Genomic DNA, 59,404 nt, shown 5'->3' with positions numbered 1-59,404 from the left:
GTAATGTGAACAACACATTCCTTTTGATCATTTTGCATACTTTAATGTTGCTTCTGAATGCTCCCTGAACATTTGAAAAATGCTAGACAAAGTTTAACTAAAAACATATTTCATAAACCAAAGTTCTTAAAGTTTTGGCCAAAGTTCTGAGAATGTTCCCAGTTAGATGGGTTGTTACTAATATCTGCAATAGCACCGCTTTCAAGAACATGTGAAATGTGATAATGAATGACGCTTGAATTCGTCTGACACAGAACAAGACAGCTTCAGCTGAGAGAGATGAAACACCTGTAAATAATAGAGGAGCTACATCAATGCTAGCAATCCCACTGAGGAATACAAAGTTTTTACATAAACAATTTTAACTCTTAAATATCAACACAGCTGTTTGTATGCCTTCAGTAGGAGATGTATGATTCAAATGAGTTGTTGTTCAAGAACTCAAGGAGTTGTGTCTGTAAAGAGATTAAGGGTGACGTCCTGCCAGTCAGCTGCACTCATGCGAAGTGATTCCTTCTGTCAGACACTCACAGGCACTCTTCCCACTGGTCAGTTCTTTGTCACCGCTCTGCTACTGCCGTGATGGATGACATTCTAATTGAGAATAGAGAAGGTGATGTTCAAAATAATCAGTTGGCCGCATGAGATGACCAGATAATCATGATAAAAATAAAAATAAGGCCAGAAATTGTGTGCAGCGGTAGAAATGATATGCTGGGGACCTGAGTTCGAATCTGGTCTGGTGTGTTTTGAATTACTGTTTTTGTTTAAAAGGTGAATTGCTAAAGAATATAGTATGCATACCACTTACACTGTTTGTGTTTAAAAGGTGAACTGTTGAAGAATAGATTTAACCAGAAGAATACATTTTCTGAAGCAATACAATAACATACTGAAATATACAGTAAGTAGCCTAATTTTTGAAAATAGCATACATTTTTAACTAGTTTTACTGAATAGTGTTCTAGCCTACCGTTCACCGTTCGTAAACAAAACATTCATTTTTAATGAATGAATCAGTTGATCCAGTTCTTAAAATGATTGATTCATTCACACGCGTGTGTGAATGATTCATTTACGAATTGCACTGATTCCCTGTTCACCTGAATGACTCAGTGATTTGGTCGTCTCGGTTAACAGCATAGAAATTAAGATATTTTAATGACATAATTGATTGCTGATATTCTGTCTGGAATACTTGATTCTGATTTGTCAAGATTTGTCACAAACTGGCGCCAACTTGCATCTCAAATATCGATTGTAGTGAAAATGATCTAAGAAACTTCAGTAATAGTATTACTGTCTTCATCTTGCTTACTAGGTCAATTGGTTTGTACGTTGTAATGGGCTATTTCTTCGCGAAATCTTTAAGATAAAACAGCCTGCAGGTTTGATTTCATCTGTAGATAACTGATGTCTACAAAGATATGGTGGTTTTACAATATATTTGTTTAAAAATGGCAGTCCCCATTCATTATTATTACATGCAAAAAAGAGACCTGCATATTCAAAACTGCTCCTAATTCTAGTTTCATAGAAGGAAAGCCTTGGGATTGGAATGACATGAAGGTGAGTAAAGGATGCCAGATTTTTGGGTTAACCATCCTTTAAGCAAGAAATATTTAAACCCCCCCCCCCCCCCCCACACACACACTGTTTTAGCTGCTATGTTTAACAATTATTGTTGCTTTATAAATAGTCCCTAATCTATCATTTTGTCTAACATATGTTACAGACAGAAGCTCAAAATAATAAAGCTGCACAGCACAGATGGGCTCAGGTCTTTTCTTTCACGCTCTTCTCTCTATATGCACCTACAATAAGAGAGAGAGAGTTTCTTCCTGGCTGATTCAGTATTGAAAGCATGAATGTGTCACTCCGTGCTATTATTGCCTGCAGTAACTGCTTTTCCGCCATGATAGGCTTGCAAATCTGAATTTAAAACTGCAGTAGTGCTAGTATAGGATGTAATATACACAGGTCCTAATAACTCACTTTGACAGAGTTGCTATACAGTATCTGTCTTTAAAAGTTCCTCAGAGTGGGCTGCGTAGGATAATGGTTCAGAATTCCTGCATGGATTTATCAAGTACAGCTAAAGAATGTCTATTGCCTTAAAATGGCCCATTGTGAGCTCGGGAGAATGCATGCAAATGTGTTTGAGGCTATTTCTAACAGCATAATAAGGCAATCAAAGCCAATAATTTTGCCTGCATTCGGAGAATAATGAACATCCATGTCAAAAAAGGAGAAATCCATTTGTACACTTTCCATCTCTATTGCACCAGTCCCAAAACACATTAAAAAGTCAGATGAAGTGTATGGATTCATACCGATGCATTAAAGCACAGTAGGTACAATGCACCAGTCTTGCACAATAATGTTTCTGCTGCAGTCAGCAGCTAAGAAGCTCAGCGGATCAATGAAGCTCTATTGACACCACATCTTTTTCATGTCATGAGCTATAGCTGCATGAATAATTAAACTGATCAATCTAAGCTGGGCAAGAGCTATTATCCCTATTGACTCTGGCATTTCTTTATGAGCACTGTTAAGCTTCTGAATAGATGGTGAGATTGTCTCTTTCAGACAGTATGAAGAGCAGGATTTTTGAGACAAGAGTTTATGTTGACGGGGCCAGAGGAAGACAGCTAAACAACAAGAAACTGGAGAAGAAGTACTTAACTCTTTAATACTTTAAGACAATAGGAATTTGATCTGTTGTAAGTAGCAGTGGAAATTTTTGAATTATTAGTAGTAGTGTTGTAGCCATTTATTTAAAAATTAAGAATTCATGTACAGTATCTGCCTTCCATAAACTTTTGGCTTCAAAATAATGAAAATTTTAAGTTTTAATAATTTAATAAATGTTCAAGAACAAGACTGAGGCTGTAGGGAAAACTCATAAGTCCTTGCATTTGAATAATTTAATTAAGCATGGGAACTTATGGGGACATGAAATAGTTGCTATTAAAAATTCATAGGTTTGAGCTATTCTGACTAGTGTTGTTGTAACTGGTTCAAGCTACAAACTGAACAAAAACAGTTCCTTTACTTCACATTGATTGTGCAAGCAGCATTGTATTGTAGTTGTTGCTGTAACCTTAAATTGTGTAGTTCAATACAAGCACTTCAGATTGTTGCTGTATTTAATTGCACCTAATTAAGATGATGTGATATGGGTCATTGCATCAAATCTGTCTCACATGACCTCACAGTGACTCTGAAGTGACTCAGAATGTAACCTTGGTTATTACAGGGCTGGTCAGATTGCCTCAGGTCTGTTCAGCTTGATTTCACAACTAAAGAGTAGAAAATCAATGAGCACTAGGATGATCCGCATGGGTCAACAAGATGAACATGAGCCTGTGTACGTTAAAGATCTCATTCATCTCATTTCTGATGTCTCTCTCTTTATATGCCTTACATGCAATGACACACACATTAACATGTCAGTTCACATATAAAAAACACATGCATGTGATCGATATAGCTCCAGTGTAGATTTATAAACTGTAGTATTTACTTACATTCCCTTTTATATTACATATTTTTATAGCCAGTTGATAGACTGTCAGTGTATATTAGTGGTGGAGATTTTTTGCATGTTACATAGTTACACCAGTAGGGGGAGACAAACGAACATCTTCATGATTGATTCTTTAATTCATCAATTTAGTTGATTTGTTCAAAAACACCGACTTGCTTATGAGGCAATGACTTTGCAGGCATCGGGGTGGGGGGTAGATAGAAAATGCGATTGCATTCCCCTCGGTAGAGATTGTGGGGGACCCTTCAATCGTCGGGCCCTTGGAATCACCCCCCCCCCTTACGGTGCCCCGATACTCCCTTCTAAATTAGATAAGATGAAGGTATCTCATGAGACAGGAAGTTAAGTTAACTTTAGATGCCTTGATGCCTTCCTACCTTGTAATGCATCTTCCTAAGGCAGCATTTTTTAGTTTTCGAAAGCAACCTAATTAATTCAGGAACCAAACAGATGACTGTCATTATGAGTGAGTCATTGAATCATTTACTCAATCGATTCGTTCAAACATTGACTAATTCTCAGAGATGCCTCAGTTTTGGCTTCTTTTGAACTTTTTTCATTGGCAGAGCAAAATAACTAACTAGGAATACTATTTCCAAAATGTAGGTTACTTAATAGTATCATCTTGTTTATTTAACTGTTGAATAAAAGTACATTTGAATCCTATCACATTCCCATTAGTGTTGTTGTATATCATTTTTTTCCTGTTCATATTGCTTCAGCAGTGGTTAGGAGTTTAATCACTATCACCGATAAATCCTTGTCTGTCAATAACTATGATGACCCGTAAAGCACTTTCCTGACAATATTTCAGAACTCATGTTGTCTGTTTTCTATGTGCTGTTGAGAATCAGTGATTAGCAAAGAATTACTTCAGTCAGTCAAAGGGGTTTGCAAAAGGTCTAAAATTGTTCGCGATTCAGTTTGATCCATTCCAGCAGTTCACTCACATACTGAAATGTGTCCAGCAGTTTCTCAAATCGGGAAAGTAGCAGGATACTTTATAACACAAAGTATATAACAAAACGAACCTCGGAAATGTCTTCTATCATTTGTCAGCGATGAAGCACATCTGTACTCTGCATGCAGTTTTGTCCCTGTCCTTGTCACTAATCTGCCATGTCCACTATCCGTGACAGTCCTTATACTGTATGTCACTTTGGTTGACAGTGTCAGCTAAATGACAAATAAGTCATTAGTAAAACTAGACCTTTAGGGCAGTAGCATCTGCAATATAAAGGGATTTTACCCTATTAAAGCATTTAATGGCTGAAGGACGTACGTTTGGGCTGAGCAGTCACATCAACAGGGCTTGACAGAGGACGTGGTGTCATTGTGAAAGTGCACAACCATTGTTAAAGTTCCACATGGCACTTTTGACTCCAGCTAATTAAAATTCCCATTTCACCCTCAATAACACTTTATTATTTGGTTGAGTGACTTCCCCTTCCCCTGCACACTCTGACTTTGTGTAGCAGTACATGCTCTGCTCTATCAGATGAGGTTGAAGAGGTCTAATCTGGCCAGACAGAGCCAGTAACAGACTGATCCTCCTACTATGAGGTAACACAACAAAATAGCATGAATTACTGTGTTACGTGCCCACTAACTGCCACTCATCACAACTGCTAATTTGCTTAGCTGTGCCAGGCACACATTGAAGCCTCCAGCATTTTCCTTTCAGAGTGAAGATGTTGAAGTCAAGTTGAATATAAGCGAGTACCATAGTGTTACCATGTTGTTTGTCCTAAAACAAGTGAATTTGCACAGTAAAAATCCATTGGAGTATGTTTTACAAGAAAATAGCCTACTGTTTAAGTGTTTCTATTTCAAAATTTCACATTTAAATCAATGTGTTACCTAACGTTTCTTTGGAATTGTTTGTGAAACTTTGCATTTTCTGAATGAAAATTCAGTTTGTTTCAGTTTTCAGTATATTTCCCAAGATTAAATCCCATAATGTTTAATAAACTATCTAGATTTTAGAGATCTTGACATTCTTGACTGAATCTATCAAATCAAATATACGGCATCATAATTTTCTCATACAGTATCTGTTGAATTGGCATTTCATTTTTAAAAACTATTTTAAATTGTTAACATTTAAATTGCTAAAAAAAAGTACAATTCCAATTTTACAGGTATTTTGTATTTATTTTGAGGGAAAATAAATATCTAAAAACCACAGAACTTTTTTGTTACTTTTTATCCAATAAATTTTGCTACAATATATATTATTATATATATATATATATATATATATATATATATATATATTTATATAATTATATAAAAAAAAATCTAAATGCTACCTAATGTTTTTTTAAAGCTGTAAATAAAACAAATTTATTGGAGTATGTTTTACAATAAAAATACTACTCAGTATTTCTACTTCTAAATTTCATGTTTAATTATATGCATTACTCGCCATTTATTTGTGTAAGTTATTAGCAATTCTGAGTGGAACTAAAACTAATTGTTCAGTGTACTTTCACTGACAATTTGTTGGAAAAAAAATTAGACCTTATTTGATACTTTATTTGTTATAGAATCACTGTGATGCTTGCTATAACATTGTATCTATGTCGAATGATTCATATGCTAACATATTTTGAATGCCTCTAATAGCTTGTAGACTGAAAACATCACAAAAACATTCATAACAAACTATTAAAATTAGTCCTAAGAACGGCATCAGTTTTCCCCAGACTGTTCTCGTCTCTGATGAAAGTATGTACTGCTTAAACTGTTAGGGCACAATGCAATGTTATTTTTCCTCCTCCTTTTCTCAGCAATGCAGAAGGTTGCGTGAAGTTCATCTGATTAATTCTGCTGGTGAGCTCTCTGCAGGAAACTTCAAAGATTTTTTATGGACACCTCTACATACAGCAATCTACATACTCATTAAGACCTAATTCAGCTGGGCTGCACAGGAGGCAGACACTATCATCAGAGACAGCTGGCTCCACGTTTAATGAGATCTTCTCAATCTTTTACTGACCGTTTATTTTAAACTGGTTTTTATGAAGATCTTCTGAGCGATACTGGATAAATATTTGATACAGACAGACAAAAGCCATCACAACACAACACAACACAACAGAGTAAACCGCCACTTCTGCACAGCAAATTAAACAATGTCCATCCTCCGAAACACTGCACCTTTCTTCTGTCCAGAAGACTTCATGCATGTTGTGAATACACTGGACTGACGGCCTCTGCTGCCAACACACCGCAGTCATCACCACAGACTGTTGTTATCTCTCCAAAACAAAATCCAACCTGCTGTTAGATCACTTCACAAGCTAGCAGCTGCTTTGGAGAACCATTACAACATTACAACAGGCGCACTGCCAGGGCCCTGTTTGGAAATGCTAGAAGCCACAGATTGCATTATTTCATTTGAGCTACAAGGATAAGAACATTTTTTCCCAAGAAAGTAAGGTTATTATTAGATTATTTTTGTGTCCTGGAAGCCATTAATCTTTTCAAGCTGTGACCACAGACCATGCAGATTGCATTTTCTTTCCCCTCTGTTGTAAATTTAATTAAATTAATGGAAAAATCTCAGTGGTCCACCAGTGCAGCAGAATAACCATGTTTGAAATTGACTCAGTGTTTTAAATGGGAGACAAAGTGAGATAAAACACACACACACACACACACACACACACACACACACACACACACACACACACACACATATACACATATATATATATATATATATATATATATATATATATATATATATATACATATATATATATATATTATATCTTTAGCCCGATTGACCAATCAGAATTTGGTATTCCTGGGAGCTGCATAATAAGCCTGAGCTAGTTAAGTCTAATAGTCGGACAGCTTGTGAGTGCAGCACAATTAGAGTGGGTGGAAACATAATGTCTCTGAACCCCTCTGAAGCACTCAAATGAAGAATGTCATTTTTTTTGCAGCTCAGTTTGCCAACTGGATGTCATTTTAGCCCATCCTTTAGTTTTCACACACAACAGAAAACAAGAAAAATGATCATAGCCTTAAAGATGATAAAGATAGCAACAGAGGAAACAATTAGTCTTTTTGTTTTGTTCATGTCTTCTTTAAAATGTGGGTGTACACAGTTTGACTCATAGCACTTTTTACACATTCATTAAACAAGGAAAGATAAAACAGGATTTGATTATTAATGGAACAGTTCACCCAATTTATTCACCCTCGGGCTATCCAAGATGAATTTTTTTCTTCATTGAAACAGATTTAGAGAAATTCAGCATTACATCACTTGCTCAAAAAATGGATCCCCTGCAGTGAATGGGTGCCGTCGGAATGAGGGTCCAAACAGCTGAAAAAAATATCACTATAATCCACATGACTCCAGTCCATCCTTTTTTTTTTTCTTTTTTTCTTTTTTTTTATGGATGATGGACTGCTCTTTTGGCCAGGAGTGACGGTTTAAAGTGCGGATTACTTGTGGATCATTGTGATTCTTCAGGTTTTTGAACTCACACCCATTCACTGCAGAGGATCCACTGGTTAGCAAGTGACGTAATACTAAATTTCTCCAAATCTGGTCAATTGATCAGAACATCATCTGCATCTAGGCTGGCCTGAGGGTGAAAAAACTGTCAGCAAATGTTTATTTGTGGGTGAAATATTCCTTTATGAAATCAAACTGTTGTAGGCTCACCTGTGCAAGTAAATATTAGTTCTATTTATTAGCATGCAAAAGCCATTTTTCATGCTAATCCAACTTTGTTTTCAGCCTGAATAGATTTAAATGATTATTTTCTTATTTTTATGATTTTGTTCAAAGCCCAAGATGCAACTGTTTAATGAATTCACCAGCTTTGTTTTTCAAACCAGAAATAAAATGGCCTTTCAGATTTTTACCTTCAGTTAACTTCACCTTCCCACCCCTCTCTTTGTCCTCTGCCATGATCCTTAGCCAGCAGCAGCTTGAAGAAAGTGTGTACCTACTCTACGAGAATGTTCTCTCACACCTTTTAGCTGTGTAGTAATAGTTACTGTCAGGACTAACACCCATCAAACAATGCCCAAGGCCTGCTCTTCAAATCCACTCTCCGTCCAATTTAAGGTGAACTGTGTTTGAATGTGTTCACAGTTACTGCAGAATTCAAGTTGAGATATGCTGTCATGGTGGGAAAACTTTAGACCCCTCAATGTTGAGATGGTGGCCAAGACAGCTAGACAACCTTATTAATGTTCTAGTCCTCAGCAAGCTGCTGTCAACATGTTTTAGATGTTGTGTACGCTCATATTCTCAAAAACAACAGCCACACTGGCGGTCGGGTCGAGGCAGTTTTTAATTAAAATCCACTTGCATGCAGGCAGTCATGAATCACCTGCCAAAAGGTGCAAAACAGAGGGAAATTTGTCACACAGACATATGTTGAAAAAAGATTATTTATTTTTATTTTCAGCAAGGAGTGTCATTAAAAATTATAGCTATAGAACTACAAAATGTCAGTCATTTTGAATAGACACAGCACAGATGAGAAGTGCAGATGTTCACTATCCAAGAAAAAGACTTTAATATGTTGGAGGGAGGTAAATAGCTTGCTACAATTTAGAGACTAAAATAGCAAATCCCTCATGAAACCTGCGGTACCTTGTTCTATTCAATGGATGCCTTCAATGTGCTTATAAGAAGAAATCTTCAGCTGCCACTATGAGCTGCATTATTGCGAAAGAGTTTAAATTAGCATTTTTTTTCCTTCAAAATGTCAGTATAGATAATTAATTTTTTTGTACTTTAAAAGTTAATTCGTCACACTGCAAAACATTTTCACATGAATTAGTGAAGGCAAATACACACACACACACACACACACACACACACACACACACACACACACACACACACACACACACACACACACACATATATAATAACTTCTTCTAATCTTGATGGTTATTTTAGATGGTGTACTTTAGTTAATCATTCATACCAGAATTTCATTTCTACTAAAATGAGAGATACTGTTCATGTAAATGCAAAAATGTACTATAGCAGCACAAAAGTTATGCATTTGATTTTTAGGAAACACATATACACATATGCAATGTAAATTTTCAGTTTATTATAAGTCACTTTTAATAAAAGTGTCTGCCAAATAAATAAATGCAAAATTTGCGATGCCATAACATTTTTTAAATATTTCTTTAAACATTAGATTAACATTATCCTATTACATTATCATAATCTTAACATAGATTATGTTGAGATTACTCTGTATCATTTTAGCACCATCTGAAAGACAAGAAACGGATCAAGTTTCAGTTTTATCAACTGAGATACAATTAGTGTCATACTGCTCTCACTTCCTCAATATGTGTTGCATAAATGATCATAATCTCATGAATAATGAAGAGCTATAATTATTTTTAGTCTTATTCTGAACGTATCTCCACACGATGATATTCCTTTTTTTCCTTTTTGACAACTTCACAATTATCACAATTTTCCAATCAGAGATGCATTTAAATAAATCCCCCTCTATATTTAGTGTTTTAGTCTCCTGATGAAGAGAACAGATTTTTGTGAAATGCAATTTTAAGGCCATCATAATACAATCAAAGGATGCATTATGATAATGAAAAAAATAATTATGTGTATATATATATATATATATATATATATATATATATATATATATATATATATATATATATATATATATATATATATATATATATATATATATTAAATTACTGTTTTTGCACCCTAGTGAGCAGTAGGCTTAACATTTAATATAGAAGAAGCAACAAGAGACAGAAACAGCTGTCTGGCAGATCAAACCAGCAGACTGACTGATGCCAAGCAGCAAAGTGCACCAATATGATGTCAGATCCTGCCAAATAAGAGAAAACCCTGGAGACACTACAGAAAACAGTGTTGTGGTGCCACTGGTGGGCTCTTTTGAGAAACATGCGTCCTAGATTCTAAACGGGTGGAGTGAAGGAACACATCCTCTTTTCTACTGATCTGATAGCACACTCTTTCCACACGCACAGCTGGGAGTCGCTTGAGATTCCCCACAAACCCTTGGGAGCGACATCAGATGAGGTGCTCCACACCGAGAATGCCTCACAAATCTTTTCAGATTCCTTTACGTGGCTCACATTCTTTCATGCATTAAGCTATTAAAAGATCACAGGTGAGCACTGACAGAAATTCAGGTCACAATATCTCAGTGGAGATGCTTAAAGCTAAAAGTCTTCATAATGGAATCATGACATCTCATTAAAATCTGAAGCCATGAATACCATACTGAGGTGAAATAAACAAGCAGCAAGCAAGGAAAAACAGAGCTTATACTGTGCATTTAAATACTTTTTTTAAAATAGAATGTTGCAAAGAAGACCATCTATTAAAAATACAAATATTTTGTGATAAAAGGTGATAGTAAATACTTAGATTGCTACAAAAGATTTCTATTTTAAATAAGTGCTATTCATTTTAAACTTTTTATTCATCAAATAATCTTGAAAAATGTATCACAGATTGATTGTAAATCACACAACATTGATAATAAATCAACATATTAGAATGATTTCTGAAGGATCATGTGACACTGAAGACTGGGGTAATAGTTGATGAAAATTCAGCATTGCGTCACAAAAAGAAATTATATTTCTGCATTTTTTAATCAAATAAATGCAGCCTTAATGAACAAAAAAGACTTATTCAAAAACAGTAAAAATGATCCCAACATTTTGAATGTGTGTGTGCATATAATCATCTGGTAGTGGAACATTTGAATTTTTTTTCGTTTGTTTAAATTATTATTAGTATTATTAAGTTATTATTTTGTAAATGAAAATCTTTGTATTTGCATTATTTTGCAGTATGAGAGAAGAGCGAAGAACTACGAGAGCCCAAATGGCCAGTCAGCTCTCACGGAGCGGGTCTAAATAATGCAGGAGTGAAGCAGCGGCTGATGTGATGGACCTGACAGACTGGGGTAAATGAAAGTACAGTCCTCAATGTCAAGCAGACAGTAGTTAGGCGGACAGTATTTATTCACCCATTGTGTCTCTGTCTGCCCATTGTGTGCCGTGAGAGGTGACAAATGTTATTAAGATTGCCTAGTTTAATTTGAACCCAAGTCGGGTCTCATCATTAGCAGGATCTTAAAAGAGCCTCTCGGCAGTGTATAGATTTCAAATATAAGATTTTACAGGGGCCGTGAAGGACATTTGGATATCATTAAACGGATGAGTTATAATTTATGGCCTAATTAAAATCGAAGAACATTTTCACCAACAATGCAACAGTAGAGGACAGAATCAGCTTTCGTGAAGAAGGTGAAGACCTGCAGCTAATGATGCGTATACTTTTAAATCGCTTACTAATACAAAAACTCACAGATTCTAGCTTTTTTTTTTATCAACATGGAAAAAAATTCCATGTTGCACTGTTCCACCACATTATTGAATTATTGAATTTTTGTCTTGTTCTTTTTTTTTTTTTATTCTCAACAGCTCCAGCTCATCAGGTCCTATGAGATGTGCTGGAGCAGCCGCACATAAAAAGAAGAGACGGTAGATGTGTAGTTTGACACACAGTGTTGAACAGCAGCTGTGATCTGAGGTGCTTGTACACGTCGCATGTTTGCAGTGAACACAAAGCACCAAAGCAGAAAAAAGCTTTCATATCTGACAGGTCAGTGTCTTATGTGTACTACGTACAGTGTACTGTACATGTTCATACTGTCTACTGGTGGTATTAGGAAAGAACAGTTCCTGTTACAGAACATTCTTGTAGGGATTATTCTGGAGTCTCTTTGTCTGGTTTGGCTACTTTTCCAATATTGAAAAAAAAAGTTCCATGCAACCATTGGCAGAAGCTTCAGCTAGATCCTTAAGGGATAGTTCACCCCCCAAAAAATAAAAAAAACCTCAAAAAAAAAAAAAAAAAATCAGAAAATTGAAAAAAAAAAGGCCAAAATACCTACTTTTATGGTTCACAGTAGAAAGAAAGTCATACATAAACAATTGTTAAAAGGGAAAAGGTCTATAACTGTAATTCAATTTCATATTTAAGAGTGTATATTTATAGTGTGTGTGTATACATTTAATAAATTAATTTCTATTGGTGGAGGCCAAGATCTGCTAGATCCTTTTTGGAGAGTTCAAAAAAATTACAATTCTGTCATAAATTACGCATCCTCATGTCATTCCAAACTGTATGTTTTTTTCTTCTTCTATGGAACAAAAGACAAGATTTATTTTTTATTTATTTTTTTTATACGATTTTTGACATTTTTGCATTTTATTAAGAGACAACAGTATATAAAAAGTAGGAAGAAAACACAGTGGAAGAGAGAGGGTACAGAATTTGGAAAGGACTGCAAGCCGGGACTCGAACTTGGGTCTCTCAAAGCGCAACGGCGCTATATTCCAGTGCACTACCCACAAGGCTATCAATGGCAACAAAAAAAGAAGATATTTTGAAGAACACTAGTACTAATCAAACAGCTTTATTGACCACTGACTTCTATTGTATGGGGGAAAAAATAACAGAGACATTTCCCAAATTATCTACTTTTATGTTCTACAGAAGAAAGTCATAACAACAATTTCTAAAAGCGAAAAGCTGATAAAATATTACCATTGCCCCAGAAGCTTTATACCAACTGGACATGTCTTTGTAATCTTATGTTATCTTACCCTTTGTTTATTTGCGTTCTATTAGAATGCCTCTACTGAGCAAGCAAAATTTCAGGTGTAGGTGCTGATAAATGAACTTATCGTATAATGCAATTATGAAATGATTTCTTTGTTTGACTTGGTTCCTAAGCAGTTAAACATCAGGCCGCATGAAAACCGCATTAGTCGGAGGGACCCAGGAGGCATCAAAGCGCAATCAACTCATTTAGTGCCCCTATGCTTGCTGTGTAATTACTAAACCACAGCAGCCAAATGGAGATCGATGGCTGACCGAGAGGCAGAGCGATGAAAACACCGAGCGAGAGAGAAAAGGCTTACGCTCAGCTGCACATCTGAAATACCATGTCTGCGCAATAAAATGTCACAACACGCCGTGTCTGCCGCAAAACAAGATTACCTGATGTCAAAAGCGCAAGATACATATACAGCCAGTCATGCAAGGGGAAAAGCTTTAAGCATGGAAGATTCACTGCGGCTCAGACATCAAGCAAAGTCAAATTTGGTGGTGAGAGCTGAAAAGGAGAGAAAACGAGAGAGAGGTAATGCAAGGGTGAATCAAGACAGTATTAATTTCACTCTAGAAGGAGCACTGATGGGGAATGAGGAGGGATTTTTTTTCTCTAGAGTTTGGCTTCGTGCGGTTAACTAATTTCATTTAGCAAGCTACAGGAAAAGAAGCTGCTGCAAATCAGTAAAATGCATCTTTTTCATTCTCATTATGTTAACATGTTCAAGAGTAAATTAGGCGCTGCACAACACCCTAAACACGATATCAATTAAAACACAAAATAGAACTGATAATGCCATCTTTTTGCATTAATCAGCATTCTCTGCAGAGGTCACTGTGTATCAAGACCACCTTCCATTACAGAGAACTTAAAGGAACTGTTTCAAAAGCTGAACACCAAATCAGCATGATTTCTCAAGGATCATGTGACACTAAAGACTGGAGTCAGCTTTCCATCACAGGTATGAACTACATTTTAAAATATATATTAAAAATAGAAAACATTTCCCCAAAATATCCTCCACACTATTATACCACCAGCCTGAACCATTGATTCAGGATGGGTCCATGTTTTCATGTTGTTTATGCTAAATTCGTACTCTACTCTTCAAATGTTGCAGCTAGCAGAAATCGATATTCATCGGACCAGATTTTTTCCCATCTTCTATAGCCCAGATCTTCAAAATATAAATTATTTTAATTCTGCATGAGAAACAAAAGTCTTAAGGTTTGGAGCTACTGTACATGAGGGTGAAAAATTGGCAGAATTTTAATTTTATTTTTTTAGTTGAACTATCTCTTTAAAGAAGATAATTGTTAACCTCTCCAGAGTGACTGACAGTTTGAGGCAAAATCAATGATGGGAGACCATACGCTCTTGAACATGAGCGAATTGATCAGCAAGAAGGGGTGAAGAACAAAGGCTGAAAAATTACTGCCAAATCTCCTGACAGCAATTCATCCCCGCTCATCTTGGTCTTTTTGGCAGGATCTTACATTTTCTTGCGGCAGTAATTTTCTTGACCTTTCTCTGGCAGTGCAATTTCACCATCCTCCCTCCAATATCAGAGAGAAATATCAGGGGGGTTATGCAGTTGACAAAGGGGCTAGCACATAACAAGCACTGCCAAACTCCTAGACATGAACTTAGCAATAACAGAGAAAATCGATAATGGCCCCACTGTTCCTGATCTTTTGAATGATGTGGACTGATGGGAGATGTGGGTGCTGGCAGAGCTGAACAGAGCAAAGCAAAAGTGGAACCGTGGATCTTCGATTGTTGACCTCTTGAGCAACTAGCATTGTGGAGTCAGTGGGGTTATGCTAACACACAAACCCAGAAGAGAATCTTTTGTGTCCTCCCCCTCAAGTGCACAGAACCCTGCGCTGACAGTGTTGGCAGGGGAGGCTTCATAATAGAAACTGTTTACTGGGTAAAACAGAGAACTCTATGATCCTGCAGAGGCTTTTGGAAAGACAAATAGAGCATTTAACCCTATAAAGCCCGATGCATCATATTTTATTCATTGTATTGCATTGCATTATTTGTTTTGCCCCTACAATAAAAACTACAGATCTTTGATCATAAAACTAAGATATAGAGATATAGAATGACAACTAATATTTGTAAGCATTTTATGTAGGTAGTCTATAATGATCTCACTGATATAGCACCTTTTTCTTCAACGCGAAAGTAAGCCTATGGGCGAGACTTCTGGTTCATTAGTCAATATAGGTAAAGAATGAGAAGAATAACAACCTGCAGTAAACGGAAAAACTGTTTGCACAACAAAGCAGTGTGTTCATAATTAAGATAATACATTAAAATAATATGGTTAGACACACCAATTTTCAATATCAAGCAGCAAAACCAACTGTTTAGTACAGCCAAAAATAGCTGGACACGGATGAGACCGGAAGCTAAACCCATAGAATTTATGTGCACTGGACTGATGGGAGATGTGGGTGCTAGTATATATATATACACTATTATTCGATTTTCAATTTGATTTACTATTATTTGATTTTCCAGTGTAGTTATTTCATGTCAGGCTTTGCAGCGTTGTCCGGAAAAAACAACAAGCAAACAAACAAACAAACAAACAAACAAACAAACAAAAAGCTAAAGTTATCATTTGAAACTACAACAAATCTTAGAACATCAGGAGGCAATCGCCCCTCAAAATTCAGATGTAGGGGTGATTTCGTACAGAAAGAAATTTTGATAATGCGAAATGGCAGTGGAAGTCAAAAGTCATAGTGGCACGTTTTTAAAGATGCAAGCGAAACGGCAAACGCATTCGTTTAGCGCATGTTTACATTAAAAAAGGAGAAATACAGTGTAGTCAGTCAGTGGAATGCAAAAACATGGTCTGACTGATAAATAATGCCATTCAGCTGACTGTTATTTTCTAACCGTCACTCATGGGAAAGCTGTACATCAGTTCGGCGAAATTTAAGGGGTAGCCTATTTAAGGGCGCTTTGAAATACTTGATTCTGATTGGTCAACGTTCCATCCAATCGTCTCATAAATCCTAACATTTGCTGTCATAATTTTTTTTTCTTATTCGAGGCACATTATACATGTAAAATTATAAAATAATGTCTCAGATCATTATTTCATATATGACTACACATTTATGCCCCTTACATATGCATTTCAAATCATGTAAATGGGTTTCAAATGGTATTTACTTAAGGACAACAGTTGTGATGATTTCTTAAATAGCCAACAATTACTTTAGTGGGATTTAAAATGTCAATGTGTCCAGAGGCTGTGCGCTCTTTAGTGGAGTGTTTAAGTGCTCTGTTGCTGTGGATCCTTTCACTCTCGCTTTCTCTATGACTGAAGGAGGGCAGACTGACTGTAGGGGTCTTGGCCCCGCTTCCATTTGAGAGCGACAAACTATGTTTTCTCTTCACAGTCTGCCAAGGGATCATCCTATTGTTTACTCCTAAAAATACAGATGACTTTGGAAATGTTTTTCCCCCTTCTATCCGCATTGAACTATATTAGTCCCAGAACAGCTGAAATACCTTCATTTCTTGGTGTCTGTTTTGATTTTGAATATAGCCATCTTGAAAAGCGAGCATGATCTGAAAGTGACCTCTACATGTGTTTTTCAGACTCACATGTAGAGGCACATCTTGATTTTGCCAAAAGCATTGTGTTAAAAATAGTCAACATGACAGGATTCCCAACCTGCTTTACGTTCTCAATAAGTGAATCTGGATATTAAATGGAAAAATCAATCAATCAATACATAGGAAAGGACTTAATTTTATCCATTGGAAACTGATAGGCTCATGAAAAGGGTGTTAGTTGCAATACAGGTTAAGATTTAGTGATGTCAGCCAAACAATGAAGGCTGCTTTAGAGGTGAAGCTAGTTTCCTGTGGTTTTACGAAATGTTTCATAAACAAATATGCCTTATGTTGACCCAGGAACTGTACATTTTAATTAGAAGCACTAACTATATTATGTAGGTGTTATGAGACAAGCCATTTTTGCAGCCTGCATTATGGTTGCTTAAAAACCAAAAAAAAAAAAACGAACCAAACTAAAATGAATCTCTTTTCACAAATCAAGAAGAGCACTGCATTAAAAATCTCCATGTTCTTTATACTGTGTGATGTGAAGCACTCAGCGGTGTAGTATAAGTGTTAGGGCTGTAGTTTTGAGTTATTTGGTCACTGGCTGCGATAACCCACAGCGGCAGCTTGCTAGTGGCCCCTTGATAGCCATTCTGATAGCTGGATAATGATGAGTCTTCAAGACAGGAAAATCTCTCCAAGACAGAGGGATGCACACGGAGACAAAAGCCTCTCTGTCGATTACTGCGAACTTACAAGAGGAATGAAACACCTGCTGCTGCTTTTCAGTGATTACATTTCATTTTCATGCGATGCCAAGGCTGGAGTAATTGTTGTCCACTGAGACACAAAAAAGCTGGTTAATATGTTTCTCTATCTGGACTCCAGCCCCTTTCCTTCAATACAGTGGAAGTTAATCCACCTTGGGTGAATGATGCTCAAGGTCGTGGCAGGGGCTGCTCTCTCTATTTAGCATCAGAGAGACACTGAATTTGTCTTTATCAGGCTAATGCAGAGCTGCAGTTTCCAGCCCTCCGGTGATGCAGTGTTTCCTTTTTCTGCCATGAAAAGTTTAAAGCTTAACGCGCTGGACATTTTGAGACATGAAGTGTGTAATTATCTTAAAGCTCATGCTAAGAAAAATAGTCCACTACAATGTACAGAACAATTGGTCCAGCAACATATTACAGTAATATCAATGCTTAAGACTTGTGCTGCATTTTCACTACATTTGTTAACTGTGATGCAAAAAGTTGCATTTGTATGAAGTAAGAGAGAGAGAGAGCAAATCTGCCGTGTGAAACGAGCGATATAAAGTACATGTACTTTTCTCTGCAAAATTTAACAGGTGAAATGCAGTCATTTCAATAGGAATCCACTTAACCTTATTTTCGGCTCACAGCGAATGGGTTCGAGTTGGTCATGTGGAATCAAGCATGCCAGATAATAAACAATTTTCTGAACACACTGCTTCCGTCTGTTATTGAATGAAAAAAAGACCCCTAACCTGCACTAAGAGTGCCCGCCCACTTTTTATGTTAAGTATTTTTCCCAAAGGGATTTTTAAGTCTTAAACAGTTACAAACCAAGAACCAAACCAACCAGCTACAAAGTGGATCACAACATTACAAATTCTGATTTGAAGCACAAAAAAAAAAAAAAAAAAAAATGAAACTCAGACAAAAGGCAAAGGTACAAGACCATGTACTTTATAGCTTTGACGTAATCTAAATAAAAAATGATAGATAAAAATATCCATTCCAAAATGTGCATATATATATATATATATATATATATATATATATATATATATATATATATATATATATATACACACACACACAAATATTTAAGTATTTTTTGAGATAAGTGAGATTTTTGTCTTGTTTATATCATTTGCATTGATTCATGGGAGTGGGTGAGTGCTAAAATTTTCAAGTGTCTGAGAAGAGTTTTCTTTGCAGAATCACGTGTAGTGTGGTTTTTCCACCAGCAGTTCTGCTTTTAAACAATTATTTAAAAAATAAGGGTGAAATAGTGTGGACAGATGGCTTTCACAAAATAATATACAGTTGATTAACAACCTTGGAGAGCACAGTATGTTGGTATGTCTTTAACCAGTTTACAAGTTATTGTTTAAAATCAATCAAAATGAATGGGACTTTTACTCTTGGAACCCAGTTGTTGCACTCTGTTGGTTGAGCCAATGTTGCTGTACTGGGATGATGGTGAGCTGATGACAAACATTTTGATAGCGCCACAACAGAGCCACAGCGATTACACATTTAAAAAAATAATAATAATTGTCACGCTAGAATAAAAAGTACTTAAACATCAAAAAAATGACACACTTCAGCTTTAAGACACCACGGTTACAGTGCCACTGAAAGAGATTTCTCTGATATAATGATTTTTAAAACATAAAGAAGCCCTTCTGTTGTGACATACCATTCTTAACCACCAGGATTCCGAAATTCCCTAAAAATAGACTCCTCTGCATCGTGTTGACTAGTGCAGGTCTCCTGCACATATCATTAGATAACACGTCTGAGACAAATCTTTCTGCCCTCACCCTTCTCATCTTGATCTTCCCTCATAATGACTCATTCTCACTAAAATAAAGTAGGCATGTGGAGACTCGTGCAGACTATTCAGAGCACACACTTTAGAATGTCAGGAATCAAATAAGGACTCAGTGGTTTATTCTTCAAAGCTATTAGGTTCAAACTCGGCACTGCCGAGGAGTTCAGCAAGAAAAACCAGTGGTGAAATCGCTGCAGCATCAGGAAGGGCTATGTAAGAAAACACCAGAACCTAATTGGATGTAATTGCTGGGTGCAGGCAGCCAGACTACAGCAAGTGATAAGGGCATCTGAGCTGCGCCACGTCTGAGTCTCAGTATTCTCCCAGCTCCTGCAGAGCTCAGCCTTCTAATGAGAAGAGGAGGACAGACTGAGGAAGTGGTAATTGGATCCTCCCTGTCCTGTCGCCTGGGCATGTGTGGCGATGTGGCTGTGCTTTATTTAGATCCTCTAGGCAAACAGTCTCAGTCCTTCACTTGCCAGCAGCGACCGCAGAGCTCATGAGAACAAACCACTCCTGCCCATCTTGAGCTCATTCACTTGCAGAACAGAAGTTTGCTCTCTGCAACTGCATGCAGCAGCTATGCCATTATATTATGGACTAATGAGGCTGTGCTGACATGCTAATTAAAGCAGGCTGGCTGTGCGATTCGTTTGGGATTCATCTACTTTTGGTGATCATGTAAACAACTACCTTAAATATACTTTGATCATTGTTTACTTACGCAACCAGACGACAAGGAATAAACGCAAGCAGCAGGCCATTAAGAAAAAATAGGGTATTTATTGTATGTTGATGTGCTAGCAGATGTATCTCACAAGTGCTTTGTGTTGGGGTAAATTCAAGCGAAACAAATGAAAAGGTTGTGCGCTGTTCTCCAGTGTGAGTGTGTGTGTCACACTCGGTGTGTGTTCCACAAGTTTGTGTGTGTCCAGCTGCCAAACTCTGTTCTGGAGAGCATCAGTATGATTGACACTCTGGGGAACCTAGGGAGGAAAACAGAAGAGAAGATCAGCCAAAGCACATACAGGCAGACAGGGTAGGTTATTATGCATGTACAGGTATGTCAAACTTTAGTATGAGGAATATCAATTTTTGAAATTTAAGATAGAGGGTGTGTTCAAAACATTAAAAACACTGTCTGATTAGGTTTTCATTATTGTCTACTGAGATGCCTTTTTGAAGCATTGCATTTTTATATACTGTATAAGCTATACATTTATGGACGTATTTTTTTTTCCAATTTAAGATTGTATTTGTACGAAAAATTATTGGGAATAACACATTACAAATTATGCATGTTACACATTTCGGGCATAATAAGCAAGGTTATGTGATATTTCTTAAATGTATGATATACCATAATACTTGAGCTACTTTTTAAGTAACCCTCTTCCTTCCCCACAATGCAGTCAAGGCTTGTCCATTGTGTGCAACAAAGTGTCTACACTGCAAGAGGGAGGCATGACGCAAAGCAACAAAACTAGGCCACCCCCATTATAATCAATGAAGTTGTCTACACTGCAAAACTGTCAGAAGGACAAACACAGAACCCCCCCACCCCACCACCACCACCAAAACGCCAAGCTCAACACTGATGTTTCGGAAGAGGAGTCTCAGCCAACTAAAAGAGAAAAAGTTACAGCTCAAAGATAAAGCTCGAATGTATGGAAGCACGTTTCTGCCACTGAATAAAAAAAAAAAAAAAAAAATATATATATATATATATATATATATATATATATATATATATATAAAAAGGTAATTGTGGCCTTTTATTACACAATTCTGAATTTTTACATCTCGCAATTATTTTTTCTCAGAATAGCGAGGCTATATCCCACAATTCTGACTTTATAACTGGCAACTGCGAGTTTATATCATGCAATTCTGACTTTTTAACAGGCAATTGTGAGTTTATATCTCAATTCTGAAAAAAGTTGCAATTACCTTTTTTTTTTTTTTTCAGTGGCAGAAACGGGCTTCCATACAAAAGTAACTACTGTAATAAAAAAGAAAAAAACAAATTAATGAATTGCTTTTTATTAGAAGTACATACTTAAATATACTTTTAAAAATATAATTTCTTCAACACAGATTACAGTAAATATAGGTGAAATGTATAATTTATTTGCTGCTAAATATAATTATGACATTAAAACAATAATTACATTTATTTTTAAACAATTTTACTCATTGTTTAGAAAAAATTATGAATTATTATGACAAATTTATATCCTGCCCAATGGTTGAGCCACTGTTGTCAGTCTGGGCTGTATTTCAAAGAAGCAGTGTTAATTTAGTATGTTTTTTTTTGTGTGTGTTTTAATTATTTCAGTTCAGTTTAAGTACTTTAATTTTTTACTTAATTTTTTTTTTAAGTTGAAAATTTTTATTTAATATTCATATTCTATTTTATTTCAATTAATGAAAACCATGTTTAATAGTTTTTGTTCACCATAACAACACTGCCCAGAAGCATTGTGAGTCTCAGTTGATCATACAGACCATTGGTGCATTTCTAAAGTCTACTACTTAGGTTTACAAAGCTTTTTGGAAATGCGGCCCTGTTTGAGATGCTCAAACAAACAGCAATGTTTTGACAGTCACATTGTCTTCAGGGGAATCAGCCAACAAGCAGTTTACTTTAGTTTACTCTGCATATTAAACTGAGATAGGAAACAATATCGCCATTAGAAAATGACACACTTCACCTTTATGTATTTGCATGAATATCTCTAAAGCTCACTCGAGTTTGTTTTGCTTAGGAGTTACCTTCAGCACTTGACAGCACTTGTTTTTTTATCAGATAAACCCATAATGTAGAATGTAGAATTAATATAGCGGCAGTAATGAGGTCATGTCATTGAATCAGAACCTGCAATCCAAGCATACCTGGGGTGTGCCGAAGAGACAAAGGGAGTGGACATAGCAGAACAGCAGGACACAGATGTAGCCCCTCCTGGAGGTACACACTCACTCTCTCTGCCTCTCTATCCATTTTTGACTCCAGCTGAGCTCTGAAAGATGAGGAGAGGCCAAGGAGGAAGGATCACGAGAAAGGCATCTCCCATCTCTGAGTGTGTGCTGACAGTTCACATGGGCTGATCACCAGCATTTTACTGCTCTCGATGCCGTCCAGAGCCATCTCGCTGTCCACGCAGAAACGAGACGCCAGGTGCTCCAGGTGAGTGCCAGATTTCTGCCAACGCTGCAGTGACACAGGGCATATGAACACATGTGTAAGTGCACTTTAGCTGTGGACAGCATAAAATATCTTGTATGTAATGTATAGTACACATTCATACTTCACATATATCTACTTATATGTACGCCTCCCTGCACAACAAAGAAAGTGAATGTTTTCTGATGCTACAGTATGCCACACGTCCCTGACACTGACATGACAAATGTGACGTATGGAAACGCTGACATCGGCCTGAGAGTAAAGCCTCTCCTGAGGTGCTGTCTAACGCTGGGACTGATACTCATAGAGCTGATGTCAGTGGGTTCCTCCGGGAGCTTTCTAAGTGCGGCCTGATTTATGGTCTGTCATGGATGTCTCCTGCATACTCGTCAGTGGAGGTACCTGCTTGCCGTCGCTGATGTTGCATGGCACAAGCAGGATCTGGGAGGCAGGAAAAGTGGTGGAGACAGACAGACAGTGCTGCTGCTGGCGGATTTGCTGTCCATGGGTGTAGATCCACTCCTGTGCGGGAAAAAACAGGCTTTTCTGATGCTGAACCAATGCATAACAAAATGAAAAAGCAAAAGCAACTCCCTTTCTAGAGAATTACACAGATTTCAACAGACTACATATCTTTGCTGTAAATACAAAGATCTTACAGATATTTTAATGTAATAGTTCACCCAAAAATAAAAATCTGCTTACTCTCAGGCAATACAGGAAGTGGATGAGTTAATGATGGATTAGTTTTTTACATATATGTAGCTTTATGCTTCAATTATGATGTTAATTGATGGACTGGAGTCATGTGGATTACTTGTGGATTATAGTGATGTTTTCTATCAGTTTGAACTCTCATTCTGATGGCACCCATTCCCGGCAGAGTATCCATTGGTGAGAAAGTGATAAAATGGTAAATTTCTCCAAATCTGTTCAGATGATGAAACAAACTCATTTACATCTTGGATGGCCTGAGGGTGACTAAATTTTCAGCAAATTGCCGTTTGGGGTGAACAATTCCTTTAAATGTAATGTGGCAGATTGGACTGATACCAAATCAACCTTTAAAATGGAAAACTAAATGTCTTTAATGTAGTCTTCTAGTGAGTCACATTTGTTCAATAATTTGTAATTAGCTTCAAAAAATTAATATTTCGTAGATTTAGCATTTACATTACATTTATGCATTTACCAGACACTTATTCCAAGCGATTTTTTAATAGAGGAACATAAGCAATTCATCACTGAGCCAAAAATATTCATACTATACAATGGCATATTTATTAGAAAACTAGATTAGGAAACAAGCTAGAGCATTTACAGACTTGTTCATTTAAAGATGTCTGTTCTAGTATGTCATCTCTACTTAAATGGTAAACAGGAAGAGAGAGAGAGAGAGAGAGAGAGAGAGAGAGATGCTGGAAGAATATAGACACTTTTTGCTTTTCTTTGAGAAGGTGGTCTCATTTGCAGTTCTGAGACACGTAGGGAGAGAATGACGCACGAGGGCAATGTGAAAATGTGCTTTTGTGAGCCATGCTGATGAACCCCTTCCCATCTGGTGAGTCTTACAGACGCTTAACAAGGTCACGCACAGCAGGCAGCAGGGAAACATGCTCTTGTGGTGTTATGAACACACTTATGTGCTCTGAAATCACTTTTGTGGTGTTCCGGCCCCAAATCTACTGTCTACAATAATCTCTGGGTTTCATAATTTAGAGAATAAACACTTGAAAAAGGCAACTTTTTATATGGTGCACAGAGGAACAAGAGACTGATTAGAATGAGGGTCTAAGGCTTCATGACTAGTAGTTGGTGGCTTTGGCTGAAACATATTTTCAGTTTAAGAATTGGTTCCCTTTGAATTATTTGAGTTTTTCCATCAGAGTCTATGAAATGGAAATAATAATAAAAAATATATTAAATATAATACTATAAATATCATACATTGATAATTTTATAGAATTTATTGTTCCTTGTAAAACACCCCATACATTGTTAACTGATAATTCCTAGTGGCAAAACTTAAGTTATGTAAATTTATTTTAATTTCACTGCACTTTAAAACTATTTCTTTAAATAGTATTAGTAATAGTAAATAGTACCATAAAAATTCACATTTCAATTCTGTATCTTGTTTGCTAGCTCAATTAAAATCCAGCAATTTAATGGACTTTAATAGCCAGTCATGATTCAATTCTGAATGATGCACAATTGTGTTTTTCTTCCAGGCTCATGTGCAGGTGAGGGAGCCATGAAGGGTGACAGTAGGGCAGATTAGCTGCTCAGAGACCAGAGGGCACCTCTTTGTTTAATATAATTACACAGCAGTGCACAAATGTGACCTGAATTATATTCCATTACCCTGCTGTAAAAGCTGCCCTTTTAACATGCCCCTGGTTGCATAGTATTTAATGTAATCTAGCATCTCAGAGTCACAGCCTAACCCTGTGAGATGTCACTGATTCCTAGCGTGAAAGTAAAAATACACACTACCTTTTGCTCCTCCTCTGATTTTCACCAATATGTGAGCGCAGTGCTTAAAGGGAAGATATGCTGTAAATGGTTATAATTCTACATCTATGGTGTAAGTTTTGTGAATGCCAAATAGACATGGATAATGCAGACAGAGCTATTTCTTCCAGCAATGGCAGTGACAACATTAAGCTGATCAATTAATACTTCAAGCATGGTTTTTCTGATATTATGCCAGATAGTTTTGTACCTGGTTGGCTGCTGGTACGTCTTTGGTGATGCTGCAGGGTGCAAGTGTGAGCACTGGGAGATCCTGACCCTTGACTATACGAGATTCTAGACAGTTCTGTCTCTGCCGGATCACACCAGACTTAGCATCGGAATCATCAGGAACTCTAGATTCAGTGGATGAAACACCACAGTGTTATGATAAATACCCCACAAAAAAAGATACAAATTCGGTCCTTAAATATATCAATAGTTTCTACTAGGAAGCAATGCAAATAATCAAAAATTGCTTAAGTCTACTGACTTTTAATTGCAGACTTTGGCAAATCTGAGCACAGTTTGGGATAATATTTCTCATCAAAAACTTCCAAAACCAATATACATGGTATATGTGATCCATGTTCATTTTATTTCTCTATACTCGATTTCAACTCTCATTGGTGTCTATTTTTATTAAATGAAGCATAAAAGGAAGCATAAAAATTTTTATTGTTCAAATTAAGACTCAAATGAAACATCATTGAGAACCGTTTTATTTCCTACTTTACAAGAGCAAAATCTAAATATTTAAATGTTTTTTTTAATAGTTAAAGTTTAGTCATACAGTTTCACATGTTTTCTCTTAAACGTCTGCAAAAGTGCATCAACATCAACTAATTTAGATGCTGTATTAATGACAATGACATAAAAAAAACAGTTGTCTTTTAAGGACAAAAATATTGAAAGTATGTGAAATCTGCCATAGTGGGTGGAAAATCTTTCCCTAGAGACAGATGAAAGCAACTAGTGTACAACAAAACAGCTTTAGACATAGAGGGGCCTTATACTGCCATGCTAAATAACACGGCACTTTACAATTATCAATCACCACCCGCAGACACTCAATTACACACACCACACTGACTCCTCAACTCACTTGAGCTCTGGATAGACATTGTCTAGATACCACTTGAAGGATTTGCACTTGAGACTCTTGCGGAGCTCCTGCCTGCCGTGAATGCTGATAAGAGAGGAAGAGAATGAGCAGAATAAGAGATGAATCTTTTCCCTAATGCCTCCCTGTTATAGATACACATAAACACACACATGCTATCAGTCACTCACTCTCCGTAGGATTTTCCCCTAGCAGCCGGTCGAGCTGAGTAGTAGAACAGTTTGAACTCATCCATCCAAACCTCAGCAGTCCTTCTGGTGTTCCTGAAACAGAAAGAGCACTGAATGTGAGCATCGAAAGTGTCCTATACTAAACACTTCACTCAGAGATACACACTTCAGCCTAAAGAAGATCATTAGGATGACCTGCAATTTCATCAGTAAAAAACAGTGTACAGACAGGTATTAAACACACTTGCAACTGTAATTCTGAAGAAAATCTGACTAGAAAACTTGCCACCACATTCTATGATGTTGTGGATATTTAGAGGGAGAGAAGGTGTTATATACACATCAATCACTTGTTTTTGTATGAAAACTGATCATGCATTGCACGTCTCGGTTCGTCAAGACATTTTATTGCAGGTTATACACTAAAAACTATACATAAACAAACCATATCTGATTTCTATACTGTATATATCTAACATAACTCTGCTAACAGATGTAAAAGGACACAGTTTTTAAGAATATCTAGTAAAGCCGGCTAATGCTTTCAGCAATTATTCATTAGCGCCTCTGAACTATATGAGGAAACAGATTTTGTTGACTGAGCACACTGCATAGCAATTCAGATTCAGAAAGAATGTTGTGCTATGCCCTTAATATTTCATTCGGTTTCATGCTGAGGTTTTTCCCTGGAGGCGAAACGTGATAAAAGCAAACAAATTTTACACAGCAGATTTTCTTCCAGGCAGAAGTTGGAGTATTATCTCTATCTTTGGCAAGAAAAATTCAACAAATAACAAAGAAAAACATCCAACAGAGATTAAAATAAAAAAGATTAACATATTCAAATTTACAGGTTAACAACCCCCAAGGACACAACAAGGTCTTCTGATGTTGATAAAAAGTGTTACATCCTTTATCAGCAGGAATATATTATCAAAAACTCAGCTGGATATCCTGGATATGAATTATTATTATAAGTATGTGCACTTCTCAGGACTCTTACTTTATGTAGGTGTTGGCATTGCCCTCCGGGAAGATGTAAGGATGTTTCTTGCGGAATACGTGGCCGACCCTGCTACAGGGAATGATTTCTAGGCTTCCTCCGCACATCCATACTCTAAAAGAAATCTCTACAAACACAACACAATAAACACAAATCTCAGTGTACTATACAGTTTTTTAATAGCATTATGGCCTTAGAGAGTATACACTAGCAAAAGTTTTAAGTCAGTAAGATTTATTTATTTATTTACCTACCAAGGCTGCATTTATTTGATCATAAATATTATCATTACTATTACTATTATTATTATATATTTTTCAGCATTATTACTCTAGTTTTAAGTGTCAAATGATCTTCAGAAATCATTCTAATATGCTGATTTGGTGCTCAAGAAACATTTCTTATAAAGTATATAATCAATGTTGAAAATACTCAATATTTTTGTGGATACAACTGTGATGCGTTTTAAAATAACAAAAAAATGTTTTAAATCTTTTGCACCATTTTAAATGTATTTCCCATCATTTCTGATCAACTTAATGTATCATTGCTAAATCTTACTGACCACTAACAATAGCTAATATTGCAGAAATGTATAAAATGCATGTGAATGTTACGTAATGTAGAGTAATATAACTTGCTGACACGTGTATATGTGATTTAAAGGATCCCTCAAGGATACAACTTCACTCTCAAGCCAAAGAATTAGATCATACGGTTGAAATCTCCTGTCTAAATATGCCACTGCCCAGTGCTCATTTGCAATTATGAGCACAGTAGCCTACTTAAGTCTGAATAAACCAGCCCTGCAGCTCCAGTCTAATTCTCTCACATATGCATGGTTAATGATGGTTTAACCCAGCGCAGAGAGAACCATCCAATTCCCCCACAGTGCATTGCTCTTAAGAATTTTACAGAGCCAAGAAAAAAACATAGCAGTTAAATGAAGGCACCAAAATACGGTTTGAGAAAATTGATTCCAAAGTTATTTCTAAGTTCAAATGTCATTGCGTGCCATTTCCTCTCTGTGATGAGACAACAACTCCTCTGACAGTATCCTCTGTCAGAGCTTGATCGGGGAAGGAAAGTGATTGAGGCTTATGTGCTGTCAGACAGGTGCTCTCATGCATAGTAATAACTCACCAAAGTTCTCCCCTCCCCAGATGTCCATGGCTGTGTCATATTTTCCCAAGCGATTGAACCAGGATCTGTCAATCACAAAAAGTCCTCCTGCGATGATGGGCGTTCTGAGGGTTGAAAGAATGAAAAAGAGTGAACATTAAGTCTTGACACTAAACACTTCAATCCAGGTGACTGCTTAAAATACTGCTGTCACTCAGGATAGATGTATGAAAACATTTCCTTTTGAATGTGGTTCAGTGAAGAGTCTTGGAATGAGGAAAAAGAATAAAAGGCCACTGAAGTGAGTGTGTGTAGAAACAGTACAGTCCAGTTCTCCTTCTCTGGATGAAGCTCAGCTTCCCCTTCAAACTCACTGTACCCAGAGAGCTGCTTCAAACGCTAAGGACACTGGAGGAAATGGCTGCGGTATTATCAGAAGCATTTGAATTTCATCAGCCGTAATCTCTCATTGTGAAGTGGTAGGACACATTGTTTCATCTGCTGCTTCTCAGGGCCACTCACGTACTTTCATTTCAGATTCATTTACTTTTCACACATCTGTTCTCATCTCGTTTTAGAAGGCAGAAACAAAGCCCAAAAGCTTTAACAATCGGGCTCAGTAAATAAGTGGAAAGTGGACAAGCCTGTCATAGGTTTCACAGATGAGAGAGTGTGAATGAATTTTAAATAATGCAATAAAGTTAATTTCTAGGACAAAGGTATGCAAATAAATCAAATGTATATGTAATTGCCAGATTTGAGAGATGGTCTTCACTGTAGAACACAGGATCCAGGGAGTGAGGTCAGATCCAGACCCAACTCCTCCCAACTTACATATCCCTAAACCTACCATCTCCACACCCTGGATGGGTCTTGTGTACTGCAGTGAGGAGCTACTGAGATTTGATAGTATATAGTAATTGTCATCATATCGCTTAAAAAAAATAGTTCAAATCTCCTATATAATAGTGCACAAGTGGCATGATTTGAGTTGTCCATAACACAAACATGGTAATGGTTACGAGTTTGAACAGATATTAATACCAAGTATGAGCAATATCATTATTTGCTTTTTCAAACACCACAAAATAACTATCATATGGGATGCTCATATAGGAACTACTTTTAGTATCACCAAACCCACTCTGGATTTTAACTGCACACCCCTGCTGTATTTGGAATAAGATACTCTATTCAAATAATTATACTCTATTCAAAAGTTTAGAGTCAGTAAGATTTTTTTAAATATAAATTACTACTTTTATATAGCATGGAAGCATTAAATTGATAAAAATTAAGAGTAAAGACAGTTAGAAAATTACAAAAGATTTCTACTTTAATAAATGCAGATTTCTACTTTAATAAAAAACTTTGTTTTATTTAAAAAAAAATTACTAGTTTTTCACAAAAATATTAAGCAGGACAATGTTTTCAACTGATAATAATAAGAAATGTTTTTGAGCAACAAATCAACATATTAGGATGATTTCTGAAAGATCATGTGACTCTAAAGTCTGGAGTAATGATGCTAAAAATTTAACTTTACTATCACTATTTTTTTAAAATAGAAAACATTATTTTAAATTGTAATATTATTTAACAATGTAATAGTTTTTACTGCTTTGATCAAATAAATGGACCATTGGTAAGCATAAGAGCAAACTTCTGAACACTAGTGTATGTAACACACTAAAAACATATAAATTCCTTAGCATGATCTTGGCATTGTCATCCTGGAATGAGTATGCCTTCCAGCATGGTTGTTTAAGAAATGTAAAACTACACACTACAGTAGTTAGGGTAAAAAGAATTGTTGCAAGTCATATAACATGCCAGAAACATTAATTTTTTTCAATAATGATCCAATCCTAGACTCTTCTGTATATTTCAGTACTCACAAAAGTTCAAATTTTTAATATTACGTCACAATTATACACACTCTTGCCAGTCAGGGAAACAACTGGCTGTCAGTCAGGGGTCATGGTTGTGCTGTCCTTCTCACATATCATCCTGAAATTCATACCACTGCTTCCCATCTGCGTCCACACATACACACAGCTTTCAGTGACTCAGTTGCCACTGATCTATTCTGCATCTGTTGGTGGATGGGCTGCGAGAGACCCAGGCCGGTGCACAGCACGCACAGGAGCAGACGGGATCTGAGCCCCTCTCAGCCTGACTGCTTGCTTATCTGAGCTATTAACAGCCTTCATTACAACAGCCTCTGAGAGCGCTAGGAACAGTGTGAATTACACCATAACAAGAGAGAGAGAGACGGTGGAGGAGGAGAAAAAACAACCAGGATTTAAATGTTGATGTTATTTTGTTTATGATAAAATAATTAAAACTGATTAAAGAAATTTATAGCAACTCAATATTTTAATTATGATATAATAATTCAATTCTTAATGATCAACCAGGCTGAACTTCCCAGTAGAAATCAATACATCAAATACCCTTTCTCCCTATAAAGACAACATAAAATTAAAATACTATTTACGTTTCTAATAAATGCCCCTGTTCTAACTGGAAATGATTGATCAGTGCATGCTATTCTCAAAAAAAATGTAGTAAATTTCTCCACATCTAAAGCTTTTCTTTTTTCTGTTACCAAGGCTGCACGGGGGGAGGAAAACAATATTAACCAAGCAGATTTTTATATTTCCTGGAGAAAACGAGTGATTCTTGCCCTTGTAAAACTCACCCCCACAATGTGTAAAAGAGGCTCCAGTCTTCTCACTCCCTGTGTATTTGAGACCAAGCCAATTCTCACCAGCCACAGCATAATAATCATCAAATTAAAAATAATCTGAAATTAATCAGTACATAAATCTGAGACTGAAACTTATTTAAATTGAAATTTACAATAAAAATGATTCACTTTACAAAATTTAGATTCAATAGTACATAATTATAATCAAATATATATCTAAAAAAAGATGAAACCAAGTGGTGGGTTTTTGCCAGGATGTTACTATGTAGTTTCTAAGGTGCTCGGAGTGGTTTCAGCATGTTGTTTTGTGGTTTCTAGTGTGTCTCCTGTTAACTTCTTACTACCGGCTTAAGTTACAAAATAGAGATCACCTCAAAATTTCTATGACATTCTGAAACCTACTGTAGATATGGGCACTGCAGTGATTTTGTGTATCTTTGTAGCATTTTAATTTAGAAACGTTTAATAAATGAATAATAATATAGAATTTGAATATATTAATTCTAAATAGCATATTCAATTTAGATATATTTAAGTCATCCTGCTGCCCCCTTGGAAGCTTTCTGAGGCCCTCTACACTGTAAAAAATGAAGTTGTTAATAAAGTTGTAAATAAAACAAAGCTTATTGGATTATGTTTTACAAGAAAATACTATTTCAGTCTTTCTACTTTAAAATCTTATGGTTAATTGATCACCATTTCTTGGTAGTTAATTGTGAGGTTTACTAGGAATTTCTGAGTGAAAATGGTTCCTACACTAAATGTTTTTTCAGTGTAGTTGAGAACCATTGTGCTAGTTTAATACTATGGTTCGCAGTTTGTTCAAGTCCCCAAGTCTAAATACAAACAATAGTTATACTGATGTTAACAAACACTTTCAATAAAATGAATCATCATTTCAAACTTAAAAATTCATTTGACATAAGTTAAATGTGAATGCCATTTCATGTTGTTTCTAAACCTCCTGTTAAACCTTTTTTTTTTTCCAGAAAATAAACTGGACTGGACTTTTCAAAATTCTCTGTAGATTTTAAACATGGTGCTGAAAGCCCAGTAGGTGCTGGACCAAACCTCTGTCCTCATTTAGCAGAATAGTTCTAATAAAAGCCCTTCTGCTTCTCTTCACCTACTTAATAGGCTCTGTAGGGTCAGCTCTCTTGGCTCGCTTTTCAGCTGATAGTTGCTCCCATTTAAAATGTAAACTCCAGTCAAAGCCTGCAGCAGAGATAGAGAAGGAGAGAGGAAGATCAATGAAGATTTTTTTTGTTCTAATTTCTTGTAACTTTAATTTTTATAAGTCATAACTATACACCGCAGTGACAGTGATAATTAAAGTGTACTGCCGATGATAGGCTGAGGCTTTCATCACAGCTAATTGTTAGATTTGTTTCTGTGTGACACTGCTGATTGGGGACTGTGACCGGCGCCCCTTGATGTCAGTGGCGGGACAGTGAATGAAGGATTATAATTGCAGCTTTTACCTCCTTGCAAGTCAGAGGAAGCAGCGACATAGGCAAACGTGTCCATATTAATGATGTCAATCACTGGACTGGCGACACAGGTCGGATCCTGAAAAATGAAAATATTACAAAATGAGACAAAAGAACACAAGAGATTTAATAAGGAATGTGAACGGCTCGACTCTCTTTCTGTTCAGCTTGATTTCACAACAAAGGAGGTGGAAAATCAGCGAGCGCTGGGATTATCTATGTTACTAAGAGCGAGCGAATGTGCACACACTCTCGTCCAACATCATTACACCAGACGCTCTGACCTCATCGCTCAACTCCCTCATGCCTCACAATATCGTCCTGCTAAAAGAAAAGAATACTTCAAACTGCTTATGAAATTGATTTTGTGAATTTTGTTCTTGGTAAAAACAAAAATCACTTTTGAGTTAATGTCTGAAATGATTGTGAATAAAATCACCATTTTTTGTGGTGAAAAACGTCTATTTATTTTTTTGTGATATGTGCTGCTAGCAGTTTTATATGCACAAAATATTTAAAGTTTTTTTAAATAGATTTTTTTTTTTTTTAAATATGCTGCTAAAATGCCCAAATAACAGTTCTACTAGCAGACAGTACAAAGCATCAGGATATTCATGCATGTGCTTGGCAAGTGGTGCTGCATTCAGTGCAACCTCCGTTCTGCCTGCTGACTCTCTTCTATTGGAAATTAACTGAACTGAAAAAGAAGACAGTTGCACAGAATCCAGGTAGAAATGCTCAAGAGACTATTGACACAATATGAATAAGTATAAAATTGTACCTCTTTGACCCTCTGCAGCAGTGGAGGCAGCCAATCTTTGTTGACCTCACAGTGACTGTCCAGAAAGGTCAGAATCCCGGCTCCTGCAGCTTCCGCCCCTCGAACCCTGGACCGGATCAATCCTGCGACACACACACACACACACACACACACACACACACACACACACACACACACACACAGATCAGGGACACTGGAGAATTCACTGTCCATCAGAGCTGCACATTACATCTGTTGAGAAGCCTGTTAAACTGACAAATATTCTCATCTCAACAATCTCATTCACAGAAAAAGATACGAGAAGAGCCATTTAAATCTGATTAGTTGAAGGGACAATTAAAGCCTTATGGTTATTATCGAATCAGAGCAAGAAGCTTTTCCATGAAGGCAAGGCTGTTAAATCGGTAGAGCCTGACTGAGGATGCATAATAATTGTAAACGTGCAAGACTCGTGCAAAGTTTCACGCTGCACGGCAACTTCAGCCAATTAAAAATCCCATTTCATCCTCAATAAGGCTGTATTTTCCAGATGGGTGAGCGCACCCTCTACAGAGTTGTTGAGAGTAGGATGTGTTTGTGTGTGCGTGCATATTGGGCCAGTGTGGCCCCTCTGTGTATGCGCTGGGCAGATGGAGAAGGAAAGAGAGAGCGAGAAAGACAGACAATGAAAGAAAGAGCGAGAAAGTGAGTGAATGGCAGAGATTACATTCACCTACAGCTAATAGAGTTAACATAGCAGAACCGCACACCCTGTTTGTAGCTCCGGGACGACAATAGGGTTTAAATGCCTTAAACCTTTTAACAATTTTCTCTTGTACAGAGTTGGCTGCACAGGGGTTTTATGCATTAATCAATGCTGTCTAAGCGACAATGTGTGACAGTGTGTAATGGAACCTCGGAGCACTGGAATAAACAGGGAGGGGGCAGCGACTGGATGATCATTACTAATAAGAATTTTTCTTGGCAATGATGACTGAATATTACATTATTATTCTTATTAATGTTATCATTATTAAGCCTGCTTGCTCACACTTTGGTTTAGGGAACAAACCCTAAGCCCTGATATTAAACTTTTGTGCATAAGGAGCTAGGGACGTGACTGATTAGCTTATTTGCAGCTTATTTAGTAGAGCCGTGCTATTACTTTTCTAAGTGATTGGACTTCGCCTGGCAGATGATGAAATTAGCAAATAAATCCAACATACTTAAAATGATGGAAGGATCCAAGCCTTATCTAGGAAGCAGTATATCGTAGAGACTTTCATGGACTTTTGACCACCTAGCAAACCCTCAGAACCTGTGTTGTTATCTAAAACAATTAAAAAGTGTTTATGGTAATTAAAATAAAGCTGGAATAAAATTAAATACTAATATTAGAAGAAAAAACTTTAACTTAAAAATACCAGAAAACAAAATTAAAAATGTTGCTTGGCAACTAACTGAAAAAAGTTTATGAATAAGTACAGAAATGATAAAAAATAAAACTACACAGAAATATAAAAAAATCTAACAAATTACTAAAGCTTGAACTAAAATAAAACCTTAAATATCAAAATAATGTAAAAGCTCAAAAAATTAATAAATACCTTAATAATAATATACAGTACAAATAGCAACACCCTGCATTCATCCATAACACTGTGGAGTATTATATTGTTGTATCCCGACCGTGGATTTTGAACGAGAAAGCCTCATATTACCTTCAGAATGTATGAAAATCTAGTTATTAACGTCTGAATGCATTTCGGCCCAGTGACATTAAAAGCATAGTGCTACTAAACTAAATGAGAAATTTAAATCCAAATTGGACATGGAAATTTATGTAAAGCTTGACCTGCTTAATTTACCAAAAAGGTAACCAGCCATAAAGATGACTTAACCTTTTAACATCCATAATGTTGTTAAACCATACTAATGGGATTTCATTCATTTTAACCAAAGCCATTCTCTAAGGGCTCGGACAGCCATTCCAAACAATGGCCAGCATAAAATCTGCCACAGGCTGTACAGCAGTGGCAAAATCAATATTTGCTATAATGGTTTAAGACCAATGTTTTCAGTTAGATGCACACCAAAATGCTCTGCTTACAAATGGATTTTTAAATGTTTATTTTTTATCACGAGTGTAAATCTATGTGTATGCGAGCTGTTTGCAAACTAATCCATGCTCCGTCACCCTCTAGATTCAATATATCTGTTCATCCAAATGGAAAGATACGGATGACAGTATGAGTGGGGGGTTGGCAAAACTGTATCTGCTCTGTTTTCCACCTGTGCAACCAGCACATGAAAGGAAGTGTGAAACACTGGCCAGAGTTTCAGTCGATGTGCAGTAATCTTCCTCACAGTCTGTTCACCGTCACCCTCCCAGTAACGCACCACCTGCTGTTAAAACACTCACCGGCACACCGGCGAAAAGCAAACAGCTGCTTTTAGAGTCTGGATGGTATTACAAACAGGCGTGTTGCCAGCACAAAACAAAATATTTAATTCATAGGGAGAGGGAGAGAGTGATTGAGACATCATCACTGGCCTACCTTCTCTACGTTTATTGCGAAGACACTTTACTTTGGGCAACTTGGTGAGAAGAAGGCAGTCATTTGCTGAAAGTAAAAAAAAAATTCTGATGTATTTATTTATTTAAAATATTTATCAAATGCATTTTAGAATATGAATATTTACTTTTTCTAACATATAAATAAAAAAATTCTATAATGCACAGCACTTACGATCTTCGCTGAAATCGTCTACCAGTATGATTTCATGAATCAGATGCACAGGAGTCCGATTCAACACACTGAAAAGAAACAGAATTAAAACTGTTAGAACATGCATCACAATTTGGAGCTGAGTGTTTTATGGGTCACTATTCACATTCAATTTAACATCATTACATGAGATCTATTTCTGGAGAGATAGTCTCCTGAATAAATAATAATTAATTTGTTATACTTTTCTGACTATCTTCAATCTATTAAATGATATAATGCATAATATTGTAAAACAGTACCACAAAAAATGTGCTTACAAAAAGCCCAGAGATAAATAAGCAGTTATGTTGTTAGCCAGGTATGGAAAAAGACACTGGGGCTGCATTGCTGTAGAGTTGAAGAGCACAGATCTCCTCTAAACCTCTTTTCTTTGTCCTCACACTAGGTGACTGATTGCATTGCACTCACGCTCACAGGTATGTTTCCACATGTCTGAGTCAGTGAGACACATTCATCACAGTTCTCCCCTGTACAGCACATGTGCACAGACACAAATGCTCACATATACACAAGTAAACACAAGCACAATTCAAATTCACTTTGCATGTAGAGCTGTAGGATCCTCATATTTCCCTCAATAACCTCACAAAAAAAAAAAAAAAAAAAACTTTCTTCCCACAAGCAGAAAAAGAAAATATAGTGCCTATAGAAAATATAGTATAAGTCCAATATAAGCTCCTGTATTTGCAATGTTTCAATCAATCGACCTTCCTCAGGCTTACTTTGCTTCTCTCAAACAGGGAAAATATACTACTTAGAAATAAAGGCTTTTCACTGAGACGTTTTTGCTTTCAAGTGACAGTTACTTTGCTAGCTGATTTATTTTGATTGAAGAATTCATTTGGAATACTGTCCCTCTTATCATTTTACACCTGCTCAAAGACTAATTACAAATCAAAGCACTTTTAATACCAATTTCTGCTGCTGTTCCCTATCAATGCTGTACTGACTGTTAAAGTGAATGGCAGTATATTGATTTTTGGTTTTGTTGGTGGCTTTGCAGGAGCAGGGTAGTGCATTGGCTTTGATGCCCATCTAAAGCATCAAAGCCTATCCGAACCATAAAACTGGGTCAGAAAACAGAAAATGTGGCTCTGAATTGTGCTGTATTTGGTAAAAGTTAATGAAAAAAGTAACTACGTCAAAGCAGTTACATCACATTTACATGTATGCATTTTGCAGAAACTTTTATCCAAAGCTACAATAGAGGAATAAAACTAATTTATACAATGCAAAGTGTGTTAGACAACAATTACATGAGATTCTTTTAAGCTAAAAGAGTTTATTGTTTATAAAAATATACTGTAACTTTCAAAACTCAAAACATCCTTCTGATTCCAAAAAAAGGCCATTTAATCCAAAAGTTTTTCTGAACTAACAATTTAAATGGACAAGTAGAAGGGAAAAAAAGATGACCCCAGAAATGTATTGCCATCTTGAAAGATATAAAATGTCTCCGCCTTAATTGATTTTATAAAATAGTGACAGCAGCTATATAATAAAGACATCAATAAATTAAACATTCTGAATAAATAATTCTTCAACAACAATTTATATAGCAAGTTAGCATAAACTCTCTGCTGCCTTCGGATGCAAATAATGCAACACAGCAGCTTGCCATCCATCACATTGACACAAGAATGTTAAAAGTTTCTTCAAGGCCCTTCTGGCAAATCAATTCACGTCCTTTCTCATCCATTTCCTGAACTGCTTTTTTTTTAGTCTACATTAGGAATTGCTCATCTTCAGACAGGAGGAAATAGAGCCTTTGTCGCCAAGGTCTGTTCTGACCTTTCTATACCTGAGGGGTTAAGAAAAGCAAATAGCCTCTCCGCATACCTCCTTTCACATCTCTCTCGCTCACACTCCTTTGCCTGATAAGTAGCCGCAAGGAGAGACTGAGAAAACCAGGAAATGCTGCAGAAAGTTCTCTTCCACCTCCTAGGACTCCCCTGTAGTAATAACCTCTGTCAGCAGCAACACCCATCAAAAACTGCCTGGGGCCTACACTTCAAACCCATTCTGTGTAAATGCTTAGTCTATGAGAGCATTCATGTGAAGAGATGTTTGTGTGCGTTCATGTGCATGAGAGATAGAGAATCCCCACATAGGGAAAAGGTCATAGAAAGATAAGGTTTAATACTGCTTTGCCATCAAGGTGTCTGAGCATATCTAGTCAGTCAACAGGATATTTTGATGTTATTATCGGAGCTGATGTTAAATGGCTGGTAACTTTAACAAAGGTTCAGGGTTAAAGCAGGGCAGAAGTCATTTTTGCTGTGTATGGGAGCTGCCGTGACTAATGTGTGATGAGAGTTGTTTAGATTCCACACACTCCAGGGCGAAACACCTCACACCACATCCCTTAACTGCAGCCTCAGGAGCCAAACTGCACCTGGATACTGTTAACGCTCCAAAAACAGTTTTTGACTTCATCTAACAAAAACATACCAAAATTAAAAAGAAGTTATATTTTAATTTTCATATTAGAATTAGAATACAGAAAATGCATAAATATTGCACTGACACTTCAGGTGCTTAAATCAATATATTTTTTATTCATACAGTGTATGTTAATTTTTATCCTTTTCACAGATCAATTAATATAACAGCAAGTCATCTAAAAAAAGAGTGAACTCAGACAGAATTGTGACATAGACATTGTGATGTCTATTGTATCATTGCGTATTTGGCAACACCCAGCCCAAATATTTCTAGAACCATTAAGAAAATGAAGTCTATCCATGTGAACACTGAGATGATTTCAAATTGTGACATTACTTTCATGCAAAATCATAAACTCAGTTTCTCATTATTGAAATAATATATATTTTTTTATATCTTTCAACACAAATTTAAGACAAACCTAAAAAATATAAATTAAAATTACATTTTGTAATGTAGATTTATTATTATTATTATTATTATTATTATTATTATTATTATTATTATTATTATTATGCAATATGGTAATTAGAAGATGGGGATAATAATGTCTGAATGCAATAAAAAAAAATCAAGTGATTCAAAAAAAAAATTTGGCTTCATTTTCTTATACAGAATATACTACATGGTATACATGTGTATAGCCCTAAAAATAGGCTTCAATTTTATGTATATATATGAAATAACTGCTTAGGAACTTATGATTAAAATGTACACTTAGTCTCTTGTGGCCTTTTCTAAGCTATATCGACATGTGCCTTGCCCTAGAGCTACAGCAAGACTTACTTAGTGCTCTATCAACCTACAGTAGGTCAAAGGTCAAGACTGAAAGTGAAGTGGGTTTTTTAACATTGAAAGGGGAAAAACATCTGCAGCAACATTGTCAAAAAAAAAAAATGCAAATAATTGTACCTCTGGGTCATGAATTTGTACTTTATCTACACTAAAAGGTGCATATTAGTACTTTAAAATAATAATATGTACCTTTAAGGTACTACTATGAACCTTTTATGGATAGTCATTCTTTAGAGAATACTACCTCAGTGACAAACAATCATATCCCTAAAGGTGCAATTTTTTTACATTTTGTCTGAAAGTGAATAAGGCAATAATATGGTATAAGGAAATAATAGTACCCAGTTTTATGTAGCTCAATGGGGGCTAAAAGCTACATGTTTTCTTTGTGACACAAAAGGAAAAGGAACAAATATGCATAGTGGCAGCTTATGAGAATGGAACTGATGGATTTAAGTCTTACCTCCGAACTGTGCGCAGCAGGGTAGATCGTGCCTCATTGTGAAACGTGATCACTATGGTAGTGGATGGCAGGTCAGGGTCATAGTGCAGTGTTGTACACCTGGGAGAGACAGGAGCGAGTCAAAATAATGAGACTCTGTGGTACTAATTAAGCATCAAGTTTAATGTGTGGCAAAACCTTTGCTGAATTTACACCTACTTAATAATCAAACGTGTTGGAGGTCAAGTCATCTCTTAGCATATGGTGAACAACAGCAGCTGCTGAAATGTGTAAAGCGAGTGTTTTTGAGATACTTTAGTATCCAGTGAGCACTTAAGGATAAACAACATAAAATAAGGGCCATGGTTAAGAGAGATATTGCCTGTGTTAACAGGCCAACAGCACCCCACTGTGTGGAGGAAGAGGGAACATGTGGTTAGAATGGAAAGGACAGCAGGCAGAACCCAGAGGAGCAAGAGCATCAATAATGGAGGATCTGATTAAAAATAAATAGCATTTTTGCTTCACCCCAACAGCAGGAGTGGGCCAGTAAAAAGCATTTTGTTTTGAGGATGAACATTCTGACTTGCGGTAAACACCAACCATTACCCTGCAGTGCTCCATCTCAGAAATACTAGAGACCCAAGATTTTGTTAGTAAAGAGTGTCAGTGGAAAAAAAAAAAAAAAAAACTAAAGATCAAAATGACCAATTCAGTATTATGTGATAAGGTATATAGCCTTACCGGCTTAAAAATAAAACTACTGTAACGACTAGGGTTGGGCATTGAATTGGATTTCTATGATACCGGTGCCAAAACGATACTTTTAAAATGGTACCGGTGCCTAAGCGGCGTCTGAAAAAAAAAAAAGAGGCACAAAAAAAATGATGGATAACATTAAAGAACATTTAAAATATTTAAAAAATATATACATAGCATTCACATGCTCCTCGGACGCTCTCATTTCCAGAGTTGTGCTTACCTTACTCTAAGGCTAATAAATGTATTTCACGATCTGGGTCATTATTTAATACAAAACAATATTTAATACAAAACCACTACTGTACCACTTCTACTGTAACTTATCTGTCAATCACTCTGATATTTAGTTAAAATTAGTGAATTGACTTTAATCAGTTCTATGAATGACTGAATGGTATGCCACATACACTGTAATATATTTATATTAAAAATTAAGTTTTCAAATGAAAATAGCAACATGATCATTTGTAAAGTATGCATTCATATGTGTTAAGGGCTAGATTTTCGCTGGAGGAAACAGCTGTGGTGTGTTGAGGGGTGAATGCAGCGAAAACTTTACAGTACATGGGAAACCTATTGCTCCCTCATGACCTTTTGCAGACTGTATTTATGATACAGATACAGATATTATAACAATCTATCGATAAACACACACCTTGTGTCCTCTGTTTCTGTTTGAGTCCGCTCGCATTGCTCCGTCGTGGTCCGCAGATTGAAGAGCTCGCTAAAAGTCAGGAAGGGGACTATGTCTGCCGACGTTTTAATATGAAATTTAAAGGGGGCTGACTCTGAGCCGATCACGAATTTGTGTACAGTTTATGGAGCTAATCACTATAGCCCCGCTAAAAAATTATTTCAATCAATCGCTCAGCCATTTAAGTGGCACCGAAATCTGCATTCTGATTCGTTTCTAGTACATACCAGTTACATAGGTACTGGTGCCATACTGGCACCGGGTTTCGGTACCCAACCCTAGTAATGACTACTGGAAAATGGATAAAACAGGTTACCCACTGAGCCATTTGGCCTTGGTGCATGAGAATAGCTTACAGAGAGTAAAAACAGACAGAGGATAGCCTTTGTAGGGAGCTTGTGTCCTAGATTCAGACAGGATGGGGTGCTCCCAATCTATACACACATTTGTTCTTCAACAATCTTTTTCATTTTCACACAGATGGAGAGAAATACATCTGACCCTCAAGATGGGGTGCAAGATGATCTCTAGAAACAGGCCTATTTTAGAAATTGTTGTTAAAATTGTCATCTCAGTTAATATACTTTTTTTTTATATACTTTTTTATGGCCACCCATAATCATGCCACGCTCATTGTAAGAGAGACTGATGTAATGTTAACTAAACATTTAAATGTGCTTTTTGTAAATGATTACTTAAAATGAATTGTTTTTATACTGTAGTTTTATAATTTAACTGTTGTGTTTTAATTAAAGTGAATGAATGATTGAATGAATGAATCACATCACTCAAAATTGCTTCACGTGACAAGCAGTTTCCATCAGTTTGTTAATATTAAAAAAGGTTTTGATTAAAGGGTTACTCCACCCCAAAATGAAAATTTTGTAATTAATCACTTGCTTCATTAAATTCAGATTGAACTACTGATGGCAGATGGACTATTCTGATGACATCTTTCATACTTTTCTGGGCCTTGACAGTGCAATTTACATGGCAGTCAATGGGACAGTCACAAGCCTCCCGGTTTTCATCCAAAATATCTTAAATTGTGTTCCGAAGACAAACAAAGCTTTTACGGGTTTGAAACAACATGGGGTTGAAACAACAAAGTGATTAATGACAACATTTTAATTTTGGGGTGGAGTAACCCTTTAATCTTGGAGCTACTGTTTTGGTTCATCACTGAGGGCTCTTTATAGAAGACTTCTTGGGAATGGGAATGGGAATGGGAATAACATTTCCAGAATCAATGGTACTTAAAAACAAGTGGACAGTCATTGTTGTGCTCTATTTTTATGGCTTTTGTAAACATTAATCATAATAAAGCATTACCTTTACACAAGCACATACATCTGTGAACATCACTTAACTACATTTTTCATTACTAAACCAAACATTTATGGTAGTCTCATGTAAACCCACTATTCAAACCTTCTTAAATTAGTTATATTAGAAGCAGCATACTTACATCATAATCACATAAGTGAATGTATATTTAATTTTGGGCTCAATATGGCTTGCTTAATTAATGGCTCTGTTCCAACCTGGTGAGCTGCCTTGCTTGTCTGCTGCCTAAACATAGAGGACGCAAAACTTCTTTCAAAAATGATAATATGATTAATATGTAACTAAGCTCAGAATCAAACTCTAATAAGCATAACATACAAAACATATACAAATACTGGGGAAAATTTTCAATTAGTTGTCAAAAGTTATGCTGCCTAGCTTTTGGAAGACTTCGCATCACGGACCTTGTGAATGATGTTTTGTAATGCTGCCTACGTAGGCAGTTCATATGGTTTTGAAACAGAGCCAATTTGTCTGGAAGGCCTGCTATTGAAAGTGTGAACTGACTGAAATTGACTGTTTACTGCATTAGCAGAGTGTAATTTAGGCCTTTTACTTTTTTTTTTTTCACTCTAATGCGATAATTTAAATATTGAGTCAAACTGTGAAATAACGTGATATAGATTTCACCAATCATTAGACAAGCCAGAGACTTTAAAATGGTTTAATGAGAGAATCAGCGCTCGGTTGGAGGAACACATATACTGTAAAGTGCAGATGTATTTATGTTTTATGACAAAACTTTTGGGGGTTAAACAGTCATGATAAATTTGCTTTGGAATCAAGTACATATATATCCCTGCTTTGCTTATTCATGAATACAGTTAGATCAACCTTAAACACACTATATGAGCTAAGGGCTGTGTTCACAGCTTTATATGCTGTTTGAAGCCTCTACTGGAGGCAGCCTGGGAGCAGGATCCATCGCTCAATGCAGCTATAGCCCAAGGTCTTTTGAGATAGAGGGATGCTTTAAACAGCAAAACACAGAACATCATTAGAGTTTCTGTCAGAAAACAACATCTGGGAGAGGGGAAGCATATTGCTGTGTACTTGATATTTTGCCAAAATGATGGATACGTCCCTGAGAAAATTGGGAACTGGGAATGTGGTCTTAGTGTTTCTCATTATGATGTATCCAACTCACTTTCCTTGAGATTGGTACTGCTGGACAAAAATCACAACATATGGCCTCACCAATAGAAATGCTGCAAATGACAAATAGGAAAAGGCAGTAAAAGCTAATTAAATATCTGCTTAATAATACACAGAACAATGACAGGACCCAACGAGGAAGTTTATCTCAAAAATATGTATTCGTGTCTCAGATTCTCTGCGGAGATGCAAATGTCATTCAGGTGCTGCTTTTGTTATACACACAATAGGATGTCTAAGAGCTCTAGGGAACCGAGTGACACTGTTTCAACCTTGGCAAGCCTGAAAGGCCCAGAAGACAGAATTTATTTCGTTAAGCTTGAGCTACAATGAAAATTAAACATGCTCACATGCAGTAGATGGCCCAAAATATACAGTACAAAGACCTCCAAAAAGAAGCAGTTTTGTTCATTTTATTGATAAGGCACTGGAGACCTAACAGGAAACGAGAGGGAAAACTGGAAAGATCATAGCTTCTCGAGTTGATAATGAGCATGAAATCTTTGGTTTTAAAGGACCTGTACTTCATTTGGAAAGATGCTGGTGTGAGTGCACTCTCTAATTGGCTACTGCTCATGATCTGAGGCACTTCCTCTCAGAAATGCCACATGTACATGCCCATCATCACTCAGCAGTGGGATGAGATACAGGGTGGAGAAAGAATGATGCTTCTCTAATATGAAGCCTAAAATCCAAGTCATAAAGGAGTCAATGAAATACTGTTAATCATGCTGCTGGAAGGAAGACATTTAACAGCAACTTTTTCAAACATATTGCTAATTATAACAAAAAAGAATTTCAGTGTTTTGTCCTTTGTGCATAAATGTACATGCCCCCTCAGTTTTTTTTTAGCCAAGTGGATTTTGAATGCAGTTTCCGAAACAAAAAATAGCTGAATAATATTTTTTATATTTTATACAATCACACCTACATGATTAGAACGTGCAGTGCAGCACAGCATCAGCTGCTAAATTCAAATCTGCTGGCGCTGACTGGCGCTGAGCCAGAGACAGACACATTATAACCAATCACACATGATTCTGTTGAGCTTATGAATGTAGTGACCAATGAGAGGGATTCAGATGAGTCATCATTGAAAAGCCGGTGTTTTGTTCATTCGCTCGCTGAAGGAAATCTCCTCTCTGACGAATTCTCTCATCAGAAACATCAAAGTGCAGATGTGTGTACGATGTAAGAAGGATATTCATTTCACAGTGTAAACAGCTTCAGTGATTAGAGTTTTTGAGAGTACTTAAAATGTTCTTTGATACTGTAAATGTTTTTTCTGTACAATGAAAGTGTTATAATCAGTAAATTACAATGTTTTTATTAAATTCACATTAAATATAAAGCCAGTCGTATTAAAAATATTTTATGGCATGACACCCATATCTGGTACTTAAGTAAAAGGACGGGTTTTTATGTGTAGTTAATAGATTACACTATTAGGTTAATTTGCCCATCGCCCATTATAAATCAACCAACATAATCTATAAAGGTGCAAAATGCATTTACTTACACATATTTGAGAATAGAGATATTTCATGATATAGTTAACACGTTTGGGAATACTTCCAATAAAAAGGAAAAAATAAATAAACATAAGCCTATATCAGCTATACTTATATATGGCTGCTGTGTGTCACATGACAAGCATGACGAGCAACACCAACCCCCCCCCCCCCCCCCCCACCTTCACTCATGCCCCTCAAAAAAAAAAAATAAAGAAGAAAAGAGTGCATGACACCCCTGCTTGCAATGTTAAAAAAAAGTCTGTGGGTGCTAGTATAATAGCTTCATATCATTGCAGAGATCTAATGATATTGCTTACACTGTACTGATTTACGAATTCATAGTTTCACCATCACCATGTAGGCTATTTGAATGTCATTATACAACAGCCATAACTCACTGAATTACAGTAACATTTCACTCGTAAATGGCTGTAAAAGGGTCAAGTACCCAACTACATTCATCAAAAAAATGAAGGTAGATTTACAACAATAAATGTCTGCCAAAATGTGGATATCCAAGAACGCATAAAATGACCGCAGACCAAATATAAGTTTAAATGGGTCATATCATTCATTTTTCATTATTAAATTTTTGCCCTGGGATGCACTTATAGTGTTAGAATGCAACTGGATTTGCTTTGTTAGTATGAAACATAAATGATATTGTGACAGTTTTACAAAATGTAAATATTTTCACCTCACTCAATGAATCACATATAAAGACAGTGACTTGTTTTATTCCTGAACAAATTAGTGTTTTGAACAAATCAACAGAATGAATGATTTAATGACTCGTTCATAAAAAGCAAAAATAGTCACTGAAAAACCACAAAGTTCCAGTGCTGTTGGAATGTTATAGCAGCTATATTACCAATCATTTAAGGATTCAAAGACCAGCACTAACTGTTGTATAAAATGTAACAATTTAAAACTGGACATCCTGAAAATAATATTGTGTTTTCTGGAAGAAGGTGCCAAGTAGACTGTAAAAAACGTAAATGCACTTTACAGAATTTTCACTTTCAGTGAAATTCATCAAATCAAACTACAGTGTTTTAGTAATCTTAAAAAATACAGACCATCTTTGCTATGGTTATATTCCACCCCCTCCTTGGTGTTTTATCACGGTGACTCGGAAGCCTCTTTTTGAATTGAATAAATGGCAGCTTTAATGAACAACATTTGCAAAGCTCCTGGCACCTGAACTTATCAGTTATTAGCCCTTGAGGAATGGAAGTCCTTCTGAATTGAGGTTCATGCTAATTTCCTCTGGTGGTGGCTCTTTTCTCTGCAGCAAAATGAGGTTCAGGCACCAGGCTAAGTGAAAGGACCAGGGTCTTGCCACAGATGGCTGTCAAAGTCTCATTCTGCATTTGATAGAATGCTCTGCCAGCTTAGTCTGAGACGCAGCATTTTTTTGCCTTCTCCACATTGATAGGACTAAGCTTGCCTGAAGACACCTGAAGGAATTTGTAAACTGAGTGCAAATGTTCAGTGCGGAAGCATAACTCGTGTTAGGTTGCTTAATATACTCTAATCTGATCATGCTGTATGAGAAAATGCAGCAAGCTCCAAGAAGCTTGTTAAACGAGAACATGAATCTGGCAAGGTTATATTTACTGACCAAATATAGTCAACACTAACAAATAAATTGCATCTATACTGATGTCCAAAGCCACAAAAAAAAAAAAAAAAACAGTGGCTCCTGCTGGAATGGTAGAATTATCCTTTGTCTGTTCAATTTCAGCTTAAGTTAATTAAGAGGTAACGCTGGCACTTTGATTGCATTTCCCTGGAAAATTTAAATATTGCTACTGGTCAACAACAGCATGAACAATGAGTGTGGTGTTCCTACTGTAATTACAAAGGCATTTGAGTCATGTAAGAGGAAGGAAGAAACAAGGGCTACAAAGAAAATAGACAACACAGGGAAAGAAAGTGAGAGAGAAAGAGAGTATAGCATTAGAGCACTGGGTCTGCATAATGAGCCGCCTCCTCACCTTTTATCGGAGATTCTCTTTACTGTCTCCAAGCCCCTGCAATGAATTATTTTACAGAGAATAATACTGCACCGCTATAGAGGCCCCAAAAGCTCTCTAGATGATTTCTCATAAACCTGACACATACCTGCATATTTTTTGGAGACCGTGCAACTGAGAATAACCCATGGTTAGGTGTTAGTTGGCAAGGCACATTCATCACTAAATTCTCTCTGTTGACAACAGAGTGGGTCTGTGGACCCACATTGTGAAATACATCTGCAATTCTCAGAAAAGTCTGCATATGATGTTTAGACCCCAATAAGGTTTATGCTGTTACAAGATGTAAGTTAGCGATTCGATTCGATTCATGGGTTTTCGAATCGATTCAAGAAAGATTTTTGCAAATTTAGAACGATTCAATTCGATTTGATTCACAATTAAATTAAATTCGATTCAATTATAACGATTCGATTCTGCATTCGTTAAGTGCATTCACAGGATTATTTAAATGTTTCCCCTAAATTCTTTAAATGCTTAGTCGGGGGGAAATTACACAGCTGTTATGTTTACAGAACCATAGGTTAGAGATAGAGAGAAAAAAAAACACTTTTGTCCATTGTTAGATGCTAGTTTAATGATGCTATGGCAGGCATGACATGGCATATGTACAAATTTATGTAAGCCAATATTAAAAAAAAAAAGAGCTTTAGAAAGTATTATGCATAGGCTAACATTTTGTCACACCAGGGTGTACCCATCATTTCAGAAGTGACAGAAATGTCAAATACAATAATTTTATATGTTTTATTATGATGATTATTATTTTTTTTTACAAGGAATTATTTTCTTATCTATTACTTTGAATTTGCTGTAAGAAATCAAATACACTGCTGGACAAAAATCAATCATTTGTAATCTATAATTTTTATCCTAATGCCAATTTTATGATCGTTTTATAACAATTGTTTCAATTTTCTGCACAAAAAAGGTAGAAAATATACTTTATAGTTTCTGTACTGTAATAAATGATAAATGATATGTCAATTAGCACTGTATCATTCATAAATTTTACGTTTCATCAGTCAATTCTGCTTTTTATTTAGCTTAGCTGCAGATATAGCCTGGCACACCTTAAGTTCTATGAGTGTGAGATCTCTTCTCTTTCAGTGCGAAACTTCTTTATCTCATTTTCATCAAATAAAATGCTTTTCCTCTCCATCAGCGAATGATGATTCTGAAAGAAAATGCACCGATGTTTGCTATAGCAACAAACGCTACTTTCATGCATCTGATTAGCAGATAAACCTTGCACTTCTATTTCAAGGTTGTTGTTAATGCTGTGGTTATTTTAACAGTTTCCTTCGTACATTCGGTACAACAACATTGTTAAAACACAGTTATCATTCAATGGAACTGTGTGTATGCTTTAGACACGTACATTTCTGCTCTGTCCATGCATTAAATACGCAGCTTTCGACTGCTCAGGTAACGCTGTCGGTAAGAAGCCCAGAGCCATAGAAAAGTAAAACTACTTAACTTTAGCATTACTGGCCATGAGTCCTCCTAAGGAGAGATCACACATCAGCTGCTCAAAAAATGTGTCAGTTAGACGAACGGAGAGCGAGCGCAATCCTGTGACAGTCACAGGCAGTAAATAGTGGAGTGCGTGAAGGAGAGATGCGAGGCCTGAACTCTGTTCAAGGTTTCCATTAATTTGTCCTTGTAGTAATTTAATGTGTATATATTTTGAAAGCATTTAATCACTATAGAAACCGCGATTCATTTGATTCTTAGCGTTTTAAATCGATTACTGTCTGAAATCGCCGATTCACGATTCAAAAATCATGTTTCAAGATCTATGCATATGCATCATCAGGGTTTGCAATCGATGCATCGATAAAACGAGTGAATCGTTACACCCCTAGACATTTATAATAAGTCAAGTCTACTAATACGTATATTGCTTTTAGATTTTCATTGTATATTATTTTTTATCTAATAAATATGTGATTAAAACAAAAAAAATTTCAGCATGTTTCATCTGGCCCTAACCTAATGAATACCAAAATCTTTATATAAAGGTAAATGACTCTGACTAAATGAACTCAGACTATGATGCTGAGAAAATTATGATCAAAGTTCTGTTTATTCAGGGAATGCAAATAAAAGATTCATCAGTTGTGTATACATGAGACTTTGACACTGTTTAAACTTGGATTTGCCTACTCATCTATCAACCATCCACTGCAATAAAACAAAGAGATTTAAACTTGTTGGTTAAGTGTAGCTTTGAAAGAGAATAACTTAGAAAAGCCCATTCAATACATGAAAATACAGTACCTGAGAATCCCTATAAGCATAACATTAGCAATGAGCTTAAAAAGTTAAGTATATTAGTAAGGTATCAACATGACACATTCCCCTCAAAGAAATCTGTTCACAAGTGGTCACATGAGGTGCAAACATGAGAAAATCTGTCACAGCTGATCACATGCGATCTGATTAACCGAGATGGATGTTAATATCAGGTGTAAACATGATGAATATAATCCAGAAATAGATGCAAAATGAAATGTGGCACTCTGACTGACGAAAGTGACATGCACTAATGAGTGAGTGACCTCCCACAGTGCTGCAGAGAGTGAAAATGTACTGTGGCCAGGAGCGGTCTAATTTCATGAGCTACAAATACCACGAGGTCATGTTGCCACCGAGAGCTGCCAAATATCACAGACAGTGTTCATAAAGAAGCTCAATTACCAATGCAAATTAAAGCATGTTAACAATCAAGTTAATCCTATCTGCTGAATTTCTGAAACAGTACCAATCCACCTCTTTTTTAATTAGTTTTGATTTGCTGGCTATTGCATATGGCAGAGAGAGAGAAAAATGTGGTTGTGGCAAAAGTGCCATAAAATAAATAGAGTTTTGTGTGTGCAATCACTATATTAAAACTAAAAGCTGATAATACAGCAAAGCAATCTCAAAATGATTGAATAATTCTACCAAAATCTTATTTTACCATTCCAAAGTTTGGGGTCAGTATAATAAGAAATGTTTATTGGAAAAATATTAAACTGTAATAATATTTTACAATATTACTGTTTGATTATATTTTTGATCAAATAAATGCAGCTTCTTATTTTAAAATCACTTTAAAAATCTTACCGAACCCAAACTTCTGAATAGTAGTGTAAATGCTTCATGATCTAGTATAGCATATCGACCTTAGATAACCTGAGAAGCACTCACTACCCAGCCATGAACCACTCATAAAATTGTTACTCATGAAATTTAATCCTTACTTTTTTATCTCAGTACACATTTCATCAGTTTCGAAAAGTTTTCAAGAACTCATAGAAGCACCTTCATTAATTTAATATGAACTGTGTGGATATTATATATATATCACACACACACACACACACACACACACACAGGGCTTACCTGTAATGCCGGGTGTCTCTAAGCGCTCTATTGCTGGGGATTCTCTCGCTCTCTCTTTGATTGAAGGCATACAGACTGTAGGGGTCCTGGCCTGGCTTCCATCTGTGAGCATTGAGGTAGCTTTTTTCTTCAAACTCTTCCAGCAGGTCATCCCACTCAGCATCTGAGATCTACAGAATAATGGAAACACAGCAGATTAATTGTAATTATTTAGCCTATTGTTTATTTAGCCTATTTAGCCTGTTGTCTTGTTCCACAGACATGCTTGAAGTCAGTGACACTTCAGGTTACATACATAAGTCATCCGTATAGGTCTGAAATCCTAGCATCTTTGAGTTTCAAATCTAAAAATAATAATACTAATCCACTGCTAAACCCAAGACTCTGATATAAGCATATTCACTTGGTGGAAAAACACGTTCAGTAAACTATTTAAAAGAGTGGGGAAAAGTAAACAAAGTTGCTGTTGGCAATATTCTCAATTATCATAAGAAAGTCATTAATATTTCAGTGTTCTGAAGCACCATCACACCAGTCCCCTCAAAATATGAGGCACACAGCAAGCTGTAGTCACGAATATTTAGGGTTGAACACACTACGTCTTGAAATCCATAAGGCCATATCAATCATAATTTAATAAACCTCCACATTCTGCACCGACAGCAGCTTGAGAGTTTCCATGTTTTCCCACTTATTATTTCCTTGAGCTTTTTTGCTGATGGTAGAACATTAAGGGGGCTGGAGGCTGTTGGTTATGGTCGGGGCTGGTGATTACCCATGCCAGCAGGTTGCTAGTTTCTCCCCCGACGCCTGTATGAATGCTGACTGATGATGATGCCGCCTCCTCTCCTGCGTTTCCAAATGCAGCTACTGCCCTCCATGGAAATAACTGCCACTAGCATTCGAATTTGTGTAGAGATTCTGCTTATAACAATAGCAAGGGTTGTTACAATGAAAACACACATCATAAATCAATAAGCCACGTTTATGACAGATGCAGTTTCCGAGGTATTGCTAATTAGGACTAAGGGGACCTTTTTTGTTTTGTTTCATTTTAAAAATGCACAGAATTTTTCCTAATTTGTGCTTTAATGAAGGTCATGTGCAGACATGTAAAGAATAAAACAAGTATAATCAGAAATAGTATTCTTAAATTTAAAAAGGTACCCGAAAAATAAAAATATGCAAAAGTCATCAAGCACAAACCACCCCTTAAAGGCCAATTCACACTGTGCCAACAGACACAGACCAACAGCGACAGCCAACCAATTACAGTGTCACTTCTCAGACATTCCAAAACCAGACAAATGCTGATTCAACATGTTAAATCAGCAAAAACAAGCACCAACTAAAGCCAACAGAGGTAATACACGGATCTGACAAAACCTAATGAGCGTGTCTTGTTGTCGTTTGTCTGCAACCTTTTAGTGCAGTGTGAATTGGCCTTAAAAGCTCCCACTTGGAATCATTTCAAGAAACTTTATACTCTATTTTTTGCAATAAAACAATGGCATTAATATAGAGCTATTAAACTGTACTTTTAGAGTTAGTGGACTTCGGGGCATTGTAAACACAATGAGTTAAGAATTCACCAGTGAGCTCACATGCCTTTTCACAGTATTGTATGTGTGCTTGGGATGTCATGGCCTGCTGCTTTACAACAGCCACAACAGCATCTTTACAGCCAGTAATAGAGGTGGGTAATTGCACATGTCTGTTTCTTTAGACTGCTTAGCATGATAATGGCTGGGCTTTCAATTCCAGTCGCCTATTCAGTCTCCAAGTCATATCGGTATCAGATAATATTGGTGGTTTCTGTCTGTCTAAATGTCAGGCTGATATTGAAATGCAGATACACACATTCTCATAATACAAACAATATGTAAATGTTCTCATTAGGAATATGCAAAACTACATATTTTCAAAATCACTTTTGAATAATTAAAGATCCCAATCAAACGAGTCTCTCACGGAGTCGATTTTGGACACAAGTGGACACAGTGCAACAGAATGAACAGAAAACAGACAAGGTTTTTAAAAGATGAACTAGTTTTTTAGTTGGCTTGCTGGTTTAAAAATGCAATGCCCACCATGAGGCACGAAAAACTCAGTGAGCAACAGCTAAAGATGTCTGTCTGTGTACATAGCCCAACAGGTAGGCTAAACAATGCAGACTCAATCCAAGGACGCACAGTTCTTCAATTGGTTTGCTGGCAGATATTCGACAAATATATAGGCTAAATATCTCTTACTTTTATTGTACAAAACTCCCATACTCTCACAAAAACTGAGATATTTATTTGTATTATGTTTAAAAATAGGCAAAAAATTTAATAAATAATACAGTACTTGAAAAGAGTGTCAAAATTCACAATATGCAAAAACAATCTATCCATCCATCCAGAAAAATGTTGGAAAGTACCCAGATGGCCTATTACTTCTGCCAAGATTTTGAAGTGCACATCTGATGGACACTTTACCATCTCATCAGGTCATGGGAGACGAGTTGTGAATGGCAGTGAAGTAACGCAACTGACACTGGTAGGTCATGTGACAGTAACAACACGGCGAATGCAGTATGTAGATATGATGTGAGTACTTTTTATTAATTGTCACAAAGTAAGTTTCACCCCAAACATTATGGAATTTAGGATGCAACTAGTGTGTTCTAAAATCGGCTAAAATATTAAATATGTTTGATATCCTCTGACTGCATGGATTCATAGTCTGAAGCTAAACAAATATATACTGTAAAATTTGCTGTGGAATGTATTAAACCGGACTGCCTAAAATCTGCAAACTGACTTTCAGCAATCAGCAATGACTCATACATACTCAAAAAAAAAAAAAAAAAAAATTGTGTAGTATATTATTATGCCTAGTATGGGCCAGTCTTTAGTTCTTATTACTCACAACACCACAGGCACTTCATCTGTTCTGAGATTGTCTAAGATGACCTAGCAACTTTAAAGCTACACGCCAAGCCTACAGGCTGAGCTAATGTTTAAATGACAAAAGGTGAGAGCGCTAGTAAAAATGTAACATCGTTGTTAATCTGGACACTTTGGATTAGGGCACAATGACTCACTGCAAAAATGAACTCTTTTAATGATTAAGCATACTCAGTAATAGAAACAGAATTTAATTAGCACATGGAAAAAAAAGATGACAGGTTCTGAATCAATGTGTCAAATTTCCTATCTGCTTAACAATTTTATTCGCCTTCAAAAGGCAGCGTTAGCGCACCCACCCCCACGCTCCCTGCTGAAATCATTAGCTCCTTGATGCTCCACAGTCACTGATCAGGGCATTTGAGCTGTGCCACGTTTGGGGCTCAGTGTTCCCCGGCTCCCACAGAGCTCAGCCTTAATGAGAGGAGGAGGACAGACTGAGGAAGTGGTAATTGGATCCTCCCTGTCCTGTCGTCTGTACTCTGTATGTGTGGTTGTGTTGGTCCTTTTTATAGAGCGTTCTACTCCACCAAAGCCTCTGCCCTCTTGCAATGCACAAAACCACACATCTGAACTTCTTTTGAAATCCTGCTCCTTTTTTAAAGGCCTCAGCACACTCTCAGAATGTACAGAAGCCGTGGATGACTGTAAAATTGTTCTGCGGCATTGCATTAGAATGATTCATTCCAACGTTCTGTCAGAATTCATGTGCAGGCAAATGATGAGTCCATCAAACTCCATCTGTCCAGTCTAACACCTCAATGCCAGTGACACGAAGCCTCTGTGAATATACCCCACAACAACACTGTCTGCTTGTGTAATCTGTATTGTGGGACATATCTGCCATGAATCATGGTAATAGCAGATGTCATAAGTGATATCTCAGTCCTCCCTTACCATTATAAAGATAATGCATCACTCTCCTGATGGGGGAGTATCTCCCCATTGAATCTGAGTGAGATGTCACCACTATTTGATGAATGGTTTGAACACACTGGCCACCATGACACACACCGCATTCACCTCAACAGCCGCTGCGCCAACCCTGTATTTCACATTCCTCCTCGCCAATAACAGCTATTGCAGGTTCGGCCTTCCCTGTCAGGGTTATTACAGAAAATAGATATTGAAGCAAACAGCAAATGGAAACATGATGTTCAACACAGAATACTAAAGTAGACATTTCTCTCTTAGCGCTTAGTTGTATTTAAAGGGGGAGTGTTTGCAAAATGGATCTCCCGGCAGTTTTCAAGGCCACATTAACTGTTTAACTTATTTTTTTGTTTTACATACTCACACAAAGATGTACAGAGGAAAAAAAAAAAGTCAAATCCATCACTACTGAAGCATCCACCAGCTAAGAATTCTTTCTGCATTCCTTCTGAGATAAATCCGGTCATTATACCATAAAAAGTCCATCATTGTCTCTGTACAGATGTAAGGAGCATGTGCGAACTGTTTTCATATTTCCGTTCCTATAGAGTGTTGCTCAGTGTTGAGATATATTACACCATATATCATGTTTCATACCCCATTACCCTCAGTGATACTTTATTGTCATATACCAGCCTCTGTTTGAATGAAAAACTGACTTACAAGATGAACAAGACTTTGCTGCAGATTTACGCTTCCTACAGCAACAATGCAGCAGCTAGATCTATTTATTAATGCAACACATATATGCATCATCTCGCTTTATGATGATTGTGAATATCATTGACCTTCTGTTCCCATTACTTTCTATCTTAGTCTTGATAGATATTGAACAAAATTGTGGAATTATTTATTGATTGGTGCCTCCTTGTAAAATCCAGAATGTCTTCAGAACAACAGAACTATTCATTGTTTCATTCCCCATTTAATCTCACACATGAAACTAACTATTTTTATAGCCTTTATATATCTAATATCTTAATAGGAAACATAATCTTGAATAAGTCTTAGGGGGAGAGAAATATATAGAAAAAAATATATATAGTTCAAACATCTTGAGTTTGCTTATTGATAGACTTAATGGAGTTCTTTAAGAATCAGTTTTGTCCCAAGTGTTTCTCCTTAAATGTCTCAAAGATGAATAAAATGAGATGAAACAAATGAGACAGCTGCTTACAGTAACCATATAGCCTAGAGATATAAAATGAATGTGGATAACAGTGCACATAGGCTAATTTGATTTTTGGAGGTATTTGATTTTTAAGTTCATGCTGAAATTTCAGACGGTATCCTGGCAAACAGAGACTCTTCTGAAACTCCAGACCAGATGAACCACATGAGAGATTATTATTATTCAAGGGAAAACAGAACACTTTCTCCTAAGAAATAAACCTATAAAAGTCATTGCTGTCTATGAGAAACAAATGAGAGAGATCTCATTTGTGATTTGTCTTTCCTGTGGGGAGTCAAAAAGTGGCTGATGAAAGCAAATGTCAGAGGAACAAATGTTACTGGTTCGTTTATAGCGTTAATTGCAACCATTTCTTAAATATTTGCTTTTTACTCAATAATCTAGATTTGAATAGGACTACCTGCTCCCTCTTGTACGCACCTACATTAAAGCCATTTTCGTGCGTCCATCATACTGACTGATAAATTCATGCTTGAAAAGGAAAAGAGACAAAATTAGCTATTGTAGAATTATATTTGTAAACAAACAAATGTGAAAAGGTTATCACAAACCATTGTATTTCCTCTCCAGAGGGAATTTCTCCTTGTGGTTCAAAATAAGTTCATAAAAGGAATTCATCTAACTAAACCTTCCTCTCTTCCACACCCAACAAGATAAAAATAAAAAACAAATAAATAAAACTATATATTTGACTGTTTTGCCCTTTATTGTTGGCTCAGGTATCGTAAAAGTGACGCACCTTTACAAATACTTTCTGTCAGAACACGAAAAACAAAGAATTAAATAGTTACTGACAGATTTTAAACACAAATAAACCACCCAAATCGATCCATTTCGTCTACGTGGTTTGCTATTTCTAACATATCGTGATGTATCACTCACCTCTTTGACTTGCGGTTGCTCGTTTCTTTGGTCAGGTAGTATTTTGCGGCTATTCAGCAATATGAAATATAGTAAAGCGGCTATCCAAAACAGCGCTGCAAGAGCTAAAGTCAGCTTTCGAGAAAGCCTCTTCATCTTCAAACGGCCGTTAACGATTCATTTCAGTTTGAAAACCATTCGCGCGCTCCTCTCTCAGCGAACGAAAGGCGAATTGTGTCCGCGCGCTGCGCTCGCTCACTTGCCCCTAGTGCCTAATATCCAGGAATGAGGTTGTTGCTCTCGTGCTCAGCGCGCTGACTTGCTGAGACTGTGAGTGACGCTGGACGCTGTCCAGCGCGATTAAAATCATTCTGTGTACCCACCGAGGTACCGACAAAATTTGAATGAGTTTAGCACCACCTACCGCGGAACAGCGCTTTTACGGACCTGCCTGTTCTTGACGCGCTTCTAACGCAGTAGACTCGCTCTGAATTTCTCTCCGTTATTTGTGAAATGGGCTTACAATAAGCAGGGCTCCCGCTGCGATGGGAAGTCTGGATATATCAGATCTTGTAAGTAGCGATTTGTAGTCTTTGAAAACCCATGGAAAAACAAGTACTTAAGGAAAGTCATGAACATTTTTATGATTACTATAATTAAGGTAATTCGCACATATAAATTTATTACAGGCTAGAAAATGATCATTGTGAGTCTCTATCAGAAATAATTTTATCTTGTAATCACCACTGACTAAACAACAAACGGATTTTTATTCCCCACTTAGACAGGAAAGGTCTGATTAGCTACACAAAAAGTGTCTAATAAGAGATTTTGATTTTATTTGTCATTTATGGGTCGCTTTATCTAAAATACAAGAATATAAAATAAAATATGAAATATTACTGTAGCTATTTAAAACTATATAAAAACTCATTTATATAAGTATCAGCCAATTAGGCTACTAACAAAGCAGAGCAGGCCATTTTGCTTGAATCTATCTGCAACAAAACATTTGATGCCACCAACCTATTAAACACTTAATTCCAGGTGGACATTTTTAACTCTTCAGAAATCAACTCTTGACACTTCTTGTAACACAATATGCATCAGAGTGCTAGCATACAGACTGTGGGCGGACGGGCCATCTGAGGCTGAGACTAAAGTTGATCTATCACCATTTCATCCTTGAAACAGCACACTTAACCTTAGGAGGACCGTCTTAAATAAGGGCACTGTAAGACAGTTGTAAGGACAAAATTGACAGCTAAAGGACAAATTATTAATTAAGCTTTGCAGAAGGACACCAGGATCATCAAGGACTGTTAATCAATTCATTTATAACAGTTATATTTAAAAACTAAATAATTTCCCATATGATCTGCACAGGTTCTTAAAAATAAAGGTTTCATTTATACTTTATTTTAAGGCATCCTTGTTACAGTGTAATTATACATATACTGAGTAATATTAATTAACTATGTACTTACTATATGGCTAGGGTTAGTATTAGGGTTTGGCTTAGGGTTACTTGCATGTAATTATGCATAATGTATTGTTATTATAATAGTAAATAACATGTGTAACAAGGACACCTTAAAATAAGGTATTACCAAGGTTTCTTATTGGCATTGATGGTTCCATGAAGAACCTTTAACATTCATGGAACCTTTCCACCTTTCCATTCCACAAAAGTCTAATGAAGAAGGTTCTTCAGATTATTAAAATGTTCTTCACTACTAAAATATTTAAAGGGGTCCTAATATGCTTTTTTCACTTTTTGAATTTTAGTCAGTGTGTAGCGTGTATGTTTGGGCATAAAAAAGTCTACAAAGTTACAAATCTCAAAGTCCTCTCCAAAGGGAGACATCCTTTTCAAGAACTACAACGAATGGCTCGTTTGGACTACAGCGTTGTTTTCCTTGATTTTATGATTTCACAAAGTGGCGCATTAGAATATCATTAAAATAATTCCCGCCGGCTCAAACTGATATGGCAATATTGACGCCATCCTTAACTATACTGGAGCAGACAAAACTTGCTGCTTTGGCAAGGGGTGTGGCAGTACTGAAACATGTCTAAGCTGTTCGCCAATCACAATGCACTGGGGCAGCTAACAAATCACAACACATTTTGTTTTTCGGAAGGTGGGCCTTCATCAAACCCGGAACTAATCGAGCCGTTTGTGCCAGGCTAGGGAGAAAAGTATTTTAATAATGTAAATTATGTGAAAAATAATGCATTTTTCGAACCACCAAGCATGAGAGCATGTTCTAGTACACCCCCCAAAATAAAATCAACACTTTGTAAAAGACCATAATAGGACCCCTTTAAAGAGCTGTTCACTGGAACCATTATTTTTAAGAGTGGATAAAAGTTAAATGTAAATACTTCACTAAAAGCCAAGTAAAACTGATAAGACCACCTGTAAAAAAATAAGTTTGAAGAATACAGGCCTATTTTATGCAGGGTCTGTAGTGTCTCAGAGTCATCCTTGTTAGCGCCTGCTGAAGCATGACAGATATATCAAAGCACATAGTTGGTTTCCTCTTCAGTCGCTGGGCCTGAGGGAGCACATTAGCATA

General features: G+C 36.5%; 1 protein-coding gene across 1 annotated transcript; it reads right to left on the bottom strand.

Moving 5' to 3' along the window:
* Positions 1–20,191: 20,191 nt before the first annotated feature.
* Positions 20,192–57,295, bottom strand: LOC109053753 (polypeptide N-acetylgalactosaminyltransferase 14-like). Its single transcript, XM_042746600.1, has 16 exons — positions 56,844–57,295; positions 50,886–51,055; positions 40,006–40,104; positions 36,261–36,328; positions 36,069–36,134; positions 33,532–33,653; positions 32,742–32,829; positions 32,391–32,475; positions 28,569–28,672; positions 27,426–27,552; positions 26,423–26,515; positions 26,235–26,318; positions 25,341–25,485; positions 23,018–23,137; positions 22,324–22,639; positions 20,192–20,414 (listed from the first exon to the last, which is right to left on the bottom strand). The coding sequence occupies exons 1-15, from the start codon at positions 56,976–56,978 to the stop codon at positions 22,481–22,483; spliced, it is 1,665 nt and encodes a 554-aa protein (XP_042602534.1). The 5' UTR covers positions 56,979–57,295; the 3' UTR covers positions 20,192–20,414; positions 22,324–22,480.
* Between the last annotated feature and the right edge of the window lie 2,109 nt (positions 57,296–59,404).

Source organism: Cyprinus carpio, chromosome B20 (assembly GCF_018340385.1).
Source record: "Cyprinus carpio isolate SPL01 chromosome B20, ASM1834038v1, whole genome shotgun sequence".
NCBI lineage: Eukaryota > Metazoa > Chordata > Actinopteri > Cypriniformes > Cyprinidae > Cyprinus > Cyprinus carpio.
The sequence above is the reverse complement of the archived record's forward strand: the minus strand, read 5'-3'. Positions and strand labels throughout refer to the sequence as shown.

What these genes read in the sequence shown, in the direction of transcription:
- LOC109053753 (XM_042746600.1), bottom strand. Translation starts at nt 56,978, where the DNA reads ATGAAGAGGCTTTCTCGAAAGCTGACTTTAGCTCTTGCAGCGCTGTTT. An exon ending in TCGCAATAAACGTAGAGAAG is followed by an intron (nt 33,654 to 36,068) that starts GTAGGCCAGTGA and finishes TGTGTGTCGCAG; the next exon opens with GATTGATCCGGTCCAGGGTT. An exon ending in AATGCCAACACCTACATAAA is followed by an intron (nt 26,516 to 27,425) that starts GTAAGAGTCCTG and finishes TTTCTGTTTCAG; the next exon opens with GAACACCAGAAGGACTGCTG.